Source organism: Propithecus coquereli, unplaced genomic scaffold (assembly GCF_000956105.1).
Source record: "Propithecus coquereli isolate 6110/MARCELLA unplaced genomic scaffold, Pcoq_1.0 Scaffold340, whole genome shotgun sequence".
Taxonomy (NCBI): Eukaryota; Metazoa; Chordata; class Mammalia; order Primates; family Indriidae; genus Propithecus; species Propithecus coquereli.
Window position 1 is genome coordinate 1,321,964 of NW_012149064.1, and position 72,089 is coordinate 1,394,052.

At 41.8% G+C, this 72,089-nt stretch overlaps 2 protein-coding genes across 2 annotated transcripts; one reads left to right on the forward strand and one right to left on the reverse strand.

Annotated features, from left to right (window-relative positions):
* The first annotated feature begins 20,704 nt into the window (after positions 1 to 20,704).
* LOC105815621 (putative olfactory receptor 2W5) lies at positions 20,705 to 21,690 on the forward strand. Its single transcript, XM_012650819.1, is given in 2 exon segments — positions 20,705 to 21,296; positions 21,299 to 21,690. Coding segments are annotated over 2 exon segments (984 nt in total).
* A 38,519-nt stretch (positions 21,691 to 60,209) lies between these two features.
* On the reverse strand, positions 60,210 to 61,169 carry LOC105815622 (olfactory receptor 2C3). The gene is given in 1 exon segment (XM_012650820.1): positions 60,210 to 61,169. A coding segment is annotated over 1 exon segment (960 nt).
* Between the last annotated feature and the right edge of the window lie 10,920 nt (positions 61,170 to 72,089).

Genomic DNA, 72,089 nt, shown 5'->3' on the forward strand with positions numbered 1-72,089 from the left:
ATCAGAAAAAGTATCACTAGATAACAGGGGCAAATATTATGCAAAGTTTCAAAGCGACAAAGCTGAATCCTGGGATTAAGTATTCACAATATTTGGTAATAAACCCTGGGGAAACCTAGAGAAGATTACTAAATAGTGTGTAAGCATTTTGAGAAAGTGTGATCAGTAGTAGCAAATGTTAATGTTAATTCTAACCTGACATGAAAAATAGCATGCTTTGGAGAATGAGATTTGGGATGTTGGTTGGGGGTGGGTACTCTGTACGTGGGTGGAACTTCTGGTACAGGGGATAAGCGCATTGTTTGTATCAAGAGTAAACATCTCTGAATTCATGTTCTGCCAGCCACAGGCACAGTGACCATGAGGATTTAGGGCAAGGAATGTCAGCATCTTGAGTCTCAGACCTTTTGAACAAAAATGCAAGAAACGACATTCACTTCCCTGAGTTTGAAGAAGATTAAATGCCCTAAAAGCATGCATAGAAACAGAAGGCATGCTGAAATTAATTTCTCCATTCTAAAAATGATTTCCTTTGTAAATAATAAACAAATAAAAACCCAAAGCAAAACCACAGCAGCACACAAAACTCAGTGTGGGAACGGCAGAAGTTTTGTTGCTAAGGTCAAAATACTGCTTCCTACATTTTAACGGCTCTCAAGCCCCATGCAGTTCAGTTAGCTTCCAACTGAGCCTTCACTTCCTCATCTCTGGACCAAGGATTGTCATGGTTTACACATTATTTGCACTTAATAAATTGTGCTAAATAAATGGGAAACATATGTAGTGAATGTAGAGGAAATCGAAGCACAAAGAGATTAGGAAAACTGCAAGAGAAAGCAGAAATATACCATGATAAAAAGCCAGAGTTTACACTCAGGCCTAGATGCCACCGATCCTTTCATTTCACTGCCTCTAAAAGAAATGCCAATCTACAACGCTGCAAAACTGGCAGGGGTAGCTAATCCACATTGTCCCAATGGTCAATAAACCGATTTTGAATAAAAAAGATAACATTTAAATAGAATTTTGCTTTAAAACTCAATTGCTCCATTATAGCATAGGAGAAACTTGGTTGAAAAATTGCACATGTGATAAAATTCTGAAAGTTTTCTTTGATCACATACTTAAAACAAATAGAGAAATGGAGAAATTATGAGAAAATCTAATGAATGGGCTTCATTAATGGAAATACAGTCCAGATTATGAAAATCCAAAGAAACTGTGCATTCTATGCTGCCAAACCATGTCTGAGTTTTTGTTTTTTGTTTAGGCAACATTTGTAAATTGGATTATTTATTTATTTATTATTGTCCCCAGACAACTCTATCGGTTTCATTCTGCATCCTCTTTGGGGAGGTGACACACAGCTTTTTTTCTTTCTTTTTAAAATAAATTTAAGGAGTACAAATTCAGTTTTGTTACATGGATGTATTGCATAGTGGTAAAATCTGGGCTTTTAGTGCAACCATCACCCAATAATATGCACTGTACCCATTAAGCAATTTCTCATCCCTCCTCTCCCTCCCGCCCTTCTGAGTCTCCAATGTCTGTTATTCCACACCCTACGTCCACGTGTACACATTCTTTAGCTCCCACTTACGAGTGAGAACATGCAGTATTTGAATTTGTTTCTGAGTTATAAAATTGGAATTTAAGTTGAAACACTGGTGTGTTTGTGAGGGGGATTGAGTTGAAATCTGGAGACATGCTATAGAACAATCTCTCTGAAGGATTTGCTGTTATTGGCAGAGCTACTGTTACACAGAAATGGGTTCACATTTAAAAGAGAGGGAAATATACTCTGAAATTTTTTCGGTAGGAACACTACATCAAAAAACTATTGAGGATTCAATTTTGCATAAGTATAAGTTATTTTTTTTTTCCAAGAATTTTCTCTGTACCATAACACCATTGGAAGTAATTTGGTTTGGGTTGGGTCACCAACTTTGGGGGACAGCACAAAAAGAAGAATTCTTCATGAAACTTGAGAATGAGTTAAATGGCCCAATAACAGATTCTGTTGTTGCCATAATGTCAGACTTGTTATTATTCATATCACTGAGCTCACCCTGTTTTTATAGGCACACAACTTAATCCATGCTTCATGCTAACCTGCTTGAGTAATCTTCGGAAATTGCAATCCTCATTTTGCCATTCCATTATTTTAAAGCCCTTGGGGACACTCCAAACACAAACATGTGACACCCAAATCCATCTCTGACTTGGCCCCTATGTTATCCCATGCTTCCTCCCTCATTATCTTCATCCTCTCCATCACTTGCTAAACCGCATTTAAAAAGCACATGCTAGTTCCAGACAGACAGGAGGAGTAGGTTTTGAGATCTACTGCACAGCAGGGTGACTATACTCAATAATAATATTACATATTTCAAAATAACTAAGAGGGTAAATTTCAAATGTCCCACTGTAAAAAATGATAGGTGAGGTGCTAAATATCTTAGTTAGCTTGATTTAATCGTGCCACATTGTATAAATATAGAAAACATCATATGATTGTGCCCCATAAATGTATATGATTATAATTTCTTAATAAAAAATAATAGTAATAGTAATAATAATAAATAATAAATAAATAAAAGAATGACTAAAATGAAAGGAAAAGCACATGTTCTAACCTAGTTCTTTGCACATGCTATTTTCTTTCCCTTCCTCTTACAGTGACTTGCTAGAGTCCTATGTATCCCGTAATGCCCGAACTCTATGGAAGTTCCTCTATGGAACTTTCCCTGATCGCCCCATCTTTGTTTCCATACCCTGCATTGTATTTTTCCATCATTTTTGGTACTTTCTGGTCTTCCTTTCTGTCTTGTGAACATTTTAGTAGTTTGATCTACACTTAAGTTCTCCTTGCCTCCCCAGTACCCAGGTTGGCCTGTAAAAGCTAGTTAGTAAATGCATAAATGAATAGCTGGATTTAAGGCTCACTGGTCAAAATATCTCATTTGCTTCCCTAATGTCCAGCAACTTCCACCCGCAGCTGTTGTCTCACGTAAATGCTCAGGCCAGGCTGTCTTGTCTGCTTCTTTAAAGTCACTACGGTCATCACTACCTCAACTCATTTGCAACTGATATTTCTCTCAGTTGTCAAACAAACTTCTTCCTAATTCTTTTCCTCAGTTCTATCCAATGCTCTAGACTTCGTTCAAATTTGATTTTTTTCTTAAGCCAGTTGTCTTTGCTGTCATGCAAGATGACAGAAATTTTATATTCTGTTGTCTTGATGTTTTTTATTCAATGGCCAGTACAATGCTTGATGTCCACTGGAGGCTCACTATGTGCTTGGATGACTTCTGTTTTCCCTCTCTTCTCTTTGGCTGCTGTCTTTTGGCTGTTGGCTTTTCCTTTGCCATGGACTTCTAAGAATATATATATTTTTTTCAGTCCTAATTTATTCCTGGACCTGAAAACTACCGTGGCAATGGTGAGAAGGGGATCATAATTATTTATGATTATTTGCCATAATGCATTTATTTGGGGTCCTACATTTTTACTCCCATTACCTAGCATGGCCCACCCTCACTGGGCAAGTGAGAGACTCTCCTTCGTGAGCCTGGAAATTCATGAGAAGAGAAACGAGTATTAGTGCATGTGCTCAAACCCAACCTGGCCCTTCCAATCCTTTTACCTTGAGGCTGAAGAAGGAAGAGGTGTGGAGAGGCGAGGAGCCAGCACTGGGAATGTTGACGCCTAGGTTGTGAAGATGCAGATTCTCTTTGGAGGGTCTGGGATTTAGCAGAGAAAGGAGAATTCAGCCAAGAGGGAGAGAACTTGCTGACGTAGGAGGGGCCTCCTGAGGTTTCTTCTTTTGGATCCTCTGAGACCTGAGCTACTTCACGTAAACAATTAGTTCAGGGGATAAATTTGTAGACAGGAATGTTCTAGAGAGATTTCTGCTCCTTCTAATTTATTGTCTTTAGAGTGATATTTTCCCTGGAGACTATGGCTGAGTGAGCTGAAGGCAAGACCCTGAAACAATAAAATTGTACGACAGGATTGAAACAGAGTCTCTGGCCACATCGTGTTTCCATGAGCTCCCTATCAAAGAATGATGTCTGCCATGGGGGGATTTTTGTTTAAAAATTTTATGGTTAATTACACATGAAGCAATATACTTTAAACATAAGCACATCACTTTGGTTAAAAACTGAGACCTTCTTTAGATGGATAGATATTTATTTTCTTGCTGTGGGGTCAAATTTATGGAATCTTTATGAAATACTGTGTTTCACAATACTCTTTTCCCTGAACTGTACTTTTTCCACACTATAAAACTTTTATTTTGTTCCAGTCTTCCAATATTGCTATTATCATCACCCGTCAGAGAACTTCAGAGAAGATAAGTTTCTTCTTTGTTTTCGGCTTTGTTTTTGAACAACTTATTGATGGCAATGACTTTTCCCCACAGTGGGGGGCTCGCGATGAGCTGATACAAGCACATCTTGGAGAGAGAACTGTCACAAATTTTTTATAGTTGAGCCTCAGCCCACTTCTAAAAATTCTCCACTAATCTCCTTCTATACTCACCCTATTCCATTGCAAGGCAACACAGATTTGACTCACAAAAGAGGCCATGCTTTTCCCATGGCCGGCGGGTCTATATCAGCTTGATCGCATGCTTTGAATAAAGTTCAGGTGGTTGGTTGTAGAGACTGCAGAGGACTTAAAGTTTACATACAGAGGAGTCTAGGCTCCTGCGGGAGTATCAGTTATGACAGCTTTAGGCAAGAAAGAGTGAAAAAAATAGCAGAGGTTACAAAGAGGTTGCTTGAAGGAGATAAAAGCAACAAGAAAAAATCAAACAACCCCATCAATAAATGGGCAAGCGAAATGAACAGAAACTTTTCAAAAGAAGACAGAATAATGGCCAGCAAACATACAAAAAAATGCTCAACATCTCTAATCATTAGAGAAATGCAAATCAAAACCACAATGAGGTATCACCTAACCCCGGTGAGATTGGCCTCTATCAAAAAAACACAAAACAACAAATGTTGGCGAGGATGTGGAGAGACAGGAACTCTTCTACACTGCTGGTGGGACTGCAAATTAGTGCAACCTCTGTGGAAAAGAATTTGGAGATACCTCAGAGAGCTAAAAATAGAAATACCATTCGATCCAGCAATAGCACTATTAGGCATCTACCCAAAAGAGCACAAAACATTCTACGATAAGGACATCTGCACCCGAATGTTTATGGCAGCACAATTCACTATTGCAAGAATGTGGAAACAACCAAGTGCCCGTCAATCCATGAGTGGATTATTAAAATTTGGTATATGTTTATAATGGAATATTACTCAATTATAAGAAACGACAGTGATCTAGCACCTCTTATACTTTTCTGGATTAAACTTAAGCCCATTATCCAAAGTGGGGCACCAGAAGAGCAGAAGAATGGGATCCATTTGTACTCACCTTCAAATTGGTACTAACTGATCAACACTAGGTTGATCACATGGCAGAAATACTCTCTAGGGATTAGGGGGATGGGGGGGCAAATCTACAACTAAAGGACACGGGGAGCACTAAAGGGAGGGAAGGGCATGCCTTTAACCTGCATTTGGGTGAGGTAAAGACATAAAGTTTAACTATAATGTTTGTACACTCACAAAATCCTGGAATAATAAATAAATAAATAAATAAATAAAAGAAACAAAAGAAAGCTGTTAATAAAATATGTCATCTTGACAGTGAAGTCAGAATCCTTGCAACAAAAGCATAATTTATTTACTTTTATTATTTTCAGTAATCTGCCGAATTTGCCGAGTATCTTTGATTATGGACTTCCTTAGGGTCAATACGTAGTTTTTGTAGTACCATGACTCCTCTATATCCTTAAAATATTAATGTCCCTTGAAAGCAATATTGTGTGTTTCTGATGGAATATAAGCTGCTTCCAGAAGTATTAAAATGCAAGTTTCTGCCCTGTGTAGATTACATGCTATATACAGGCATTAATTTATTTACATGTCACATATGTAATAATATATGTATACATTGTGAACTGATTACCATAATTGAGCTAATTAACATATCCACTTAAGATCTACCCTCTCAGCAAATTTCAAGTATATGATAAAATATTATTAATGATAGTCACCATGCTGTACAATAGATCTCCAGAACTTATTCATCCTCCATAACTAAAACTCTGTACTTTTTGACCACCACTTGCCAATTTCTCCCATCCCCTGCCCTGGCAACCACCCCAGACACAGTGATTATGACGTTAATTGTGGACTTTTTATAAACAACATTTATTGTGTTGAGGTAAGTTCCTTCTATACTTATTTTGTTGAGAGTTTTAATAATGAATAGATGTTAAAATTTGTCAAATGTTTTATCTGCTTCTATTGAAATGATTGTTTTCTTCCTTACATTTTGTTGACGTGTTGTATCCCATTGATCAGTTTGCGTGTGTCGAACCGCCCGCAGAGGCTGAGCTAGAGCAGGGCTGCAGCAGCTCCGGGGTCTGTGGCCGTCCAGTGCAGACGCCTGCTCCAGGGCAGGTGCACCGCGTGGACTTCAGACAGCTCCGTTGGCGGGTGTCAGCATCCGCAGACTGTAGTGGTCCTCGGTGGTGAAAGCTGCATGGGTATGGGTGACAGTGAGGATTGCTGGGGCCTCCTGCTCTTCTTTTCCTCCTTGAGGGGAAGTTGTAGCTGAGGAGATCCCTCCTCATGGGGTCACACCGTAAAATGCTTCCAGTGCTCTTCTACGTGGCTGTCTGCAGTTTTCGTGCTCCGCTGGGTTGCAGGAGCTTGCTATTTGTAGTCCGGAGCTCTCCCAGAGCTATTTTCATTTTTGTAGGGGCACAAGGGCGGGGACATCCTAGTCTATTATCCTACCCAAGACTTCCAATTTTCTGCTACTCTTCTTATAAGGGCACTAGTCATATTGGCAAATTGTAGGGTTTAGGTCCCTCCCTAATAAACTCATTGTGACTTACTTACTTATTTAAAGAGCCTATCTCCAAATACAGTTGCACTCTGTGGTCTTGGGGATTAGGACTGCAATATACAAATTCGAGGGGAACACAGTGCAGCCCCTAATAAGGTGTATTTTTGCATGTTGATATGTAAGAACCGTTGTATTTTAGGGATGTTGATGCCATGATATTTGATTATAGAACACATTTATTTCTTATGGTAACACTATAGATTTATTTTTATGCCTTCGAAGTTTTGGCTCATTGAAATTTTGTTGTGTTTTTAAGGTGTGAGATGGTAGGTTTGCTTTGTTTTGTCTTTTCAAGTGATTTGCCATTTTAAAAACATTATTTATTAAGCAATTCATTTTTTCTCTATGTTCATTTCATGCTAATTGCCCCACATATATTAGTTTTAATTTTATATTCTCTATTATGTTCACTGATTTGTAATTCCCTTTGGCAGTGCAACATTATTTTAGTTTCAGTAACTTTATGCTGATGGTTAATATTTTTTTTTTTTTTTTTTTTTGAGACAGAGCCTCCCTCTGTTGCCTGGGCTAGAGTGCTGCGGCATCAGCCTCCCACGTACCTGGGACTACAGGTGCACGCCACCACACCTGGCTAACTTTTTCTATTTTTTTAGTAGAGACTGGGTGTCACTCTTGTTCAGGCTGGTCTCCAACTCCTGACCTCAAGCGATCCTCTCACCTTGGCCAGAGTGCTGGAATGGCGACCATGCCCAGCTGTCTTTCCATTACTTTTGTCCATTTTCTAATTGGATTATTTGAATCTTTTTTACTGTTGATTTTTGAGAGTTCTTTATATAGTCTAGATACTAGTCCTTTGTTGGATATGTAGTTTGCAAATATTTTCTCCCAGTCTGTAGCTTGTCTTTTCATTCTCTTAGTGGGATCTTTCACTAAACAAAAGTTTTATTTCGGATTAAGTTTGATTTATTAATTTTTCCTTTTGTGGATTGTACTTTGGAGATCAAGTCTAAGAACTCTTTGCCTATTCTTATGTTCTAAAGATTTTTCTCATATGATTTTGTTTAGTTGTATAGTTTTACATATTACACTTAAGTCCATGATACATTTAAGTCTGTGATTTGTAATCCATTTGCATTTAAGTCCATGATCCATAATTTTTGTACAAGGCGTGAGATCTAAGTTGAATTTTACTTGGTTTGCCAGCGGTGTCCAGTCATTGCAGCTCCATTTGTTGAAAAGGCTCTTTCCTCCACCGAACTGATTTTGTATCTTTATCAAAAATGAGTTGGGCATGTTCATGTGGATCTATTTCTGGGTTCTCTGTGGTGTTCAGTTATCTCTGTGTCTATCCCTCCTTCAATGCCACCCAGTATTAGTAACTGTATCTGTGATAACTCTTGAAATCAGGTAGACTGAGTCCTTCCTCTTTATTTGCTGCTTTCTCAAAACTGTTTGATTTTTGCCTTTCTAATTTATTTAACTTTTCATAAAAATTTTAGAATAATCTCATCTATAGCTACAACTTTTTTTTCTAGGATTTTGGTAGGAATTTTGTATCGATTTGTGTATCAATTTGTACAGAACTCTCATCTTTACTCCATCAACACAGTTTGTCTCTCCACTTCATCTCTGTTTTATTTCATCAATGTTTTATAGTTTTCAGCGTACAAATTCTACACGTTATATAAGTACCGTGCGCTAACCAACTGTGCCACTGGAGCTCTGTCAAATTCTATACATGTATTGTTAATTTCTTATTAGAGTTATTATTATTATTTTTTGGGACAGAGTCTCACTCTGTTGCCCAGGCTAGAGTGCCGTGGCGTCATCCTAGCTCACAGCAACCTCAAACTCCTGGGCTGAAGTGATCCGCCTGCCTCCTGAGTAGCTGGGACTACAGGTGCATGCCACCACACCCGGCTAATTTTTTGTTTCTGTTTTTATTTGCTGGGCTAATTTTTTCTATTTTTAGTAGAGACGGGGTCTCGCTCTTGCTCAGGCTGGTCTTGAACTCCTGACCTCAAGCAATCCTTCTCCCTTGGCCTGCCAGAGTGCTAGGATTATAGGCATGAGCCACCACACCTGGCCTTGTACTTTCAAATTTATTTTTCGTTGATTGTATTTTTAATTTGGTGATCAAGTGTTTATTTCTATTATATAAAAATATAATTGATTTTTAATAATTATCTTTTATTCAACAATATTACTGAACTTATTAGTTAGGAATATTCTTTGTAGATTTTTTTAACTTTTCTATATAGACAATAATTTCATATGCAAAAAGGGACACTTTTATTTTTTCCTTTCCAATATTTCTGACTTTTATTTCTTCATTTCTTTTTTGTTTGTTTCACCTATTTTACTGGCTAGAACTTCCAGAACTCTGTTGAGTAAGAGTGTTGAGAGCAGACATCTTTGTTCTCAATTTCAGAAAAAAAATATTATCTTTCACCATTAAGTATAATGTTATCTGCAGGTTTTTGGTAGATGCTCTTTATCTAATTGAGAAAGTTCCCGCTATTAGTTTGTTGAGAGTGTTTAGCATAAATGGGTGTTCAATTTTGTCAATTTTTTTCTTCATAGATTAATATGATCCCGCAATTTTTCTTCTTACCTGTTAATTTGGTGGATTACATTGTTTGATTTTTGAACATTGAACTAGACTTTCATCCCTGTAATTAATTCATGGATTATTTGTAAGTGTGTTGTATAATTTTTTCATGTTTGGTGATTTTCATGTTTGATGATTTTCATCTTACGGTCAGAAAACATACTCTGCATAATTTTAATTTTAAATTTGTTGAGATTTGTTTTATTTATTTTTCCTTTCTTTTTCTTGTTTTCTCATTTATTTATTTATACTTTTTAAAAAATCCGTCCACTTTGGAAGATGAGGTTTGTTCTATGACCACGATGTCCTTGCTCCATCATGGGATGGACTCTGTGGGCTCTCGAAAAGGATGTTTCTTCTATTTTTGGGCGGAGTGTTCTGTAAACGTTGATTAGATCCTTTTGGCTGATTATATTGTTGTGTTCTATATCCTCGATGATTATCTGCATAATTATTCTATAAATTGTTGAGAGAGAAGTTTTGAAGTCTCCAACTGTAATTGTGGATCTATTTGTCTATTTCTCCTTTCAGTTCTATCAGTTTTTGTTTTATATGGTTGTTTTTCTGATGTTTTTAGGATTGCTATGCCTTCTTGGTGGAGTGACCCTTTTATTAGTATTGTTCCTTTCTATTTTCTGATAATTTTCTTTGCTCTGAGGTCTATTTTATCTGCTATTAATATAGCTACTCCTCTTTCTTTTGACTCATGTTTGCATTACATATATATTTCCATCTTTTTACTTCAACCTGATTATATAGTTATATTGGAAGTGAGTTTCTTTTAGGTGGCATATGGTTCAGTAAAGCTATGATTTTTTAACTGTTGTTTTTAGAATCATTTTAAACTTACAGAAAAGTGGCCAGAGTAGTAAAGAAACTCCCATATACCCTTCATCCTGATTCCCTAATTTTAATATTTTATTGCATTTGTCTTATTCTCTCTCTCCCTTTCCACACATATATACGTATTCATTTTTTTTTTTTTTTTTTTTGAGACAAAGTCTCACTGTGTTGCCTGGGCTAGAGTGCTGTGGCATCATCTTAGCTCACAGCAACCTCAAACTCCTGGGCTCCAGCGATCCTCCTGCCTCAGCCTCCCAAGTAGCTGGGACTACAGGCACGTGCCACCATGCCTGGCTAATTTTTTCTATATATTTTTAGTTGTCCAATTAATTTTTTTCTATTTTTTAGTAGAGACGGGGTCTCGCTCTTGCTCAGGCTGGTTTCGAACTCCTGAGCTCAAACAATCCGCCCGCCTCGGCCTCCCAGAGTGCTAGGATTGCAGGCGTGAGCCACCGCGCCCGGCCTACATATTCATTTTAAAAAACAATTTGTTAAGTTGCAGAAATGTTGCCTCATTAACCCTTAATATTTTAGTATGTTTTCCCTGTAATAAAGACAACCTTCTACATTCTACAGCTGACTCTCATAATTGTGAGATTAACACTGGTACAATTCTACTACCTGATCCACAAACCTCATTCTAATTTCCCGATCGTCCCAATAAAGGATCCTTTCTAGCATTATACCTTATGTTTAGTTGTAATACCTCTTTAGTCTCCTTCGGTCTGGAACAGTTCCTTAATCTCTCTGTCTCTTATGACCTTGATTGGTTTTGAGGAGTACAATCTACAACGTTCCAAAATTTGCATCTGTTTGTGTTTCCTCATGGTTGCATTCAGGTTCTGCACTTTTTGTTGCAATACTACAGAGTGACCCGTGTTTTACTGCACGCATCACACCAAGAGAACATGGTGTCCATTTGCCCCAACACTGGTGATGTTCATGTTTAACTCTTGGATTACAAGTTTTTTCACCGTAAAGTGAATAAGTGTTTTGAACTCACTATATAAAAAGTAACAAGTGTTTTGTAGAGAGAAACTTTAAGATCATATAAACACATCGTTCTTCGCCAGACTTTCACACTCTAGTGTCAGCATCCACTGACGACTGTTGCTTATGTTACGTACTAATTCAATGGTTTCCAAATGATTTTCTGATTCATTAGAAAAATGGATTTTCTGATTCTACTTCTTCTTCTACATTTATTAGTTGGCATGCTACTGTAAGATAAAGCTTTCCATTTTCTCCCATTTATTCACTTTTAACATTTATATTATACTCAATGTTTTCTATTTTATTCAATGAGTTATAATCCATTACTTTATTTATTTTGAATCTCAAATTTTAATTTTCACTAGGAGAACTAATTCCATCTGATTCCCGCGTCCAGATAATGGGCCTGTTATTCTCTCCTCATCATCTCTGCTCTATCCCTGAATCCAAAGCTATTTATCCCAAGAACTTCTTTTTATTGGAGAAGGGATTTGGAAACCAAATAATGGGTGTTGGGTGTGACCATTGCTACAGGGCTGTTACTGCTTTTATATGTTCTCAGCAAAGAGCTAGTAAACATACATACACATATACACATTTATAAATCTATATATCAATCTCTGTGCATATTTTATTAAAAACAAACTTTTTTTTAGAAGCAAGATCTCGCTCTGTTGCTCAGGCTGTAGTGCAGTGGCACGATCATAGCTCACTGCAGCCTCGAATTCCTGGGCTCAAGTGACCCTCTCACCTCAGCCTCCCAAGGAGCTGGGAATACAAGCACATGCCACCATGCCTGGCTAGTTTTTCTAGTTTTAGCAGAGATGAGGTCTTGCTATGTTGTGGAGGCTGGTCTGGAACTCCTGGCCTCAAGCAGTCCTCCCGCCCTCGCCTCCCAAAGTGCTAGGATTACAGGTGTGAGTCACGGCACCCAGCTGCTGCATATATTTTAAAGTGATGAATATATAGTAATATTTCCAATAACAATTCAACATCACAGCTTGTAGTTTAGTCTTCCCCTCTCTTTATATGAAATCCCCTTTTCCAATAGTGAAAAACTAGTCTCCCAGTAACCTTGATGTATTTATCTATTTGCTCAGTCCCTCAGTATGTAACTTATCTCTGGCAACATGTGCCATGTCCGTGGCCCTGGTCACATTGCTTGTGGCCCTCCAGATGCTCTCTCATGCTCTGTTCTTGAAAATATACTGGCTGAGTCCCCAGCTAACCCTCAGCCTAACCCCAGTGGGCATACTCGATGAGCACCTGGCCCTGGTCCTGGCCCCAGGGAGCCAGGAGCCAATATTTTAGGAATTTATATGGAGCTGGAAAACATACAGGGAATGATTTCGTAAAACACCAGAAACAATATTCATGAAGGAAACCATTAATAAATTGGACTATGTTAAAATTAAGCACTATTAACACATCAAAAGATAACATTAAAAGCAGGGACAAGCAAAACCAAGATTGGTAAAAAATATTTATATTGCACATAACTGATAAAGGGCTAATAGCCACAATATATGAATAATTCCTACAAGTGGATAAGAAGAAAAAGTAACAACCCAATAGAAAAATGGGAAGTTACTTAAAAAGACATTTTTAAGAGAGGATATGCAAATGACCAATATATTTCCGAGAAGGTGGCCAACTCACGGTTAGTGAATTGCAAATGAAAACACACAGAGGCACCACGGGCATGCCTCAGGCCTGAATTTAAAACTCGCCGCTGCCACATGTTGGAGCACAGAACACCATCCACTATTGGTGGGAGTATAATTCTTATGACATTTTAGAAAACTGTTGTGCATTTTTGTCATTAAATTTGAACATACGTATTTACTAAAGTCTTGATTTTACTCTGGGGCATAAATCTAACAGGCATGAGTGCACAGCTGCACCAAGACACGTACGACAGTGCTCGCAGCAGCCGCGCCTGCGTCGGCCCAGACGGGAAGCAGTCCAGTATCTATGATAAAATGAACAAATACAGTGTTATGTGTTACTGCCATGGGTACTGTATACAATGAAAAGGAATAACAGCAACATTGAACATAATAATACAGAAATAAAAATATACCTACTTTATGATTCCACTTACATAAAATTCAACAGAAAGGAAAACTGATCTGTAGTGCTGTTGAGTAGATGGGTTTACTTTTGAGGAGGGCTTTTGGGTGTTGTTAATTTTCTTTTTCTTTTTTAACCTGGATGGTGGTTACATGGCTTTGTCCACTTTTTGAGCCAAGCACATTTCTCTATGTATGATATACTCCAATGAAAAAGTTAAAATAAATGCTTTAAAGCACACGCTACCTCTATTTCTTTACTGATTTTTCCAGGAAGATCAATTAATAGCGAGTGAAGAAAAGAATGGTGGAGTGGTAGGCAGTTGTAACTTTAGAAAAAGAATAGAGTAAGAGTGATATTACAAAGGCAAAAAGATACGAGAGAGAATATGATAATCAGTCACTTCACAAAATCAGTGTCAATGACCTGCTAGAGCCACAAAAGAAACTGACGTTCCAGCCTTGTTTCCAGGTACCGTCACTGATGACATCTCTGACCTGCAGCTTTGACCTCATGTTTTCCTCTGACCACTGCGCAAGCGAATCCGTAGCTTAGCCCGTATCTCATTTCTATTTCCTTTTTCGTTCTCAAGATTTGCCCAGACTTCACCACACAAGCATTTAGCAGTAATTTGTAACTAGTATCTACAGAATTGTCACTACGTATGAGCACTGTCAGAAATATTTTCCGTGCAATTGCTTTTCATTTCATCACCATAATAATCCTTTGAATTAAATTCTACTATGTTTCCATTTTACTGATGAAAAAATGGAAGCTTAAGGAGGTTAGATAATTTTTTAAAATTATAAAATTTCTAAACGTAAAGTTGGAATGGAAACCCAACTTTATGTGTTTCCACAGCCTTTACACTAGAGCAAACACAAATTACTGGGCAGTTTAGCCGAGAGCTCCACCATTTCCTTCTCTCTCTCGCAGGTGTGGCAGCCTGTGACTCCATTCACTTATGGTACCTCCCTCTCAACTAAGCAGGTTCTACAGTACAGGTGTGAGATGATGTGCATTGTTCCCTTGGTGAGTTGCTTCGAAACCTTCCTGTCCTCAGAACATCTCAAAGATGTAGGTACAGAAACATCAAAGATGTAGGTAGAGGAATTCATAGCTTACTCTATTAATTGATATCGTTAACATTCCCACTGAGACTTCTATATGGACTTTTGATTTTATAGTTCACAATAAAATATTCTCTACATGTCATACACAACCACATACAAATCCCACATGGAGAATAAAATTTTGCAATACAACCTATCTAATTGACCCAACTTATATCTTTCTTCATGTCATAGTACCACTGGAATGTTACTCCAACATTGCAAATCCATTTAAAGGAAACTTTATTTTATTTTTTATTTCAGTGTATTACAAGATTACAAATGTTTAGGTTACATATATTTCCTTTGCCCCACCCGAGTCAGAGCTTCAAGCATGTCCATCCCCCAGACAGTGTGCACCGCACCCATTAGCTGTGAATATGCCCATCCCCTCCTCTGCCTTCCACCTGCCCGACACCCGATGAATGTTATTACTGTATGTGCACTTGTTGATCAGTTAATACCAATTTGATGGTGAGTACATGTGGTGCTTGGAAACTTTAAATATAGAGAGATGTAGGCCTAGAGCGGTTGTTCTCAAACCTGGCATCCGTGGACGGCATCCATGGATCTGGCATCCACCTGGAAGGCTACTAAAGTATGGACGGCTGTACCCCACCCAGAGTTTCTGATTCACCAGCTTTAAGGTGGAGCCCCAGAATTTGTGATCCTAACAAATTTTCACATGATGCTGATGCTTCTCATCCTAGGACCACACTTAAGAGCTGCTGGCCTGCATATTTTAGGTGACTTGTACATGTTTTGTTTCTCTCTAGAGGGAGAGTCAGGGTCAAACCTAAGAGCCAGATGTCAGCCAGCTCTCCGACTGCCTTTTTATTTGTCTCATTATTGCTATTTCTATTCAAGGACAGATTATTTCTAGGACATTTCTGTAAGTTCTAAAGGTATATAGGGTTTTGTGTTCTATAATGGTAAATTTGGGTATTACATTGTTAAGCTCTCACACATATAAGCAAACTCAAACAAATGAACACAGATGCAAATGTGTGTATTCAAACACCAGGAGGCAGACCTCACAGGAATTGGGATAAGTCACTACTGATTACAGTGCCATAGTTGTCACACGGTATTCCCAGGGGATTGGTCACGGGACTCCCTACAGATACCAAAATCAGCAGAAGTTCAATCCCTTATACGAAACGATGTAGCATTTGCATCTAATCTATGCACACCATCCTGTATACTTTAAATCACCTTTCGATTACTTATGATACCTAATACAATGCATGCACATCACGTTATTTGCATGGATTCAACATAATACATGGCACACGCAAATTCAAGTTTTGCTTTTTGAAACTTTTCTTTTCCCAAATATTTCTGATGCACAGTTGTTTGAATCCACAGATGTGGAACAGCAGATAGGGAGGGCTGCCTGTGTATCAAAATCGTTGGTATTAAAATTTAAGCTATTTTATGTGAATCTCTATTTATAAGCAGACACAAAGAAATGCACATACAAAGAGTTGTAGATACTTCCAGAAAAAAATTATAATTACACTTAAACACATACACACATATATACAAATTCACAAATCCAACACAAATTTTAGAAAGATGAAGAAGTTTACCAATATTTGTTATCTGAGTAAAGAATATAGGCTTATTGCCATTCTCAGGGTGGTGAATTGTATGTTAAAAATCTTTACATAAATCCTGAAATAAAAAAAGATAATCTACGCATAAGGTAATTAGGCATATGAACATCAATTCACATCTCTCTTCTGCTGCAGACTGTATTGTAATCTATTAATAACAGACTTCACTCCTCCAATAAAGAGAAATGCTAAAGAAACTTCAAATGCTAATAGAGAAAAGTTGTCATGTTAGGGTCCAAATGCAAAAATTCTTTCCAGTTTTAGAAAGACCTATCTATTTTCAGAGTTCTAGAAAAGACAGGATCCTATGCAGCAAAAAAAAGTTTTTATTCTTTGAGAAAAGGACTTAAAATTGTAATTTGTAGCTTGAAAAATCATAGTTTGAATCTATTTACTAATTATCATCCACCTCAATAGGTATCAGTTCCATTTTATTTAATTTAACAGAAAGAATGTGAGGTAAGGTGGGCTGAGAGAGCTAGTTCTAGTTTTGGCAGCAACTAGCTATTAGCTACTTAACCTTGGGTAAGTCTCAGTGCAGTTGGAAATGAATTTCTTCATATGTAAAAATAGAAGTTAAAAGTTATCTTTCTCAAACTATATGTGCAATTTATTTTTTAATCAACAAACCGTGAACAGCTGAGATCCAGGAAAATTGGATATGTTCTATTTTCTGCTACTTCTCAAGAGATTCCTGTTTTGACTCAATGCAAGTGATAGTGCTAATGCCGATTTAAAACGCTAAATAAAACTGCAATCGAATTATTTTTGGCAGCTGTATGGAAGGCTGACGTTCTCATCTTGTATTTCCACTGTGGCGGGGGCGTCTTTTGTAGGAGGGGAGACTAGACAGCCTTGGCCCTGGGCAGACACAGGCACAGCGAGGGAGGGCTGGGCGTAGGCACTGACCGGTCGCTTGCCCTGGACGGGACTGGCTGCGCACCAGCCTCCCGACGTGGCGCTGTCCAAGTAGGGGGAAGGACACGTGGGTGAGGGAGAGGGAAGAAGGGAAGTTTTTCTTGGCTTCTCGACATGGCCATGACAGACCCTGGAGTTTCCGGTGTCTGTGTCCCCCTTACCCCATTCTCTCCCGTGTTGGGGGGTGCAGATCCAACTCTTTGGGGGTGCTTGCCTCCCAACACTTACATGATTTTAATTTTGTGAGTCCAGAATAAAATGCAGAAATTTATCAACTTATGTTTTGATAAACAGCCTGGAATTAATTCTCTCTTCAAGAAAGCCTCAGCCTCAAGCTTGGGGACCTTCCATGTTGCCTCCCTGGTGAGTTCCACCTTTGTACGTGGGGACCTGGGGCAATCTCTAGATGAGAACAGCACTCCCTGAGGTCCCAGCTCTGTGAACAAACCCATGCCAGTTTACCTCAGGACCCCAGGCTACTCCACATCCCCAAGGTGACAGGGTGTTAAAGTCATCCTCTTATCTACTTAGTGTGAACCAATAAAATGACTTTGTTTATAGTCTCAAAATTCTTAGAACTAAGTGTGCTTCCCTTTATCCATGGGGGGCGGTCTGCCATCTCCTTAACCTAAGGTCCCTGTATATGTGGGTGTGAGATAAAACACGCTGATCTGAAATGTGGCACTATGTCATATTGCCCACTTAATTGCAAAGATATGCCACCTCTGGTCATTCCACAGTTAATCATTTACCTTCCAAACTCTGCTATTTAAAAGTTCATTAACGTTTTGATGGGGCAGACATTATTTTTGTGCTCAATCTCCTATCAGAATTTTCATTGGAATTTCCTTTGGAAGACCCAGAAACTAAAAGGGACCGGAATTAGCTGCCTTGTCCCTGAGAAAACTCCGGGTTGACCTCTGGAATTGAAGTAAGGGGGCCTGACAGACTCTTAGGTCTTCTACTTTCTGGGAAGAACAAGGGTGAGTGGGAATTTTAACATGAGATTTATCATAGCAATGAGTCTTATATTTATACCATTAGTCCCTTGTATGTAGATATATAATTATCTCTGATAGTTTCTGTTACAGTTGGTATTTATTAGAGCACCAGAGTAAGGGGTTTCTCAATGCCAACTGCAATCTGGAACCCCATTTTGGAACAGAAACAATCGAAGGCACAAATGCTAACCGAGTGAATCTGAGGCAGATTAGAAGTGATTATGTTCTGTTTCCTCCTTCCCAGCGGGGCCAATCCAAGGGCACCTTCGGAGCCTGTGTGCACATGCAATAAACCAGTCCTTTTAATCTCTTGAATAAGACGATAGTCAACTTGAGCAGAAGACCTCTGTGTTAATTCCATTTCGGCACCGTGGCAAATCAGGTACGGCAAGCCTTCTCTGGGGATTTTGAGAACGATCACCAGCTTCTCTCTGGAAACGGCTTATCACGATGGGTTTTATTGTGAGGCCTGTATGTGCAGGCCCATGGGGTGCAGTAGAAATGATCAGCTTTGAGCAACCACCGCTGTAAATGGGTGAGACACAGATGGGCACAGGGGAGGCAGGCGCGGTGAGTGGAACTTGGAGCTAACAGCGGGGACAGGCACTGTGAACTGACAGGAAGCCACAGTGCGAGCGCTGGCTATTCTTTGTCTCCTCTGTCACTGAGATTGTCCACCTCTAGATGGAGATTCTAAGGCGTGACCTGTTTATCTTGCAGGGCTGTTCTGAGGGTGGCCCAAAACTGTAGATATAAAGGCTCTGCAAAAAGTTCAATGTACTGTAAAAATAAAAAGGATGATGACTGTAGGATGTGCTGTAAACCTGACCCAGACAAAACAGCTCTACTGCTTGGTGGTGTTAAATTCTGTTCAGCAAGCTCAGCCAGTCAGCAGATTCTCCTCTATGGACTGGTGCAGTTTTGGGCATAACCTTTGGCCAGAGAGTTGATCCAATTTCAGACTTTAGGGACAAGGTTTTCAAAATTGCCGCCTAAACTACAAAAAGTATTCGGGCATCTTCAAAAGCTCTTCCCTTGCAATTTCATGGTTCTGAACTAAAGCTATGAGCTAAAATCATGAGAAAATAGGTATTAGAAGTGATTATTAGAAGTGATTACAAGAGCCTCTGAGTATTTGTCATAGGCTGACCACTGGGACTTTTTAGATTAAAAGAATAACACATTGTGAAAAAAAATTAGTTTTGAATGAATAGATGACTGCAAAGTAAATTTGCCATTTTGGCTAAGGAATCAGGCCCTAAGTCATAAACATTGATGGACAATTTGTGTAGCCTGTGGTTGCCACTCTTGAAGTCTCTTGAACTTGGGTTAAAACTTGTGATGGGTCTGCAAATAGAGAAGTTCAAGTTGTTCTTTATAACCAGCATGTGCAAGACATCGCGTGCGGGTCTCCCTCGTGAGTGCGTAGGTGGCCTCCAAGGGCCTTATGTTCATTGGCCTTGGCTGGCTCCTTGCGATAACTCCTCATGTTCTTTCACCCTTCCACAGGGCTCTGCTGAGGGTCCTGTTCCTGGACCCATGAATGAAAACTTACAGAACTCCCTACTGCAGTGCTAGCTGGATGGAGTTCATAATTTCTCCACTGTCAGGGTGACAGGTGGTGACAGCAGCTGCATGGAGACACACATCCTTTAATAGTTCTGTGCTCTCATTCTCACAGCTTCCTTCTTGTTTGTTGCCCAGATGTCATTTGCTGCTGTCACGGTGGATATAAGCCTAGGCGAACATTGGCCCTACAAGACAGTCTCCATCAGAGCCCTGGCATAGACTGTGGCAACCGGGAACAGCTGAAAGTGCTCATGGCATATACCTAATGTCACTTGTCACATAGGCATATGAGGTCTGGGTGGGGACTCAGACAGGATCCAGCCCCTTTTCCATCTTGCACAGGGAAAAGCCAAGGTATAGGGAGGTAAAGTGGATTGTAGGTTAGGCATTTGCAGACCTACCTCTTGTAGAGGCAGAATCAACTCTATCATCTCAACTCTTTCTTGCAGGGTCAAAAATTATTGTGTTTCACCTTAATAAAATTACATGCCATTAAGGAGTTGCCTAATATGTACATGAATGGATTCTCTGAGCATCATCCATGATTTCATCCTTCATGCCTATGCATATACTCCTCCGCTTCTTGAAACGTATTTTGGTCAATCTGGCACGTGTCAAATTCTTGCTTATTATTTGGGACACAACCCAAACCAATTCTCAGGTCTATCAGTCTCCCTTAATACAAACTCTCCTCCCTGATCGTTGGGAGTAATCTGTATAACACTTAGTCTTTCAACAAATCTTTTAAAGAACTTTCTCTTTCTCCCTTCTTTGTCATTATTTACATTCGTTGTTTCCCAAGGAAGCAACTCCAGCATCAATTTATCCTCTATCTTCCAAGGCAGGAGGCAGGCAGCTCCGCATATGATAGGCATCAACAAGTGTATACTAAAAAGTAAAGAAAGGGCAAAGGACTGTCAACTTCGCATACCTACAAATGGAAATTGGGGAGCCCCTGGATAGTCATTATGTGCCCTCTTATCCAATTCATTTGTTGTTTTTCTGTGACAGCCGGTGAAGATTATGGGAAGGGACAATGACAGCTACCTGCAGGCATTCGTCCTGGTGGGCTTTTCTGACCAACTGCGACTGGAGGTAATTCTCTTTGCATTCGCCTTGGCCTTCTACATCCTGACCTTGGTGGGCAATGCTGCCATCATCCTCCTGTCCATCATGGATGCCAGGCTCCACACGCCCATGTACTTCTTCCTTGGGAACCTGTCTTTCCTGGACCTCTGCTTCACAACAAGCATTGTCCCTCAGCTGCTGTGGAACCTTTGGGGTCCGGAGAAGACCATTACTTACCACGGCTGTGTGGCCCAACTCTACATCTACATGGTGTTGGGCTCAACGGAGTGCGTCCTCCTGGCTGTCATGTCCTATGACCGCTATGTGGCCGTCTGCTGGCCCCTGCACTACACAGCGGTCATGCACCCACGTCTCTGCCTGCAGCTGGTGACTGTGGCCTGGTGCTGTGGCTTCCTGAACTCCTTTGTCATGTGTCCTCAGATGATGCAACTCTCCCGGTGTGGACGTCACAGGGTGGACCACTTCCTGTGTGAGATGCCTGCCCTCATCGCCATGTCGTGTGAAGACACCATGCTGGTGGAAGCGTTGGCCTTTGTCCTGGGGGTTGCCCTCCTCCTGATGCCCCTCTCCCTCATCCTCCTCTCCTATGGCATGATCGCCGTCACCGTGCTGAGGATCAGGTCCGCAGAGGGGCGCAAGAAGGCCTTCAACACCTGCTCTTCTCACCTAACAGTGATCTCCCTCTTCTACGGAACCATCATCTACATGTACCTGCAGCCAGCGAACAGCTACTCCCAAGATCAGGGGAAGTTCCTCACTCTCTTCTACACCATCATCACACCGAGTGTCAACCCCCTCATTTACACTCTGAGAAACAAGGATGTGAAGGGAGCGATGAAGAGACTTCTGGGGTGGGAGAAGGGGGCTGGGGAAGCCTAAGTGAGGGGCACATTTGCGTGGTAGACGATTTGCTGGAGTAACTCTGTCAGATAAGTCTGCATCGTGTGGAGAACCAATACTCAAAGAGCAGAGGGAATGCAGGCAGGCACCATGCTTCTGAGTTTGACCCTGTCCTCTGCCCCCTGGATGTGGAGTGCTTTCCTTCTGTTTGGAGGTGTCTGCTTTAGGATACCTCTACGGAATCTTGCACATTCCTCATCATTTCCTGTCATTTACCTACAACTGCAGGGGACCTATAGAAATAGTTCAACCACACAAAGGCACGGGGCAGTCTGCAGACGATGTCACGGATGTCAAATAAAAACTGAGACAACACGAGTGGCCTTTCCTCAAAGCTCCCTTATTTATGACGGTGGTAGCTTTTCGGAGAGGGAGGAGTCAACACCAGTAAAATCATAATGCTCTGTCCTGGGTATAGGTTGGTTTTCCACGAGTGGGGAGCGTCCTTTAAATTTCTTTTTGAAAAGGAAGAGTTTGCTCTGAGTCTTTTGCACCTTCTCCTTAACCTTTTCTCATAGCCAACATGCTCAGAAGAGAGCTGACTAGAGTCAGGGATGCCAGCCCTGAAAAGAATAGAGCAAATGGCACACATCTGGGAAGAGTTCATGACTCTGTCCTCAGCAGCTGTGGGCATTCCTCAAAGACAGCTATCCTATATTCAGACTAATTTCCACTCCTCCCAAAATAATTTTGATGGCTAATTTACAAAATCAATGCAGCTTGGAAATGGAAGCTACTAAGCTTATTTCCAAAACTTCATTGCGCATCAGAATACTTAAGACACAAGTTTTCAAAAACTCCCTAAACTTCCTGAATCAAAAATATGTCAGGTGTGGGTCCAGGCATCTCTGTTTTTAAACAGTTCTCTAGCTGGGTGTGGTGGCTCACACCCGTAATCCCGGCTCTATGGGAGGCCAAGGTAGGAGGAATTGCTTGAGGCCAGGAGTTCAAGACCATCCTGGGCAACATATCTAGACCTCCTCACTACAAAAAATAACTGTGTCAAAAAAAAATTACAAAATAAGAAAAGGCTGTCTGCCACACCTGTGGCTTTAAAAAAATAGTAAAAAAAATAAATAAAAAGTTCTCTAGGTGTTACTGATGGTAGATTTGGAAATCATTGTTTTAGAGAGAATCAAAACCCAACTCCTCACACGGCCCAGGAATCTACCTGCAGTGTTCTGAATGTATGACCACCTTTCCCAGGTGTAAATGGCTCTGTGAACCAGGCCTGGGACAGACAATACCACTCATAACTGGGTTTGAAACTGATTTATCTTCTCGCCAGTTCACTCTCAAAGCCTAGCATTGTTTATCTGTGTTATGCGGTAATAGTCCTCATCTTAGAGGATTGTTGAGAGATTAAATGAAGTAAGGCTTGCTAAGTTTGAGGCAGGTGGTCTCTCAATTATATGCCATTTTTGCCCTGGATCACCGGCATTGGGCAATCTATTCCTTTTGAGGCCTTACATAATTGTTATTTAGATCTTGCTTTTAGTAAAAACCTGCTTTGGTATTTCCCTATGCATTATTTGCAAGGTAAAAAATGTTCTCTTCCAGGCGTAAGAAATACCCTTCACTTGCTCCTTTTATATGAGGTAAATAGGGTGTCTCGGAAGCTCTCAGAGGATTTTGCAGTGTACTTTAGTTCTCTAGTGTAAATGTGGGGTGGGGGTGAGGCGGCGATTCAGGGGAAGGATGCTGGTTATACATTATATGTAGACACACCATTTCAGACTTTTTGGATTATGGGGCTGAATGAATCTAGATTATGATGGAGGCTAAGTCTATGAGTTAACAAAATATCCAGATGAAATGGGAAAAATTATTTCAACGTAAGATGTTTTGGAGATAATAAGTAAAGTATTTCAAACCTTATTTGCTTCTATCATCTTTCTATATTATAAAGATGATCATAGGACATACAGAAGGTAGATAGACTTTACCCTATTTGCAAATAACATGACAAAACACAAGGAAGCTGAGGGAGTTGCTCAAACTATGGGGTAAATGAGGACCTGAGACGGCGCTCAGCGTCTGTCAGACATTTCCCATCGAGTTGTCCATTTCATTAATGGCTGCTTGCAAATTTAGGTCCTATGCGGTTAAAATTTGGACTATTTGGTAGGCAAATGCTACTTTCTGTCTGATAAAAAAAGAACGTTTAAGTTTTCCTTTTAAGTTCAAGAAATCATCCACAAGACGTGATCTTGGATATAAAAGATGGGAGAAATTTTGTCTGTTGCCCCAAATACCAGTCCTTTTCTCTATTCCAAGTCTCCTGGTTGAGTTTCTATGGCATTCTAACTCTGGCAAATCATCCTCACATATATGTGAGTGCGTTTCCAGTTGATTTGGAATAGGGCACTGGCCACAGCTGTGGACAGCATTTTCCAAGTGTTTTTTATTCTTTTACTGAAAACTTCCTATATTCACGCTATTTCCGTGATAAATTTTCAATGGATCAAGTCAACAAGCATTTATTAAACACAAGTTATACCCTGGAAATTTTAAGGAACTCAAAGTAATTGGTATGGTTGCAAGGTGCCTGCCCACTCCTGGTTCCCAGAGCACACTATCTTGATCTCTGTCACTTGTCCTAGCACTGACACTGCAACAGGAGACACATTGTGCTGCAACAGAACCTTAGTCTTGGACACAGTTAGTGGTGAATGGGAGTTTCAGGGTGCAGAGTGGGGAGTCAATTAACCCATCTGCAAACTGACTTCTGTGCTTTAGTTTGATGAACTTGGGTAATTTGATTTCTGTTTAGGGACTTAGGAAACTGACTCAAAGATACTCCCCCCAAATTTCCATCAATTGGAAAGGAATTAGAATAAAATCATACTATAATAAAATTGGAGAAAATAATACTGCAACAAAGAGTAAAGTGAAGTAGAGAAAAGACAGAACAGTGAGAAAAGATAAGACCAGAAAATTGAGCTATAATAGAACAACAAATTATGGAACTCTGATGCTCTATAAAAGGTATCTAAGAAGAGAGGAAAGACAATAATGGTATATGGTATTAAGAAATAAGTATTTCTGCCTGATAGAAAGTTTGTTTATGGCAGGCAGGTAGAGTAAGTAAATGGTGTTAAATCCTAGATACAAAGGTTACATATGGAAAAAAAAAACATGAGTAAGATAAAATTTTACTAGAGGAACATTCACCTGGACCAGTAGATGCACCACACATTAGAATTTTCACTGGGATGTGTTTCCTGCCTTGTAGGATCACCTGCCGGACTCTGCGGTGCCCCACAGTTGAGTGGCTCAGAAATACTGATTTACTTTAACTGACTTCATAAGAGTCTAGTATTTTATATGAAAGACTTAATGATGAGACAGAACTTGCAACTATATCATTTCTTCTTGCTTCTGACCAGTAGATTGTATCCCTTTTAGGAAGCTACATGGGGAACCAAATGATCAGAAATGGCTTGGGGCCGGGCGCGGTGGCTCACGCCTGTAATCCTAGCTCTCTGGGAGGCCGAGGCGGGCGGATTGTTTGAGCTCAGTAGTTTGAAACCAGCCTGAGCAAGAGCGAGACCCCGTCTCTACTAAAAATACAAAGAAATTAATTGGACAACTAGAAATATATAGAAAAAATTAGCCGGGCATGGTGGCACATGCCTGTAGTCCCAGCTACTCGGGAGGCTGAGGCAGGAGGATTGCTTGAGCCCAGGAGTTTGAGGTTGCTGTGAGCTAGGATGACGCCACGGCACTCTAGCCCGGGCAACACAGTGAGACTTTGTCTCAAAAAAAAAAAAAAAAAAGAAATGGCTTGGTCAACATGTGAAACAAATAATGGGAATTTTGATTTCAAATTAACATTTAATAGTGTCCATTTTTGTTAATAAACAATACATAACACTTGTCTAGTGTTAACTATGCACCAGGCACTCTTGTTAACATTTTGCCTTATGTTAGTCACTTGGATCCTTAAAGCTACCCTAAGAAGAAATGAAGGCACAGAGAAGTTCTGCGACTCAGCACAGGTCACATAGCATTTCAACGCTGGAGCCGCGTTTTTTTCCCAGTGCATCTGGCCTCAGAGTCTATGCTCTTGACCCTAGAATACACCCATGCTCCACTCACAGCTGACTAAACAAAGGATAGATATGGCCTAGATTTAGTCCAATGAACTCCCAGTTAGCAACCTCTGACAGATGTGATATGGCTTGAAAAATGAGCTGAGCTGGACCAACATTTTGTCACAAATTTAGGCTTGAGAACGTGAGGAACTAAGTAAGCTAGCAGCAAGTGAGACTGAAACAGAAATGTCGTGATGCCGACAGAGACAGCCACAAACAAGGGTGGAGTTGGCCAGACAGGATGTGTGTGAAGTGGCTCCCATGGGTAAGTAAGCCGGAAGGTTCAGGAAAGGAAGCTGGACAGCAGGGAAAGGAAAGAAGACACGGGTTCTTATGTGACAAAGACCATGTGACTTTCTTCAAACTCCTTTTCTTGTGAAAAGGCCTACTGCGTTGTGGCCTCTACCTTGAATTCCATATACTTTATATTTTAGTTGTTTTTCATTTTTACAGTAACATGTTATTTTTCATTTTTATATTAAAAATGTAATTTTTTATTTTTATATTCATGTCCATCTATTTTTCTATGAGTTGGCTTGAGTTGGTCTTTCCTGCTTTTGAGTAAAAAAAATTCTTTCCACAGAAGAGAGCTTGAATGGGTATTTATTCTTTCTTTAGATATTCAAATCATGTCATTCGAGTTAAGAAACGATTTCTTTGGTAGCTGTTCCACTCAGGTGATTTTTTACCCTTGTTCCCAAGCATTCGTTCTTTGTTTAATATTCCAAGGACAGTCTTACCTCTTCTGTTTTGCAGAAAGGGAGGCATAGGCTACTGTCCCTCAGGTCCCAACTGTCCTAAGATGAAACGCTCACGTTAGACACGAACATACAGCACCAACGGAGAGGTTAGTCTAGGCAGGAGCAGCTGTTACTGGGACTGTGGAATGGCTTGGGGATGGGATTGTCTACTTGGTGTAAGCACGTCCGTGGGGCTATTGCTCTACCGAAGCTGTTATTAGGTTCAAGTTGTGGTTGGGTCCCGCACACCATGATGAACAAACCAACGCCAGCTCCTCAGCTATGAAGCAGGGGGATCTGGATACAGCAAGGTGGAGGGGAACGGACAACTATTCATATAAATATGCAGACAGCTTCATTTTGAATTTATGTGATAGACTGTTTACAAAGATGGCAACACCTTGTTGTAGCTGTTTTTGAAGTGATTGATGTTACTGGCATATTTATGATAATGATTATATACTGTCCACATTTCTGAATATTTAATAAAAATTTTAGCCAATAATGTTGTAACAATAGGTAGAATTTATTGAACATTTACTATGGCACTATGCTAAGTCCTTGACATACTTTATCTTTTTAGCAAATCTTTACAATGACTCTGAGAAGTAGACACTATTAATATTCTCCAGATAAGAAAACTGAGTCTAAGAGGGTCTGTGACAAGGGCTGAATTTAGGGCCTTTTCAACTTCCTGCATTGGTACTGACATTGCCAAATGATTCCGGGTCAGATCCCAGGGACTGGAGTCCAAGAGCCTGCGTGGTGGGAAGGATACAAGGATGCTGGTGAGGCAAGAGCGTGCCCCTTGATACAACTTCCCCTTTCTCAGCTTCGCAGACAATAAGACCAACAGCCTTATCTCTTCATTCTTTTCATAATTTATTTTCTAGTTGAGAAATAAAAATTATATATAATTATAATGTATAACATGATGTTTCAAAATAAGTATACATTGCGGAATGGCTCAGTGGAGCTAACTAACATAAGCATTACTTCATACACTTACCATTATTTTGAGGTGAGAACATTTAAAATCTACTCTCAGTGCTTTTCAAGTATAAAATATAATTATTAATAACTTTAGTTACCATGTTGTATAATAGATCTCTTGAATTTATACCTTCTAACTGAATTTTTTTTCATAAAAACCATACATCCTGGCCGGGCGCGGTGGCTCACGCCTGTAATCCTAGCTCTCTGGGAGGCCGAGGCGGGCGGATTGTTTGAGCTCAGGAGTTCGAGACCAGCCTGAGCAAGAGCGAGACCCCGTCTCTACTAAAAATAGAAAGAAATTAATTGGACAACTAAAAATATATAGAAAAAATTAGCCGGGCATGGTGGCGCATGCCTGTAGTCCCAGCTACTCAGGAGGCTGAGGCAGGAGGATCGCTTGAGCCCAGGAGTTTGAGGTTGCTGTGAGCTAGGCTGATGCCACGGCACTCTAGCCTGGGCAACACAGTGAGACTCTGTCTCAAAAAAAACCCATACATCCTTTTTATTGTTAAGTCATAAAGAGATATCAAAATTAAAAGCAAAAAATTATAGGGGATGACTTAATAAAACTACTAGGAGCATCCAAGGCAGTGCCAATGGGACGAGGCCCAGGGCAGTAAGAATTGATGACCGTGGGAAGGGCGAGAGCGGAAGGACAGCGCGCCTGCGCTGACGGTGCCAGGGAGAGGGGCCGGCAAGAGCGCTGGTCTTGGACAAGCGCCTCGGTGAAGAAATAACCCTGCTATGTGCTTGAGAGTCATCCTCTCCTGGCTCTGGTCCTTCTCAGCTTCTTCCAGGTTTTCCAGTAGAGAATCCACTTTTTGTTTTTTCCAGGTCAATTCCTTCTCAATGGCCCGTAGGTCATTTTTCAACTTCCCAGACTTGGAAGGACGTCCCGTCCAGTCTTAGAATCGAAGCCACGTTCCCGTCATGAGGCGTTTCCTGACGCCTGCCTGCGCCATAAGAGGAGCTGGAGGAACGCGTGCTGGGTGACTGCACGTCCTGTCATCGTGCCCCGTCCGAAGTCACCGTCCAAGTCAGAAGAGGAGCCGCACAGCGCCTCCCGCCCGCTTCCGCTGCGCTCTCTGGCCCTGCAGCCGGGCAGGTCTGCAACGGCCGCAGTCGCTCTGCCGCCCTCTCCCGCTGCGCGCGGCCTTTCTCTCAGCAGCATAGGAAGGAAGGCAGAGCCCCCACCAACAGAGACGCTGTTCTATTTTTAATTTTTTGAGGAGCACCATACAGTTTTCCATAATGGCCACACTAATTAACATTCGCAACGAGAGTGTACAAAGGTTCCCTCTCCTCCACATTGTTACCAACACTCTCTGTTTTTCATCTTTTTGATAGGAGCCTTCCCAACAAGTATGAGGTGATACCTCATTGTGGTTTTAATTTTCACTTATGATTATTAGTGATTTTGAGCATTTTTTATATGCCTGTTGGCCATTTGTATGTCTTTGAGAAATATCCCTTCACTCTTTTGATTGTATCCTTTGTTGTGCAGAAGCTTTTTAGTTTGATGTAATCTCAGTTGTCTATTTTTGCTTCTGTTGCGTATGCTTTTGGGGATATATTAAAAAAATCATAGCTGGGCACAGTGGCTCACGCCTATAATCCTAAGCACTTTGGGAGGCTGAGGCAGGAGGATCACTTGAGGCCAGGAGTTCCAGCCTGAGCAAAAGTGAGACCTATCTTTACAAAAAATAGAAAAATTAGCCAGGCATGGTGGCACATGCCTGTAGTCCCAGCTACTCAGGAGACTGAGGCATGAGGATCACTGGAGTGCAGGCGTTTGAGGTTGTGGTGAGCTGTGATCACACCACTGCACTCTAGCCCCAGTGACAGAGCGAGATTCTGTCTAAAAACAAAACAAAACAAAAATAAAATACATTACCCAGACCAGTGTCATGGGGCTGTTTTCTTCTAGTAGTTTTTACATTTTCAGGTCTTATGTTTAAGTCTTTGATCCGTTTCTCAAGTCACTCAATTAAGAAAACTTCTAACAAACTCCTTTGCAACCAAGCATGAGAAAACCAAATGCATGCCCAATGATGTCATAGAGGTTATGGCCCATTTCTGCTGGCTGAGGCAGAACTGTTCTCTCCTGGGGCAGAACAAGGTTATTGAACACCCTCCAATAATATTAAGCTGAGGAACTTGGATTTTATTTTGCCCAACATAGAGAGAAAATGAATGTATTTAGGAAAGAGAGTGCATCAATAGGGTGCATTTTAAGCAGATCCCTTGCTGCAATTTAAAATATGTCTTAGAAAGGGGAAGAAGGAAAAGTATTTTAATAGCTCAAGAAAGAACTTATAAGAACTTCTATTAAGAACTAGATCACGAGTGAAGAATAGGAATTGTATTTCGGAGTCGGTAGAGGAATAGAATTATCAGGATTTGGGATTTGATTGGGAGTGAGAAATTAATGAGAGAGAATAACCCAGATGTAATCTCTGGCGTCTGGTTTGCTTTTCTGGATGTTGAAGGAACATGTTGGAGGGCTGGCTGAAAATCTCAATTTTACATGAATTGGTAATTAGCACAGTTTTCTCCCAAATTAGAAAGGAATGATCTCAAGAATCATTATTTTAATACTAATGGGACAAATCTCACGAAAATAATGATCTCATATTCATCATGCCCTCTGAGACAAGAGTACCCTGGCACAGAAGGACTCATTAAGCTTTTGCTAATAGACTGCAAACTATGGAACCGGGCCATTAAAAAGTTTGGTGTGCTTACATCTGGGTTGTGCCTCTGAGAGGACAATTTCTTGGGGGTGCCTTTGTCATCCCTACTGAAATGAGCTCTAAGTCCCGGGTGAATGGTGACAATCCCAGTGAGAGATCTGTATAGTAAGTCAACGTGTCTGAAATCTCATTGCCCTGTGCGAAGACAGAGAAAATGTGATCCCTCGGGTCTTTCCTCCTTTGTCTGACTTAATTCTGTCTCTGAGCAATAAATACACAGTAGGCCAAACCGTATAACTGCTTGAAAGTCCAACAGCTGGTGAATTAAGTCAGTAAACCCCCCAGTTTAAACTTACTTTATTTCTATGACTCGGGTTATTTGATGGAACTGATCATGCCACTCCTTTACTTCTGTCATTGAAGATATAGTTATACTAATAATCAAAGCACTGTTTCCCCCAGTTCCACCCAGGTAAAACAAAGAGGAGGATTAAAACAATTCAGGTTAACAAATATTTCTCTGAAATAGTCAGTCTTGAATCTTGTCATTACTCCCGCTTTCCACATCTTGATGGTCTTGAAAATACTATATTCCAGAAAACGAAATGAATTTCAGCTTTATTATTTGTTTTGAAAATATAGTCCTTTACCTGGTGACTTAAAAACTTTATTCATTCTCACCAAGCAGGAACTAAATAAGAATTCTGGTTTCAAATAAATAGTTTTTCATTCTCCAAAGGAATTCATGAATGAGGAGGGCTGGCAATAGAGGGTTTACCAAATCCTGGGATTTGATGGAATTTCAATTTTCAAAACAAAGTAGGAGCAAGTGACTGAAGGAAATCATAGGAAATCTAATTTGTCCATGGTCAAAGAGCTTGTGGTAGTAGATTCTGGAATATAGTCCAAATCTTCAGAGATACAATGCCTGGTTCTTTTCTGTTCCACCGTTGGGAGGAAGACAGAATGAATTCATTGATTAAAAGTCTTAGAATAGTAGCTAGAACATAGGAAATGCTGCATAGATGTTTTATTTTATTTTATTATTTATTTATTTTTTTATTTTTTTGAGAGAGAGTCTCACTGCGTTGCCCAGATTAGAGTGCCATGGCGTCAGCCTAGCTCACAGCAACCTCAAACAACTGGGATCCTTCTGCCTCAGCCTCCCGAGTAGCTGGGACTACAGGCATGCACCACCATGCCCGGCTAATTTTTTTCTATATATTTTTAGTTGTCCCGCTAATTTCTTTCTATTTTTTTAGTAGAGATGGGGTCTTGCTCTTGCTCAGGCTGGTCTCGAACTCCTGACCTCAAGCGATCTTCCCACCTCAGCCTCCCAGAGTGCTAGGATTACAGGTGTGAGCCACTGTGCCCAGCCTTGTATAGATGTTAAATACACAAAACATACCACCATATTGCATAAGCTAGAAGAAATGGGTGAATTCCTAGCAACCTAACAAGACTGGACCAGGAAGAAACAGAAAATCTGAACAGACCAATAATGAGTAAGGACATTGAATCAGTAATAAAATGTCACCCATCAAAGAAAGGCCTGAAACCAGATGGCTTCACTGCTAAATTCTACAAAACATTTAAAGAACTAACTCATACCAATACTTCTCAAACTCCTCCAAAAAGTTGAAGAGGAGGGAATACTTCCAAACTCATTTTATAAGGCCAACATTACCCTGATACCAAAGACAGACGAAGCCATGAGAAAAGAAAACTATAGACCAATATCATTGATGAATAAAGATGCAAAAATCCTCAACAAAATACTGGCAAACCAAATTCAATAACACATTGAAAAGATTATTCACCATAATCAAATGGTAGTCAGGAGTCAAGGATGGTTCAACATACATAAATCAACAGAATGAAGGACAAAAACTACAGCTTAATAGACAGAAAAAACATTTGACAAAATTCAACATTCTTTTATGATAAAAATTCTCAACAAAATAGATACAGGAGGAATGGACCTCAACACAATAAAGGCCATATATGACAAACCCACAGCTAACATCATACTAAATGGTGAAAAGTTGGGAGCTTTTTCTCTAAGATCAGTAATAAGTCTTGGATGCCCACTCTCACCACTGTATTCAACACAGCACTGAAGACCTAGTGAGAGCAACTAGGCAAAAAAAGAAAAGGCATCCATATTGGGAAGGAAGAAGTAAAACTGTCTTTGTTTGCTGGTGACATGACCTTGTATATGGAAAATGTTAAAAGCTCCACCAAAAAACTCTTAGAAGTAATACATAAATTCAGTGGAGTTGCAGGTTACAAATTCAAAATACAAAAATCAGCAGCATTTTTATGCACTAACAGCAAACTATCTGAAAAAGAAATCAAGAAAACAACCCCATTTAAAATAGCATCAAAAAATAATTAGGAGTAATTTTAACAAAGAAAGTGAAAGATCTGTACACTGAAAATTATAAAACATTGAAAGATGTTGAGGAAGATGCAAATAAATGGAAAAATAGCTCATGTTCATGGATTGGAAGAATTAATATTGTAAAAGTGTTCGTACTACCCAAAGTGACCTACAGATTCAATGAAATCCCTATGAAAATTCCAATGTCATTTTTCACAGAAATAGAAAAACAATCCTAAAATTTGTATGGAGCCAGAAAAGATTCTGAATAGCCAAAGCAATCTTGAGCAAAAAGAATAAAGCTGGAGACATCACATTCCCTGACTTCAAAATATACTATAAAGCTATTTAATTAGAACAGCATGGTACTGTCATAAAAACAGACACACCAAACAATGCAAGAGGATAGGAAGCCCAGAAATATACCCACACATGTATAGTCAGTTGATTTTCAACAAAGGTGCCAAGAACACACCATGGGGAAAGGACAGTCTTCAATTAAATGGTGTTGGGAAAACTGGATATCCACATCATGCAGAAGAATGAAATTGAACCTTTATCTCACATCACGTAAAATCAACTCAAAATGAACAAAAGCAAAAATAGACAAATGGATTACATCAAACTAAAAAGGTTCTGAACAGCAAAAGAAAAAAAATTAACACAGTGAAGAGAACAATTTATGGATTGAGAGAAAATATTTGCAAGGCATACATCTGTTAAGGGACTAATATCCAAAATATATAAAGAGCTCAAATGACTCAATGGGAAGAAAACAAATACCTGTTAAAAAATGAACAGATCTGGACAGACATTTCTCAAAAAAAGATGACCAAAAAATATATGAAAAAATGCCCAACATCTCTAATCATCAGGGAAATGCAAATTAAAAATCACAATGAGATATCACCTCACACCTGTTAGAATGGCTACTATCAAAAAGACAAGTGATAACAAGTGTTGAAGAGGATATGGAGAAAAGGGAGCCCTTGGATATTGTTGACAGGAATGAAAATTAGTATAGCTGTTTTGGAAAATAATAAGGAGTTTCTTCAAAAAACTAAAAATAGAATTACTATAAGATGCAGCAATCTCACTTCTGGGTATATATCCAAAGAAATTCAATTGCTATGTCAAAGGGATATCTGCACGCCCATGTTCATTTCAGCATTATTCAAAATAGCCCAGATTTGGGAGCAACCTAAGTGTCCATCAACAGATGAATGGATAAAGAAAATATGGTATATATACACAAAGGAATACTATACAGCCTTAAAAAAGAAGGAAATTTTGTCATTTGTGACAACATGAATGGAACTAGAGGGCATTATGCTAAACGAAACGAACCAGGCACAGAAAGATAAATACTATATGGTCTCACTTCTATGCGGAATCTTAAAAAGTCAGTATCATAAAAACAGAGAGTAGAAAAATGGCTACCAGAGGTGGGAGGGGTGCATGGGGAGGGATGGGGAAAAGGAAGATGTTGATCACAGGGTACAAAAGTTCAGTTATACTGGGGGAATAAGTTTTGGTGATCTGTTGCACTGTGTGGTGACCACAGTTGTATATTTCAAAATTGCTAAAAGAATACATTTTTAATGTATTCACCACCAAAAAAAAAAAAAAAAAAAATTGGTAAGTTGGTAAGATGATGAATATTCTAATGAGCTTGGTTGACTCTTTCCACAATGTATACATAGATTAAAACATCAAATTGCACCTCGTAAATATACACAATTCCTTGTCAATTAAAAATAAATCGACAAAAAAATACACAAAACAATTACTCTATGGTTTTCCTGCAAAAGCCAGAAAATTAAAAGTTTGTTTTTTACTGCTTGCTAATTAACACACTTTTCCCTCATTACAGGTACGACTCTCTCTCTCTCTCCTATTTAATGGCTCTCGCTTGTTAATTTCTATTGCCTTCTTCAAGATTCAACTAAAAATCCATTCCCTCTCACCATTGCCTTATTCGGAGTATCCTTATAGTCTCTTAATTTTATCAGCAGTATGGGCCAAGTTTGTAAAACATAACTTGCTTATTTTGACAATTTTCTTTGTAATTGGAGCCAATGGTTGGGTAATTATATGCAAAAGTGTTCAAGACAGCAACTTTGCCTCATGAATTTTTGTATCCTAAGGATTGAACAAGGTGTGGAACATTGGGTAGGGATTAAAACTTGTTAGTTTATAGAGTTTGTAACTTTTATGTTTACCCCTTAAATGCAATGTAACATTTTCAAGTACAGGGCAAAAGTCGAATTATTTTGTGACTTCAGGTAAATAATACTCAATAAATCTTGTGTAATTAATCAGTAGTTAATTAATTAATCAGTCTTTTGTAATTAATACTCTTAGGAGGAATTATTTCTCTTCTCTTGTCTCGAAATTTAAGTCATTTTAGTGATGTCTCTGAAATGAAATTATTATTTTGCCTTCCTCTGCATCCTCCACAAAAATCTCTTGGGAGTTGCTTTCCTATGAGATATTCCTTGTATCTCTGGAGAGTGGAAGGAGATCTTAAGGACCCAGGAAATTCAACAGCGTAAACAACTTAAGTCCTTAGTAAGGAGTCTACAGGGGTTTCATGCTAATTTCCTCACAGCTCCAAAAGCTTTACTATGTGGGAGAAATGCTGGGATGGGGGTGGGGCATTAGCCTCAACTACTCCCCTTCCTAAGGAGAAAGCGGAGGGAGGATTTTTTCTGAAGTGAGAGAAGGTCACGGCCCCCATTCCAGTGAGCACAGCGTGCTCACCACACGTTGGAGCTGAGCCTGTCAGACACCTGAACACTTATTTCTTCTGGGTCAGTTTTTCAGAGAAAGTTAATGTTTCTTCTTCTCCTCATTTTTAAGTTGTACCTGGAAAATGGTATTAAATCCAATGTAAGCAGTCAATCAATCAACTAGTTTGACTGTTTTAATCTTTGTTCCCTAAATATTTGCTATTTTAACTAAATTAAGGTTTCCCAGTCGACGTGTGGTCTTTTTTTTTTTTTCCCCAGAAAACCCTCTTACTTTAAATTTCTTGTCCCTTAAAGTTACCCACCCATGATTCCCCAAGTGAAGTAACCTCGGGAAGAGGCCATGGTTGGGCACATCCTCCCGGGTTACACTAGACACTAACTACTATACAAATGATCTGTGCATGTGTTTCTGCAACTAGCAACAAATAGAATCCATTAATTTATTTATACAGCAATTATTCAAAAAAGCATGCTTTGGACAGTGTACAAAGCATCACAAAATCCTATCCTAAATGATTTTGCAATTTGTTTTTCCTAAGAACATCGTAGATCAAAGCATTTCCTCGATCAGAGCAATAGTTTCTTGTGGTCATCTCTAGTTAGAGGATAATTTAGTCAGAAGGTTTGAGTGTCCCTTTTTGCCATTTCCTTTTAGCATCTGTGGACCAACCACATTCATCCTCTACCTCTTCCTTGTTCCATTCATTATATTCCCAAACTTCCCCTTCTAAAACTGGAACCAGGACGTTGTCAAAATGTAAAAAGCGAGGCTTTGGTATGTGGCGTAGCAGGATAAGCAGGAGGTCAGCCGCTGTCTTTTTACAGCCCAAGAACTCAGCCAAAGCTCTTCTTCACGATGTTGGTAAGGGCAAGGGCAGGCTCTGGGCTGTGGGCCCTGGGTGGGTTCCATCTTTGATCACTGCGTTTCTTCTTGGAAAAATGCCCTGGTTCCTCCTCCTGTCTCACATCTGGCCCCTAACACAAGGGATGATTCTGGGAAGAGGCTTCATCAGTTTGGGTGCTACATCTCATCCCAGACCCTCATCGTTTCCTCTGAGAACGTGAGGTCAGCACGAACACACAAAATTGCGGCAGGGATGAGGAATGTTTCTCAAAAAGAATTGTTGGCAGATATGTGTCATCGGAAATCATGGGCTCCCAGAACAATGTCCTGAAATACTGATGCTTTTGAAAGTTTAGAATAATCCAACAGTCTCATATTTTATAAAATATTTTGTTCTTTTTTCCTACGTGTTCTGACTTTCATCAAAACATCTGAGTTCCTTTAAATACAAGTATTTCGTGTAATACTCTGAAGAGCCTTGTAATATAGTCATTAATATTCCCTTGTCAGATGGAACTGATGCCAGTGATCATACTCAGGTCCGTGAGATACGTGGATCTATGTTGCAGATACCAGGATAAAAGGCTGCGCATCCTACTGCAGTCTCAGAGATCTGACTAACAGACTGGTCATTACAACAGTCAGAGAGGTCCGGGATTAGGCAAAGTATTTTTGAGATATATGCTAAGCTTTCTGGCTTTCTGAACACTTTTCCCAACTATTTAGTAGTCTCTGTTTAAACATAAATTCTGAAAAGTACAAGAGTGCTCAGAACAACCAGTGACAACTCGAATGGTATTCAAAAAGCAGAGAGCCTTAACCCGCTCTGTGCTGGAGGAAACAGGTGCAGAGAGAGGAAAAAATTCATCTAAGGAAACGTCCTTAAGCAGATGTGATCTCTAAGATACAGTGACTTGCCTGAGGTCACTTGGGCTTCTCAGCTCCATTTCCAGTGCTCCATCTATTACAGTAAATGGCTGCCAATTCTGGGGCACAGGCTGGGTTCCTGAGGAGCCAACAAGAAACAGCTGTCACTGGGCAATGTGCAGATCATCTTCCTCCGGCATATTGTACTTCTGATGTCACAAAAGACTGTGTCCCCATTTAATTCTCCAGGGGTTCTCCTGCCCCATTTTCTATACCATCATTGGTTTTTTTTCTAGAGACAGGGTCTCACTCTGTGGCCCAGGCTGGAGTAAGTGGCCCTATCATGGCAAACTGCAGCCTGAACTCCTGGGCTCAAGCGATCCTCCTGCCTCAGCCTCCGAGTAGCTGGGACTACAGGTGCGCACCACATCGCCCAGCTAATTTTTAAAATCTCTCTGTAGAGACAGGATCTTGCTTCGTTGCCCAGGCTGGTCTTCAACTCTTGGCCTCAAGCAGTCCTCCTGCCTTGGCCTCCCAAAGTGCTGGGATTACAGGTGCGAGCCACTGGACCAGACCCATCATCACTATTTTTAAAATGCTTGTATTTGGCCACCACAGAACAAGAATATGTGGACTAGGAACTAGATGGAACCTAAGGGCCACTACACAAGGCAGCCAGTTAATGAGGTAAATAACGAGGGCATGGGAAATGGATAAAAACCTTTCAAACTTTTGACAAGGTAATTAAATAAATGGGACTTTTACCCCCTGTGTGAAGTTTGTGGCTAAGATACTCTTGCACTGCAAGAGTCTCGTCAGTGCACCCAACAGGGATCAGGCTCAGGAAGCACTTATGCTAACCAAACCTACATGTAGTTATTTGATAACAATAAATGCTACTTGTTGGTCAGAGGGGTAAGAGGCCCAAAGGTGGACCAGAATACGTGGGTATTACGTCATTCAGGGTATGATGTTCAGGCCGTTAGGTGGAAAGCAAGAATGACAGAGGAGGGCAGGGTGCTACAATGAGTGTTAGATGATCCACGGTGTATCACAGGCCTGCGACCTACAAGAACAGGTGTGTTTGCCACTGACAACAAGAGCACCTATGTGAACGAGGCAGGACCACGTCTTCCTTGCTTATTTCTGAAAACACACGTGGGAATTCTTAGTCTTCCAGTCTCCCTTTTCTAAATTCCATACAATTAGTGTGATTATCTTGAGGTCATGGATTTTGGCTTAGTTTCTTTAAGATATCAAGCCCCGGCCTAGGCCACAGCAGTTAGTGGACGGAGTTGACGAGCACTGAATGACTTGAGTAGGCGATTCCTTGTGTTTCTGTCACAGTTTCCAAGCTCCGTCCATGCTAACCTGGTTAGCTCTAGGTATGTATTCTTGGGATAAAATTCGTAGACACACTTGCTTGCAACAGACTCAGTTTCTAAGCCATCCCTTAAACTGGTTTGTCTATAACTCTCAAGTTGACTGTGTTTTTTTAAACTCCAGATCTAATCGTTCATTATATACGACTCCCTATCCGACGGCGGCCCTTTCTGAGTTTAGGGTCTATAACGCTTTCTAATGAGACCACAAATGGACGTGTCCTGCCCCCGGACAGCAAAGCTGCGGGAAACCACGGGGATGCATTTGCAGACCCTTTCTTTACATGGCATCCTAACTTCTCTAGCAGCGGGCTCCTGTCAAGCCAAAAGGAGTTGGTAGTAGGAAATTACATCCATACAACCAACGTTTACTTGTTGACATGTAGAAAATATTTTTTTTCCTGTTAATTTCTAAATTTTAGGCGAACTCTATTTTCTCAGCCCAAACATTTGTTTGGTGTCTATTCAATTATGTAAATATTTAGTTCAGTCTCGCTGAACCAACGCAGGCCAGAAAACACACCCACTGCACAAATAATGCTGCACAATGATGCTGAATACTCCACGTAACTGACCTTAAATGCACAAAAGAATCTTCCTTGCTTTTCTACTATTTCGTGAGCCGTCATGGCAGGGAAGAAAATCCTCTCACTGGTCACTGAGTCAGGAGAGTGGACCGAGTTGTTAATAACCCAGAGGCAAGTGATTTCAGGGCTGTCTTATTTTCAAGGGCTTCCTGGCTGCTGCTGTTCTGAAATTTGCAGGTATTGTGTGAACTTGTAAGCAGATGCTGCGTCTCATTCCTGTCCAAACCTGCAGCTCCCAGTGTGAGACCAGCACAGAATAAGTGACGGTACCTTTTTACTGCGGTTATCGTATAATCATTGAAACTCATAAAAGTGAAATGTGGAAACGTGAGAGCTACTTGTTTTAACTGAAGCTATTGTTCCACAGATTTTAGGAGACTTTATCAGGTAGCAGAGAAATTGTCTCAATGTTAGTAGAGTCTAATAAATGTATGTTTGGTTTTTATATCACTTAATTGCTCAAAGTAGTGAAAAAGGTTTAAAAATATTTTATCTTTTTTACACGTCTATCCATTTGACTGGATCAGAATGCTATTGAGGGAAAAGTTATAGCTCCCATCCTTCACAGACAAAAATCTGTACTTAACACCTTGCCGTACAAGTCCAAGCAATCAGAGGCAAGATGGGCTAGTTAAAAACGTGGCTAGTGCAACGAATCATCCCCGTTAGGGGACAAAACAAAATGTCCCATTTCTAATTTATAGCACACATGCGAACCTGTCTAAACAGGTACGCCACGCCAAGGGTGATGGAGAGGAGCCATGGGAGCTGTGGAGGAGACTTCATTCTGCTCGGGTTCTCCGACAGGCCGAGCTGGAGACGGTCCTGTTTGCTGTCAACATCGTCTTTTACTTTCTGGCCGTCACAGGCAACTGGACCATCATCCTCCTCTCCCTGGCGGACCCTCTGCTGCACACGCCCATGTACTTCTTCCTCAGCAACCTGCCCCTCCTTGACCTGTGCAACACGACCAGCAGCATCCCCAAGATGCTGATTAGCCTCTGGGGCCCACGCCAAGCCATCAGCTATGGGGGGTGTGTCACCCAGCTCTTCGCCTTCCTGTCTGTGGGCGGTATCGAAGGCATCCTCTTCTCGGTCATGGCCTACGACCGCTCTGTGGCCGTCTGGGGGCGTCTGCAAGCCGCTCCACCACATGGCCATCATGCACCGGCGGTTGTGCCTGCAGCTGGCGGCCTTTGCCTGGCTCGGCGGCATCGCTGATTCCGTCCTGATGTCGCCACTGACCATGTCGCTGGGGTGGTGTGGTCGCTGCCACACCAACCACTTCGTGTGTGAGATGCCGGCCATCATCCGCATTTCCTGCGCCGACACCAGCCGTGGAAGGCCTGGCCTTCTTCCTGGCCATCTCCATCATGCTCGTGCCGCTGACCCTGATCCTGGTCTCCTATGGCTCTGTCGCCGCAGCGGCGCTGCGCATCTGGTCCGCGGCCGGCAGGCGCAAGGCCTTCAACACCTGCTCCTCCTACGTGGCCGTGGTGGCCTCTTCCACAGCGCCATCATCCACATGTGCATGCAGCCCGGGAACGTGGCGAGCCAGGACCAGGGCAAGTTCCTTACTCTCTTTTACTGCCTGGTGACGCCCGCGCCGAACCCGTCACCTACACGTTCAGAGCGGAGACGCGCACGGACCGTGAGTGGGGGGCTCTCGGGGAGGACCTCGGCCCGTCGGGCGCGGCAGGACGCCGATGCCGCGCTCATCTCGGGGCTCCTTAACGTCCCCGAATTCCTCCTGCTCCAGGACAACAATGCACAACGCCGTATGAAATGGTGGCGACGTGCGTGGAGCTCGCAGACTCAGTAATTTGCATCTTCACTGGCAGGGGACAGACCCTCCACGTCCTTCAAAGTGAAAGAGTCGATTGCGAAAGATAAGATGCTGGTGGAAAAAGAAAAGTTGTTTCCTCTTTGCTCAACAGGGTTTTACCGGGAGATAACGATTTCTTTGCAGCTCACTCGTGATGGAATCCGAGGAGCTGTAACGTCGATATCAGATCCGATGCAGGAGGAAGGAAGCAGCCAGGCAGCAGTGCTGGCCTGCAGGGAGTGTCGTCCCGCTGTGCGCTTTCTCCCCGCGCCTGCCTATTCTGGATCGTGCAGACCCTGTGGAGACGCAGCTGTGACTTTCTCAGGCTGTCGCTCAGCCCCTCCTGGCCTGAGCAGATGTTTCGTAACTGCTTGCCTAAGAGCAGTGTTGCCTTCATGTGTCAGCCGTATGCCACTGTGGATTATTAAATCAATTTAATGAATGCAGTAAGCATTTAAAAGTGGGCTAGCACAGGATGAAATGGGCTAGAAAATTGCAGAGGGGACTACGCATGGCAGGGCGAGTCAGGTGTGTGTGGGGCTGGGGGGAGAAAGAGAGAGGGAGAGAAATGTATTTCTTATACTGGATACAAAAGTTTGAGTCATTTCCTTAGAGCTTCTGTTGGAACAAGTTTCCAAGCAGCCAGTACGCGTGTGCTGGGGGAAAACGCAGGGCCGTGAGCCGCAGAATAGCGGTGTGGCAGCGTGCGGACGGGAGGAGTGTGGGGAACGAGGGACTCACTGCTGCTTAGTGTGGGAGGGTTTGCCAGGATAAATGACGATGATGTTGAAAGTGATAATGTTATAATAATAATGCTGATTATGATGGAAACAAAATTGTTTTTTCAACTCATGTGTTTTCACCTATTGACAGTTCTGAAGTAGGAGTGCTTAATGGTTTGATGGCCAGTCACAGTTCACTTCAAATTCTTTCCTTAAAATTTACAGTAAAAAGCAAAAGTGAGAATCTTTGATTACACTGTGAAAATAAATCAGTTTCAACTATTTCCAGGAGCTGTTTAATCTCTGTAAAATACCAGTGTGAATGTTGCCGGGAAGGGAATTTTTAGGTGAGAGCACCGTTAAAGCCAGTCGACTCTGAGCGGGGCAGACCACCTCCATGGTGTGGATGGGCCGCATCCAGTCAGCCCGGGTCTGCAGAGAAAGCAGACCGAGGTCCTCCAAGGAACAAAAACTCCCGCAGTCCGCCTTCAGACTCAGCTGCAGCATCAGCTCTTTCCTGGGTCTCCAGCCTGCTCTACAGATTTAGGATTTGCCAGGCCCCCGAGTGAGCCAATTCCTTAAAATAAACTTTTCTCTCTCGCTTTCTTCATACCTGTGTATACGATATATGTAGGTATTGTGGTGAGCTGAGAGCTTTATAATAAGGGGTTAATAAATAAACTAAGCAGAAAACCAGGGGCTAGCTAAATTATAGCTACATAGTTGAAGTGATACACTGAAAGAATAGTCTTTTGTCTAATAACTGCCATCTGCTTCTGTAACCCTGCTTGTAGCTTGCTTTAAGGATTGTAATCTGCCTTTGGGCGCCAGAGATCTGTGAGGGCAACTATGCCCTGTGACCTTGTATCTTACAACCCAGACTTCACTCCCCGCTTTTGTTCCCTAAACACCTACACTGTGCCACATAGCCTCCCTCAAAAATAGTATAAAACCCTCGTAGAAACTTGAGATGGTGCCATCCTCTCGTACTGCTTTTATGCGGGCGGAGGTGGTCGCTGGCCAGCTAATAAAGACTCTCAATTTAGCTTCATTGAATTCTCCTGTGGTCTGTTTACGCCCTCCATACTACAACATTTGGAGGCCCCAGCGAGATACCGCCCTGTAATAGGGCATCTGCTGACCACTGGTGCTTGGGGGTCAGGTGCGCAGTCAGGTTCCTAAGCCAGGGGGAAGCTCCTGAGGAGGACTTCTCTCCTCAGCCCCGGGGGAAACCTGGCTGCGCGCTGGCAGCGAGCACCCTAAAATACCCAAAAGATTGTGGGACGAGTCTTCTGTTTTTCTGCACCGGTGAGTTGTGTTTTGTTCTGGTCTGTGGGCCCTTCTGATTACTCATGGGAGGCTGGACGCAGCTGACTCCCAGGGTCTGTGGCTCTAAGGGGTGAGACGTCACCTGTGAGCTTCTGGTTTTGTTTTATGTATGTCCGTTATATGGCTTCTGGTTTTGTTTTATGTTAAGTGTATGTCTGTTACGTGGTTTGTGTGGTCTGTCGTTTTGACATCCTGATGGGATTCCAGGAAATGAGTGTTTCTATAGCTGGGAATCCTGCTTTAGATGTACGCAGGTACTGGGCCTGAGAAGCCACTCCAACACGACCTCATCCGGGACCCCCACAGTGGCTACCTAATATTTGTCCAAATGCTTGTTATTCTTGTCAAAAACGGCTATTGTTAACTTCCAGTGGTAGAGCATATCTACAATACCTGCAACAAAGATTTGGGGTCCGCCTCCAAGTACAGGTGTAAGTAGTTCTCTTTTGTTTTCTTCTTTTTGTTTTTTCACCCTGTCAATAGGGAACGATGGGACAGGCGGCATCCCAGGCCGATTGCGTCAGCTGTACACCTCTTGAATGTTTTCTGAAGAATTTTCAGGATTTTCAGCAAAAAGCACAACCTTATGGTTTTACTATTAATTCTTTTGATTTACAGAAATTCTGTAAACAAGAGTGGCCAACCTTCGGTGTGGGCTGGCCACCAGAGGGCAGTACTCAAATTCCATTGGCAAATCGGATGCAGGCTGTGATCTTTGGGAACCCGGGGCACCCGGATCAAATTCCTTATATTCAGATTTGGAGTGATATACTAGCAGATAATCCCAGGTGGTTACGCAATTGTAAAAAGAGGGCCTATCCACCAAAGGCAGTTATGGTATCGAAGGTGGTAGATGGGCAGAAGGGGAGACAGGCGGAACGCAAGCTGTATCCAGTGCTCACGGGACTTGGGGAGGACCCCCTCCTGGAGGAACCCCCCCCTTATGTCACTGCTCCCTCTCGAACGCCGGGGGACTCTGATACGGAGCCTCAGAGCCCCACTGACTCAGCTAGCCCGGCACACACTCGCAGTGGTTCCCAATATCAGCTGGCACCCAGCCCCACGGCTGAAGCTCCAGCCCCTATTCTTCCTTTGTGACAGGCACCTATGAGTCCTGGATTGGACCGTCCTCCTTTTATGATTTATGTTCCTTTTTCCACTAGTGACTTGTATAATTGGAAAAACCAGAATCCTTCTTTCTCTGAGAAACCACAGGGGTTGCTATCTCTTTTGGAGACAATTTTCTTTACTCATCAGCCAACCTGGGATGACTGCCAGCAGCTTTTGCAGGCTCTCTTCACGTCTGAGGAAAGAGAAAGAATCCGGAGGGAAGCGGCCAAAACAATTCCCGGCCCTGATGGACAGCCAGCTACTGACCCTGTTTGGATAGAACGTGTATTCCCCTCTATGCGCCCTGACTGGGATCCAAATGAGAATAAAGGTAAGGGGGCTCTCGATCAGTATCGCCAGACTCTGCTCAGGGGTATACGAGCGGCAGCCAAGAAGCCAACCAATTTATCTAAGGTAAGCGAGACAGTGCAGGGGCCAAATGAAGCCCCAGCGGCGTTTTTAGAATGCCTCTTTAAAGTTTATCGCCTGTACACCCCTATAGATTCTGAAACACCTGAGAATAGGCGTGCTAATAATATTGCTTTTGTTACTCAGTCGGCCCCAGATATTAAAAAAAGGGTTGCAAAAGTTAGAAGGGTTTAAAGGGAAGTTGCTGTTTAAATTGGTAGAGATTGCCCAGAAGATTTACAACAACCAGGAGGACCCCAGAACTGTGCAATCTAAGAAAATGGCTAAGATTATGGTGGCTGCCATGGACGGACCCCAGAAACTGAGGGAAAGAGTAAGTCAAGAAAAAAAGACTGGGTTGAAAGGTCAAAAGAAAGGGAGAAATGACCCGGGATTGGAACAGTGCGCCTATTGCAAAAGATATGGACATTAGAGGAAAGACTGCCACCTACCTGAGGTATGAGCTAAAGGCAGGAAAAAAAACTCTCTCTACCGGGAGAATCGAAGCAATCTTAAAGATTTCACAGCCCCAAACCAAGAAGCAGGTGTGTGAGTTTTGGGGGGCCCTGAGATATTGCAGACTCTGGGTCCCCAAGTTTGCTGAGATAGCAAAACCCCTGTATGCTAGCACAGGGGGAAAGGGAGACTCCCTGATTTGGACTGAAAATGAGGCTGAAGCCTTCAAGCGCCTCAAACAGGTGCTTGTGAGTGCCCCTGCGTTAGCCTTGCTCGATTTGACCAAGCCTTTCCAGTTATATGTTGCTGAAACCTGAAGGATAGCTAAAGGGGTCCTAACCCAAAAACTAAGACCCTAAAACAGACCAGCTGCATACCTGTCTAAAAGGCTAGACCCCGTAGCATCTGGCTGGCCAGGCTGTTTGCGGGCCATTGCTGCGACAGCAGTCCTAGCAAAAAAAGCCTCCAAGCTCACTTTGGGGCAGGACTTGTGTATAGTTGCCCCCCCACTCAGTGGAGGCTCTGCTAAAAAGCCTGCCTGAAACTCGCATATAACCCAGTACCAGGTGCTGCCGCTAGATCTCCCCAGGATTCGCTTCTTGAGGACAGCCTCCCTCAACCCTGCCACCCTGCTTCTGGATGATAAACCTTCAGAAGCCGCTGCATAACTGCTTTGAGATATTAGAGTCTCTTACCAACCTAAGAGTGGATCTTACTGATCACCCGTGGCCAGACCCTGACGAGAAACTGTTTACGGATAAAAGCAGCTACATGTCTGAGGGAGTCAGGTATGCAGGGGCGGCTGTAGTAACTACTGACTGGGTTATTTGGGCACAGGCCCTAGGGCACAGAACCTCAGCCCAGAGGACAGAGCTCCTAGCCCTAACCCAAGCCCTGAAATGGGAAAAAAATAAGACTGTCAATATCTACACAGACGGTAGATATGCATTTGCAACAGCACACGTACATGGGGCGCTCTACCAAGAGCAGGGCCTCTTAACCTCAGGAGACAAAAAATTAAAAAATAAATCTGAGATACTGTCCCTGCTAGAGGCCATCTGGTTACCAAAAAAGATAGCCATCATCCACTGCAAGAGACACCAAACTACGGACTCCCCAGTGGCGAGAGGAAATGCTTTTGCTGATGCAACGGCCAAAAAAGTCACACAAAAAACCAATGGGGCCTCTTCAAATTCTCCCCTTTCTGCCAGAACGGCTCCTGCCAAACTCTCCCAACTACACCAAAGAGGAAGTTAAAAATAGGAAAAGCCCTAAAAAACTAGGGCTGATCTGGGAGGTTAGAAAATCCTCCCAGGCAATAGGGTCTTAGTCCCTAAACGCCTAGGACGAGACCTAATCAGGCAAATGCATCAGAGCACCCACCTCGACAGCACCAAGTTGACTGAGCTTCTCCAGAGGGATCACTACATACCCCGGCTACATCAGATGGCCCAACAGGTAGCAACGACATGTCTCCCCTGTGCACAAGTCAATTCAGGTAAAGGAATTAATCCTCCCCCGGGGACCAGGCTAAGGGGACAAGCCCCGGGGGAACAGTAAAAAGTGGACTTCACAGAAATAAAACTGGGCAAATACGGATACTGTTACTTGCTTGTGTTTGTTGATACCTTCTCAGGATGGGTAAAAGCGTTTCCCACAAACTTAATGACAGAAATTATTCCTAGATTTGGCCTCCCTTTAGCTCTGGGGTCTGACAATGGTCCAGCGTTCATCGCTAAAGCCACTCAATTATTGGCTCAAGTATTAAAGATAAAATAAAAATTACATTGTATTTATAGGCCTCAAAGCTCAGGGCAGATAAAAAAAATAAATAAAACCTTAAAAAAACATTAAATAAACTAAGAGCAGAGACGGGCGAGGACTGGGTGAGTCTCCTTCCTTTCACTCTACTAAGAGCTAGGTATACCCCTTATATAAAAGACATAACTCCATATAAAATCATGTTTGGCCGTCCGCCCCCACTGGTTCCTAAAGTGGGGGAGGACAAACTAGTGGAGTTAAGTGACTATTCCCTTCTCAAGTCCTTACAGGCTTTGCAGCTGAGCACCCAGAAAACTCAAGACCTGGTCAGGGCTACACACCCAGGCCCTGCTAACCCTTCTTTTGATAAAGTTCCATTCCAGATACAGCCTGGAGACCTCGTCTGGGTAAAGAAGCTTCAACCCGCTGCTTTGGAGCCCAAGTGGACCAGACCTTTGCCAGTAATCCTCACCACCCCGACGGCTATAAAAGTAGCGGGGAAGCGCCATTGGATCCATTACACCCAGATCAAAAAGGTGACTCCAGACCAAATCCCAGAAAAACAATAGATGGCTCAACCCACCAAAAATCCGTTAAAGATAAGGTTATTAAAACATTCCTCTGGGGCATCCTAGTCAGTGTAGTGGGAGCGAGTCCCCACCAACCTATAAATTATACTTAGGTGCTCACTCGAACGGTAAATGACACTATAATGACTCAAAATTCTACAATATTCTCACCCCTCCTCCATTTTAATTTATGTCAGCTTTTGAGCCGAAATTTTAACAAAAATAAAAATAAGCCCCCGTATTATAAAAACGGGCCAGAACCAGAATATGGATATGGGTCTATTAATATAAAAAAAGACTTACAAAACATACAATATTATAGTTGCCCTGCCACTGGCCCTCTGTACTGTCAGAAACAGGGACATTACCATTGTGCTAAATAAAACTATGTGACTGTGGCTACTTAAATAAACAATGACCCTGATATTCTGCTGAGAAAGGGAACCCCTGCTTATGCTTCCCTAGAAACTTACAATCCTGTAACTATAAGTATTAAGCAATAAAAAAACCAAGCTTGGGAGTCAGAAAAAACTTGGGGATTCCATCTATATGTAACAACTGGAGGATCCAATGACTCAGGGGTCTCCCTCACAATACAGCGGTTCACCCCTGTTCGACAGTTCAACCCCATAGGGCCAAACCGGGAAATTTATTTAGGGCCCGAACTGCCGACTCCATCACGTCTCCCTATGACGATAACTGTCCCTATACAAAATCTGTTGCCGGGTCCTCGCCAGAAGCCTGTGCTTAATTTACTAAATTCTGTATACAAGTTTATTAATCAAACAAAACCTAATATGACCAGAGATTGTTGGCTTTGTTTAAACCCGGGGCCCCCTTATTATGTTGATATTGGGGCCACCCGACCCCTCGGTCATAAAAAAAATTACATTAAAAATTTGACTACTAAAGATACATATAAGCGACGTCTATATAAATGGGGCCAAAAGCCTAAGCTGACCTTAAAAGACTTACAAGGGCAGGGGACATGTGTTCATCCACTAGGTATTACCTTATCCCGGTCCCCATATGCAAACTCCTGCAATATTACTATTCAGTTAAATAATTTTATAGATTTTGAATCGGACACACTTTTGGTGGCTCCGAATGACACATAGTTTGCATGTACCACTGGCATTACACCTTGTGTAAGGCCCTCTATAATTATACAGAAACAAGATTTATGTATCCTATCTCATATTGTTCCCCAGGTTTATTTTTATTCAGGTAAAAAAGGGAAAGAGCATCTACAAGCCTCCACTACCTGGCGGATAAAAAGAGCCGTCCCGATTTTAATACCCCTACTAATAGGACTAGATATAGCAGGCTCTGCTGCTGTGGGTACTACAGCCTTAATCACTGAGAATCAAAATTTTAAAATATTAAGCCACCAAATAGACCTAGACTTAAATGACTTAAAAAAATCTATTAAATACTTAAAGCAATCAGTAAATTCGTTGGCTAAAATGATATTACAGAACAGAAAGAGATTAGATTTATTATTTCTAAAACAAGGTGGCTTATACATGGCCCTAGAAGAGACTTGCTGTTTTTATGCCAATCATTCCAGAATTATTCAAAATAGCCTTTCCCAAATAAAAAACAAAATAAAAAAAAAAACAATTAAACACTGAAAATAATTGATATAAAAATTTGTTTACTTGGTCTCCGTAGCTCACCACCCTTCTGTCGGCTATAGCTGGTCCATTACTTTTAGTTCTATTAATGCTTCTCATCGGACCATACATACTTAATTGTTTAATAACCTATATACAGAAACATATACAGAGTATAAAGCTAATGGTGCTACCCACCCATTATCACCACATTTGTAAAAATAAAGTATAACGGGACATCAAGGATTTGATCCCTCGATAAAAACCAGTAGGGAATGTGGTGAGCTGAGAGCTTTACAATAAGGGGTTAATAAATAAACTAAGCAGAAAACCAGGGGCTAGCTAAATTATAGCTACATAGTTGAAGTGATACACTTAAAGAATAGTCTTTTGTCTAATAACTGCCATCTGCTTCTGTAACCCTGCTTGTAGCTTGCTTTAAGGATTGTAATCTGCCTTCGGGCGCCAGAGATCTGTGAGGGCAACTATGCCCTGTGACCTTGTATCTTACAACCCAGACTTCACTCCCCGCTTTTGTTCCCTAAACACCTACACTGTGCCACATAGCCTCCCTCAAAAATAGTATAAAACCCTCGTAGAAACTTGAGATGGGCCATCCTCTCGTACTGCTTTTATGTGGGCGGAGGTGGTCGCTGGCCAGCTAATAAAGACTCTCAATTTAGCTTCATTAAATTCTCCTGTGGTCTGTTTATGACCTCCATACTACAATAGTATGTATTCACAAATGTGCACACACACACAGACATTCTACTGGTCCTGTTTCTCTGGAGAACTCTAATACAGTCTCTCTTACTAATTTCCAAAAAATTATAAAAAATTAAGCATATCTTGATCAAATCTGCATAAGCTTTCATTTAAAAAAAACCATAAACTCTAGTTTCATGTGCATTTCTTTCCTTATGTTCAAATACCTGTTTCCTCAAACAGGGTAGTCTTTGCCTGTATTTTCAGTCCAGATTTTCTGGTTGGATTATTAGAGGTTAAAAAATAATGGATATTGCTGAAAGGAAGAGTGCAAGCCAGCTTGTGTCTACGCTACTTTATTTTTTTATTTCTGGAAGTGAAAGGATGTTTATTGCAATCTTTCTTCTTCTGTGTGTCCTGTTGAGCCTCCGAATTATTTTCACTGTTTTGTCCTGCAGTTTGGTATGTTTATTCCGGTGCCGACCGACCATTGCCTCTGGCACGCCACGTGCACTTAGTGCAGGCCTGTCTAAACAACCGTGTTGGAACAAAATGTTATGCTATGTTGAAATACAGCTTTTAGAATTTGAATTCACATCCTTCCATTTTGTTTTTGCAAGGAGAAAATCCTGTGGGCACCTTTCTAACTGTCTAGGGACTCCACCCAATTTTTATGTACCTGCAGTATTCATTATAACAAGTTGGATGAGGTCAATTATTACAAAGCTGTAAGCATTTTTAATTGTTTACGGAAAACCTAATTTACAACTTTTAATGGACAATTCTCTAAATGCTCTAACAAATACTGCTTTACATTGCTAATATGCAGAGTCTAGCTTTAGAAAACATTATGAAATCCTCTGTATTTTATCAAAACATACTAATTTTTCAGTAAATAAATATAGATATTATTACAAGATACAGAATTAGAGTAGTTGAATATTTCAATAGTTTTTTGTAACTATTCTGTAAGTGTACTCCTTTTCTTTCTAAACAAAAGGAAATCATTAACCTAGTCTTTTTCCCACTCAGAGGCTTTTGTGTCAACAATTTTCTCAAGTTCACCATTACCTATGATTCAAAATTGTGTGTGTCGTTCCAGATAGAATTTTAACTAAGATATATAATAATTTTATTCCATATAAATTCATTGCATTTTGTTTTTGTTTTCTTTTCTTCATATCACAAATATGGTCTAAATAATGTTTAATTTGATGATGATGATTACGGTAAAAATGCCAATGTTGATGATGATGATGATGATAACGTAGTTAACAGTGATTAACGATCTTGAGATACGTGGAGACCATATATTTTCTCCTTCTCCATTTACTTCTCCTTCTGTGGAAGTCCAAATCTCACCATTTTGGGCCTTGAATTAAGGAAACCCATGTGCAATGGGAGTGAGAATCCAGGAGTAGAGGAGACATTGGAGTGTAATATTGTCATAAGACCAAAGCAAGGGCCAAGTGACCTTTCCCAGGGACTAAGCGGAAACTGGTGGTGGTCTCATCTCAATTCATTTTATTTCAGGTAGAGGGTTATTTGCCAATAAATGAATCTACATTCACTGCTTGTCAGTAGTGATTGCTCTGCACTTGGTTGTCAGCAGCCTCCTACAGCAGAGATGCCCCTTCAACCGCATACGCTTGGACCACCATATTTTCTGTCTGTTACAGCAGTGTAGCCTGTACTCCAAGTAATAATCAAGGCCTATATGAAGAAAACTAGAAATGTTTTCTGAAGGAATAAAAGATCCATGTGCATATATAGAGGCATAATTCCTAATGTTTATTGAGTTTTTACTTTGCTGTGCGCTATATTGAGTACTTTACCAATTTCTTATTACTTAATTCTCCCCAGAGACCCTTTGAGGTGGGTGTTATTGCCCTGCTTTACAGGTGAAGACAACAGGTGGGTTTATTGATCAAGGACACATTAAGTGAGGAATCAGGACCCAAAGCAAGTACTCACTTCATGACAGGATCCCAAACCCGGCGCTCTACTCCTTTGCTCAATATTCACGCAGATGTCGCCATCCTGCAAAAATGTCAATTCTACTTACGTTAACTTAAAAATGTGGCTCAATACCAGTCAGAGCCCCAATAAGATATTGTTCTGGGTAGTAGGAAGGGAACTTGTCATGATTTTAATCTGGTAGAGCAAAACACAGTGACAGCCCTAAAAAGTCTAAATTTGAAAAATATAAATAATAATGATTGATACCTTGTTCTACAGATGACAAAATATGTGATATGTCGCCAGGTACTAGAAGTGTGTTACACATGTGAATAAATAAAATAAAATAAATGAATCTACATCAATGGAATGAAATTGATATTCTTCAAATAAATTTGCATGCATATGAAATTATAAACACGGTAAAGGTATCATTTCAAGCTATAATAATTAAAATGCAACTAATGAAATAAATTGTTTTGGGACAATTCACTGAATATTTGGAAGATATTAAACAACATCTCTCTCTCTTTCTCACACACACACACACACACACACACACACACACACACATACACACAGCAGATGGATTGAAAAGCTAGTCACACAATAGAAAAGCATAAAACAAGAGAGACATGTCTTGGAGATGGGAGGCTGTTCCTAAGCGTAACTTCAAACGTGAAGGCATATCATGCCCTCCTCTCCCTCCAGATAGTCTGACAGTATAAACTTCAGTGTTCATCGAGGGTCTTTAAGACCTTCATTCCCTGGACCTTAGAGATCTCTCAGACCTCCCTCCCCACCATTCTTTCCCTCACACTTTCCACACCCAAAGCCCCTCCTTTTCTAAAGCCTCTGTGCTGGCCCCCCTCTCCCCTTGGGGCAGTCTCCATAACCCTGCTGTGAGGTTCCGCCCTCATGTCATTGGGGAGAGCTCAAATGACAGCTCCTACACCTGTGTCACCTTCTCCAGACCCACCCTGCACGATTGTTGGTCATATTTCTTCTTAACCTACATTTTCATTTGCTTGCTCTCTTGGCGACCATCCTCTCTTCTCTGAACTTGTGTATCTCACGAAAACAGTAACATCATTTGTTTATTCCTGTAACTCTGGCCCCAGGATAGGTCGAATACATACACTGTATTGAAATAACAATTCATTTTACTGAGTGAAATAATGAACTATCCCACAACAAGCAGGCATAAAGACATGATAGATAGTTTAATACATAAAATTTAAAACTTTAGTACCACAAAGGAAAAAATAAAACATAACCAAAGGATAAATATCCCACCAGGAAAATTCTTCATCTGTTATATGATAGTGAAGGTGAGTAGATTCATATATAAATTGTCCCTATAAATCAATAATCAACAGTGAAAAACAATGAAGATTTAAAAAGGGATTTGATGAAGAAACACAAATAGCCCCAAAACATATCAGAAGGTGTGATCCTCACTAATGATCAAATCAGTGCAAAATAAACTGATAATGAGGTGTGATTTACAAGTAAAACTTCAGTGACTGACAAATCCAGTGTTGGGGAGACGATGAGGACATACACCTTTGTACATGTTGTTGGCAAAAGTACAGGTTCGTAGTCAGTCTCTGAAAGGAAATTTAAATATATCTAAGCACAATTCTGTAGCCACATGCCAGTTGGGTGTCTCCAATCCATTGTCGACACTGTCTCCCTGGAGATAGCCTAGGGTACCACAGGTTGAGGGCTCAGCCCCACAAGACTGCCCCCCACTTCTGATTGCAATTGCAAGCCCAGGTTGTTTCATTGAATATCTGTGTTTCTGAACAACTGGCTTCTCCTTGGGTTTGATTAATCTGTTTCACCCCTAAAGCCCCCAAAAGTTGTGTAGTTATTTTTGCTTTGTTTTGTTTTAGTCTATTTTTAACTGACACATAATAATTATACATATTTATGAGGTATGGTGTGATATTTTGATACATGTCTATATTATGTAATGATCAGTCAGGGTATTAGCATATCCATCACCTCAAACATTTATCATTTCTTTGTCGCGAGAGCATTCAAAGTCCTCTGTTCCCAATCTGGATGAACCCAGAAGACATTATGGTAAGTGAAATAAGCCAAGCACAAAAGGACACCTACTGCATGATCTCACTCATAGAATGTTTAGCCAATTATCAGAGGAAGAACAAGCCTGGGCCGGTTTGCAGATGAATCCACATTATAGCTAGCAGCAGAAAAAAGCGGATGTCATTACACTACAGTCCCCCTCCAGGTGGCGCAGAAAGAGAGGGAAGGGCAAACTACAGGCAGCTCATCTGGCTGCTAATTTTTTACAGAAGGAGACATGCACTAAACTTCGGACATGCACTGATTTAGAGGCACTAACAGGTTGACATTTTGGTCAGGGATTTGTGAAGAACAAGCCTGCAAGATTAATGGCAGGCAAGTCTGGAGAAGAGGATGTAGATGAAGTTCTTGGAAAGTACACTGATCATGAAGACATCTGGGTCTTACGTAAACACCTATCAGAGGGCCCCACAGAGACGGGTCTTGCCGGTAGGGTGGAAGGGGGATCCATGCAGTAGGTAACCAGTCAGTCTCTTTTGCCAGCGGGCTTGCTCAAGTGACAATCTGCACGTGGAAGTAGGGATGGAAACCGTGAATGGGCTCAACACCATGATCTTCCCCTCACCAAATCCACCTCTGATTTGGCACTATTCCTGGGGGTTCTAGCTGCACAACTAGTGGCGTGTTGATGACATTGGACTCCTTTTATCACAGAGTAAGCAACGTTTGTCTTTATAGGGACAGAATAATATTCTAGGCACAGTTCTGTCTTTTCTGCTCCAAATATTTACATAACGAACTTTCACAAAGCCTTAACCATAACCATGGCATCCCATACAATATCACCTGTGACCAGGGGACACGTTTTGCAGCAAAAGGAGTGTGGCAGTAGAATCAACCATGGGATTCATGACTCTACTTCATACTTCACTACTCGGAAGCAGTGGACTTGACTGAGTGATGGAACGGCCTGCTGAAGGCTCAGTTATTGTGCAACCTGCGAAACAATACCTCACGGATCAGCACTGCTGTCCTGCAGACTGTGGTGCATGTCCTAAACCTGCAGTCAGTCTAGGGTACCGTTTCCCCACAACCTGATGCATGGGTCCACAAGCCAACAGGTGACATGGGAGTGTCCCCACTCACTATTGTGTATAATATTACATTTGAAAGATTTCCTATCACTGAAAGTTTTTGCTTGGTGGATGTGATGGTTAATTTTATTTGTCAGCTTGGCTAGGTTATGATACCCAGTTTCTGCTCAAACACCAGTGTAGATGTTATTGTGAAGTATTTTTTCAGATGTGATTAACATTTAAATCAGTAGACTTTGAGTAAAAGAGATAACCCTCCATAATGTGAGTGGGCCTCACCCAATCAGTTGAAGGCCTTAACAGAAAAAACTGACTCCCTCCCCCCGCAAGGAAGAGCGATTTTGGCCTACAGACTTCCAACTCAAGCTGCAACTTTAACTCCTGTCAAAATTTCCAGACTGCTGGCTTTCCTTGCAGATTTTGGACTTGCCAGCCCCCAAAATTGTGTGAGCCAATTCTTAAATCTCTTTCTGTCTCCCCATCTCCCTCTAAATAGATGTGTGTGTGTGTGTGTGTGTGTGTGTGTGTGTGTGTTACTGGTTATGTTTTTCTGGAGAACCCTAATATCATGGATTTGAAGATCCTAGTACTAAAGGAAAGAATGCTTCCACTAGAAAATGTAGGTAGTCATGGTTCCTTTAAATTCAAAGCCAAAAATGCCACATGGTTGTTTGGGCTTCCTATGCCTTTGAATCATCAGGCAGAGAACGAGGGGTGATTAATCTTGACTACTGTCTAGAACTTGGATTGTTGTTATAGAATGTTGCAAGGAGAAATAACTGGGGGGAACTCCCAATACACCCTTGCCAAATAGTCGCGAATAATAAAAAATGGAATAGCCAAATAAATCCAAGACTTCAAGGACTCAAATCCTACAGGAACTAAAAATAAAAAAGTCATGATTCACCCCACCAGGTTAAAAAAAAATCCGTGTCCAGCTGAGAGGTTGAAAAAAGGTCATGGAAACCTGGATTGGGTGGTGAAGGAAGGTAGCTGTGATTCAAAGCTCCTGTTTAATACTGAGCAAGCGTAGCCGGGACTGTAGCTGCTATGCTTTGTGTTAAGTCATTGTCCCTTTCTACCCCACTAATTCATGTGGAAAACTTTGGTAGTAGCTAATACTTCAGGTGTTGATGAGCCTATCCCCGAATTGGCATTGCTGCTTGGTGTGGCAGCCAATAGAGTCTGTGTGTCCCTGGAACTGGAGATGTGAACTTTCACTCAACTGAGGACAATGAGGATGGACCCCTTCCCCCTCTAGATTCACTGTCCATTGTCTCCAGCTTGCCCTGTGCAGGTCCCTCTGTGGGACCACGCCAGGGGCCCCCAACCGTCAGCTCGTGGCGGGTCCAGCCAGTGGGAGGCTGTGCCAGGAGGTATTGCTAGTGGGGATGGAGAAGAGTCAGGTGACCGTACGATCCCGTCTCCCTTTCTGAGAGTGCCACATCCGAGTGCTTCTCTCTTCTCTTCTGAAGGTCATGGGCCCTATAACCCTCCCCACGCAGCCCTTCCCCCTCAGGTTCCAGTAACGATTCTTCTCGCTTTTGCTTAGGAGCGGCAGTGACCCCCACTGGTACCCGCCCAGGTAGTGTACGACCCCTTGCGGGGTCTTTGATTCTCATCCAGGTTAATGTACCACCCCCAGCATTCCCTTAGAGCCTGCCCACACCGTAGGAAGTTTTTCTTAATTGCTATCCTAATTACCCACTTTGATATCTGTTTCCTCACGAGACCCTGATTAACATTACGGCCCCGTAATCAGTTGCCAAGGTTGATTATAAACCCAGATTCCCTGGCTCGAAATCCAGACTCATTTCTTGTTTATCTTATAACAACCACAGTGGCTCAGTGGTGCACGGTAGTTGTCAGGGCAGCTGGTGGGCAGTTTTGGTTACATTATCGTGTTAACTCAGAGGAAAGGGGCATCTACATTGCACAGGGGGAGGTGGAGCTCTGTGCTTGTGGGTCTGATGCCTGAAATGCTTATAGAGAAGGGTATGATGATACGATACGAAACAGAAAATGGATTAAAACAAATACGTAAATATGATGGAATATACAGGTGGAGGTTGTGATATATGCGATTGAGGTCAGCAAAATTTAGGATTTCCCTCCCTTCCTTCCTTCCTTCCTTCCTTCCTTCTTTCCATTTGTGAAGTAAGCTGAGCTGCATCACAATCTGTTTTCCTCTTCACCTGCCAATTTGTGGGCAATATGCATAAGACAATTAAAATTATTATAATATTTGCCCCAATACCCTATACTCTGGGGATTATTTTAAGAATATAATTCAATAGAAGAAACCTATACATATCACATAACATCGCAAAAGATAAAATAAAAATAGCCCAAATACCTACAAACGACAAGTGATAGAAACCAAGGAATATACACTGATTGGAATATTACGTAACTGTTTTCAAAAACATTGCAAAGACCTTGTCAGTGTGGCCATTTTTACGTCATTTCATGAAGAAAGGACTCAAGAAGCAGGCAGGAACCATCTGCCTGTGTCAAAACATGAGCTTCCTTTCATCTAAGCTCTGCTAATCTGGCCTTAGTTTCCTTAATTATAAAATGGGGAGAATGATGCCACCTAACTGATAGCTTTATTATCGAAATTAAATGAGCGAATTCAGATAAACTGCTTAGAAATGTGTCTGGCAACACTAAGCACTCAATGTATGTACTGTTTGATTGATGTTATTCTTACTAGTGAAGGAAATACAAAGTTATGCCCATACTTTGCTGATCCCCACATGTGAATGAGCAAACTTATGAGCATTGGATAGAAGAGATTATGTAAAAGAATCAGTATTTTGGTGGAATGTGATTAACTTTTTGGTTTCATAAATTTTTAATGATATTTTATTTTTACAATAAATACATACATGTGTAAAATATTGGCTCTCATTTTCTACAGACCTACAAACTCTTAACTTCCCTTAGGAACGAACCTGTTCTAAAGAGTTAATAATTGATAAGGCTGAACTGTTCACCAACCCAAATACTACATTTGCATGTTGATCCAAGACCCAGATCTCCCAGTATCAAATGAGCAGTCCGGGAGTCTAAACGAGACATTAAGGGATGAGTTTAGTTCAGAAAAGAGGGGGAAGGTTTTCCGGAGGCAAGTTTTTTTTTGGGAAAAAAGGCCACCTAAAGAATAACCATGCAAAATATTGTTGTAAATAGATAATTTTGTGGTTTCTTCTACTTATGTAATGTTCGAAGATGAATATAACCACCATCTTTCTGATGAAAATTTTCTTGTCTCTAAATTGTCAATATCATCAACTTTACAACACTGTCTTTTTTTTTTTTTTTTTTTTGAGACAGAGTCTCACTGTGTTGCCTAGGCTAGAGTGCCTAGCTCACAGCAACCTCAAACTCCTGGGCTCAAGCGATCCTCCTGCCTCAGCCTCCCGAGTAGCTGGGACTACAGACATGTGCCACCATGCCTGGCTAATTTTTTCTATATATTTTTAGTTGTCCAATTAATTTCTTTCTAATTTTAGTAGAGACGTGTTCTCACTCTTGCTCAGGCTGGTCTCGAACTCCTGAGCTCAAACAATCCGCCCGCCTCGGCCTCCCAGAGAGCTAGGATTACAGGCGTGAGCCACCGTGCCCGGCCTACAACACTGTCTTGAGTTTAAATCAACAAAGCTGGTTGCTAGTCCATGATTTACCTGTCTCAGGGTGGTGTTGTGTGCTCAGTTTTACGAGCTTCAGAAATCTGTCTCATTTGAAAAATGATGAAAGCATGCTTGGACATGTGAAAAAGGGAAGCAAACAAACTAGTGGGTGATTTAGAACATCCTTACATTTCCTAAAAACGGAAAGTCTGGAGCCGAGCACGAAAGTCCATATTTTGGTAGTTACAGCTGCATGAGTGTAGCATGTTATTGACGAAACCACCAATTTCCTGGCCATCCAACCCCAAGCTCCACTCTTGAGGCAGTTGCATCTTTACATTCCTCCTTCAGGAGCAGGGCCGTTTCCACGCACAACACCTCTGCTACCAACCGTGTGAGGTTTTTCCACACCGACAACCAGCTCTCCAGTTCTCTGGACACCACTAGGCCTCCTGCAATTCAGTTCAACTCCCACATTACTACCTGGTGCTAGCGACAGGCTCCCCAAGTCTGGGTCTCGGTCCCACAAGACTACTTTCAGTTCACACCGCAGCCACGAGTCCCGGGTTGCCAACTGGACTTCTGACCACTGGCTGTAAATCAGAGGTTCTTACCAGGTTTGAGACTTTGCTAGAATTTCTCAGAGAACTCAGGAAGGTACTTTCCTTAGGCTCACTGGGTTATTATGAAAAATATAAATGAACAGCCAGAGGAAGAGGGACATGGGGCTAAGTCTGGAAGGGTTCTGAGCATAGCAGCTTTTGTCCCTGCAGAGTTTGGGGGTACAATACCCTCTTGGCACCTGGATGTGTTCCACAACTCAGAAGCTCTCTGAACCCCATCATTTTGGGGTTTTATGAAGGATTCCCTCACTTAGTCATGACTGATTAAATCACTGGCCATTTGTGATTGGATTTAATCTCCAGCCTCTCTCCCCTCTCTGGAAGTCTGGGGGTGGTTCCGACCCTCTAATCACAAGGTTGGTTTCTCTGGCAACAAGCCCCCTTTGTGACGCTATCTAGGGACACACTAAGAGTCACCTTATTGGTATAAACTAGGTGTGGTTGAAACGGGCTTATTGTGAATAACAAAACATGCTCCTATCATCCCTATCCCTCAGGAAATTACAAGGGTTTTAGGAGTTTTGAGACAGGAACTGGAACAAAGACCAAATATTAATATATATTTCTTATTATACCACAAGGGGTTATAGGCAAAATGGTAAGCACACCCATGAATAGATAGATTTAGACATAAATTTCCGTTTAAACCCCTAAGAGCTCTGTAATTACCTGATCTTTATGAGGTTAGTAATATCTACCTCGCTGAGTCTTTACATATGTTGGACAAAACGCAAAAGACTACAGATTAGGTACCCTCAGCAGCAGACATTATTATAAACAATTAACATTTGTATAACACACATGTATATAGTCATTCCTTTGAATCCCAGGATTCTGCATCCATAAATTCAACTGAAGTTCAAAAATATTAATATTAAAAGTATTTGCATAGCATTTTCATTGTAGTAGGTATTATAAGTAATCTAGAGATGATTTAAAGTATATGGGAGGATGTGTGTAGGTTACATGCAAATATTACACCATTTTATATAAGGGACTTTATTGACATCGAATTTTGGTATCTAGAGGTGGTCTTGGAATCAATCTTCTCTGGATACTGAGGAACGTCTGTCTAACAATATAAATGACAAAACGAGATTACAATCAACATACATAACAATAAACAATAAAAACAATTTAACAAAATAATATGATAATTAGTGAAAAATAAAAACAGCATCTTGGTCTGAAAGTAGCATATGAGTACACTCATCAGATTTCCACCTACCTTGAGCTCAGACAATATTAGAACAAAGATGATGTTCCAAATAGTCTGCCCTCCAAAATCAATTTTGATGTATTTAAACCTCTTCAGAAATGACTAGAGTCTCTAAGTTTGTCCCCATTTCCCAGTAAAACCACAGCAGTTCTGTAATACAACATGCCTGAGGGCATTCCGCACATCTCTATTCCTCAGTGTGTAAATGAGTGGGTTCAGCGCAGGGCTGACTACCGTGTAGAAGAGAGCTACGAACTTGCCCTGCTCGTGGGAGCTGCTCCTGGCTGGCTGCAGATACATGAAGACGATGCTCCCATAAAACAGCGACACAACGGCCACGTGGGAAGAGCAGGTGTTGAATGCTTTCCTCCGCCCTTCCACTGACCTGATCTTCAACACAGCCCGGGCAATGTGGCCGTATGAGACCAGGATCAGCCCCAGAGGCAGGACAACAAAGATGAAGCTGGCCAGGTACATCTCCACCTCGTTGAGGCTGGTGTCCACGCAAGCCAGCTACATAATGAGGGGCATCTCACAAAAGAAGTGGTCGATGCGATTGTTCCCACACAGTGGTAGGAGCATGGTGAGTGTCGAACCCACCATGCTGGTGGTCAGACCCCCCAGCCACGAGGTGACTGCCAGGCCAAGGCAAAGCTCTGGATGCATAATGGCAGTGTAGTGGAGTGGCCTGCATATGGCGGCGTAGCGGTCGTAGGACATGGCAGCCAGAAGGACACACTCGCTTGCCCCCAGCCAATGGGAGATGTAGAACTGGACCATGCACCCACCATAGCTAATGGATTTCTGTGGTCCCCAGAGGTTGACCAGGAGCTGTGGCACAATGCTTGTGCTGAAGCTGAGGTCCAGGAAGGAGAGGTTGGCAAGAAAGAAGTACATGGGCGTGCGGAGATGCGCATCCACACAGGAGACCAGGATGATGATGCCATTGCCCAAGATAGATGCCACGTAAAAAGCCGAGACAACTAGGAAGAGGACAGGCTCCAGCGAGGGCCGAGCAGAGAAGCCCAGGAGTACAAAGACTTCTGGAGAACTTACATTGGCTGTTCCCATCGCCGCGTGTAGCTGAGGGTGGGACAAAAAGGCCACCTGTGGGCGGGGGAAGGGCACAGGGCATGAGACGTGAAGAGGTTACATCAGACGGAAACATTAAAGATAAACTGCATACCCGTTGCTTTCAAAAGCACCCCGCAACTGCTGCATTGGCATTGTGTAACCGTCCTGAAAGCCAGTCTGAAGCGTATGATAAAAAACTGGAGCATGTGCAGAGTCTGGGGAAAAAATGGGCATTCACACAAAATCTTCAGCACTGTTTTTTTTCTAATTGAAATATCACGTATAGCAGCAGCCTCGGGATTCCACCTAGATGTTTCGGGATGACACGCTAGTCCAGTAGAGGGTCGTGTTTCCTGTGATGAGCCGCTGCCCCGGCTTCAAAATTGTGTCCTCTGAATCCTACAACCATCAGCACATTTTTGTCTTATCATTAAATTCCCAGATTCTCATCACTTCTCACACCACCTTTGCTACTACCAATACGCCCCCTCTCCTGCCATCATCTAGCTCCTGAATTTCAATCTAAAATCATAGCTTATCTCCCTGTGGACGCTCCCTTGCTCCCTTTCCAAATATTCTCAACAAAGTGTTGGGGCTCAAAAAACGGTAACCCCCAACAAAAGCCTCAGAAGCAGAAGTTTCTCCTTGATCTTCTCCTGCCCTCCTTGTGTGTGGCGCCTCATTTTTCCCCAGGGCTAAGCACAGAAGCTAAAATCTCTCTTCCTTAAGGTGGGTCATAGAAACCAGACCCCTTTTCCCAAAGCCAGATGTAAATAAATTTAAAATAAAAATATTACTCTAACTTTCTCCTGTCTTTCTGCGTAAAAACTGGCCATAAAGAAATTATCTGGCCTACCTTGTTTCACTGTAGGTCATAAGACTCCCATCCCCAGAGGGAAGCATCTACACAGACAGGCCTCGCTGGGTTCCCCACTCAGTCTGTCAGCATTAGTTCACAGCCTTTTTCCCCAAACATATCTCTGCCCGGCTGCCCACCCTTTGTTGAACCCCAGCATGAAACCAGGCCATATCGCCTGTATCTTTGAGTCTTCATGCTGAAGGTTCCGGTGTCACATAAAACTGTCAAATGAACCTGGATACCTTTTGTCCTATTAATCTGTTTTTTGTCAGCTTATTTTTAGTGCACCTCCAGCGGGCAGAGGGGAAATTTTCCATCGTCCCTACAGGCAATCAGGGGATTCTGTTACGATGTAACAGGATCAGATCGCTCTGCTCCTCCACGCGCCCACTGTCTTGGTAGGAGGCTTGGGGCTGCTGTTTCCCACACTGTCAGTGCTCCCCCCAGGATACCCACAAAGCCACTTTCTCACCTCCTTCAGGTCATTTTTCAAAAGTCACCTTCTAACTGAGGCCCTCCCTCCTTGCGTCATATAATATCGAAAATTCTCACAGCTCCCTTCTCTTTCTTTCCTGAATTATTTTTATACACGGTGCTTGCCACCTTGTAACCAATACACTACTCTTATCTTTTATGTTTGAGACCTTTCGCACTCCACTAGATTATAAATTCTGTGGAACTATGGTTTTCTGATCATTTTGTTCACTTCCAGGTCTCCAGTGCCTGGCCCGATGTCTGACACACAGCAGTCCTTAGTCAATACGCTGGGTGGGCAACAGGGCGCTCACTGTGGAGCGGGGCGTTAGGATGGCCCGCGGTCACCGCAGAGACAGGGCTGCGGTAGTGCAATGGCGAAGGACGGCCCCGCAATCGCTCAGCAGTGCGGTCGGGAGAGAACTGGAACTGCAAGAGGCCTGCAAAGGGGCCCAGACTATCCTCTGCTCTTACACAAATGGAGTAAAACAAAACACACTGTGACTTAGCAGGGACGGTGTGGGAAGTCAGAAGGCCATAGAGGGGAAATGAGACAATCTCAGCCTGCTTCCGATGTTCCTGAAAACCTCTGGGGCCCTTCTTGCCAAAAACATTAATTTATTCTAGCCTGAATTTGAAAAGAAGAATCAATTTATTTTATTTTTATTGTTATTTTTGAGACAGAGTCTCACTGTTGCCCTGGGTAGAGAGCAGTGGCGTCCTCATAGCTCACAGCAACCTCAAACTTCTGGGCTCAAGCGATCCTGCTGCCTCAGCCTCCCAAGTAGCTGGGACTGCAGGAGCTTGCCACCATGCCCGGCTAATTTTTTCTATTTTTGGTAGAGATGGGGTCTTGCTCTTGCTCAGGCTTGTCTCGAACTCCTAACCTCAAGTGATCCTCCTGCCTCAGCCTCCCAAAGTGCTAGGATTACAGGCGTGAGGCACCGTGCCCGGCCGAATCGGTTTATTATAACTAGAGTTCATCCAGGTTTGGGGACTAGAGCAGCTGTAAACTCAACTGTCAGCCCTCTTAAAACCACGGAGAGTGGAACTTACCTATTTCTATAACCGGAAGTTGATCACACAAAATAAACATGAGCACACAGTTACCTTCACAGCGCTTTAAAATACACGCAGGTCTTCCCTTGTGCATGTGTAGAAATGGGGCTCGGAGAACTCCTAGCATTGCCTAAGTTCACACACGGAAGCTGCGCCAGTGCAGACTTCACTGTGCCCAAATGCTGGGACAGTCGTCCGACGTGCACGTCGCAGGCCAGGGAAGCGCCAACACTCCGGGAGAAAGTTCCAGGAAGACACGTTCCAACCTCCTCCGAATCAGGGAGGCAGCTGGACTGTCAGAACGTGAGTGGGTGCACAACGCTAATGAGGGGAGAAGGGGTGAATTGGAGGGGTTACGTGAAACTGTGAAACCAAGTCATGACACCATCAGAGCGATCGTCCTACATACTGAGTCATCACAGATTAACTGAAAAATAAAAGGCTTAATGACAATTGCATTGTCACCTGCGGGTGTCAGTTTCCCCTCTGTGGGGAGATAGAAACCTTGTTGACTCACGGTAGATAAATGCAGAAAATGTACAAATGTTGCCAAGAGATAAGGGCCATCAGGTCCCTCACGAGGTAGTAGTTTAGTAGAATTTCTGAGGAAAAAGAGGCCTCTGAAATGATCTGATCTGTCTGTAGAAATGTTCGGCGATGCACGCAAAGCCCCAGAGCTGCTGAGTGCTACCGGAGCTGCACCCGTGCCACCCACATTCTCCGTACAGAAACAGCATTCCTGGCACAGGAAGGTTTGCACTCCCACAGAGATTCATCAAAACCGTCATGATAAAAATTCACTTTTCAGAATGTGACCCCATCCCAAGTACTGTGCCATTATGATGAAGAAAGATGGCATAGTGACAGTTAAGGAAATGTCTTCAGCTCAAATTTTGTCTGAGTTAACCATGCAGTCGCAAACTACCCCAGGATGTAGGCAACCTGCTAACATACCCAAGACCACGGAAGAGAAAAATCCGATCATTTAAATAGATCAGCGCTCATCAGCCTCACGTGGAACTATCAGGAAGTCTGTGATCCCAGTTCATCCTAAGTACCATGAAACAGGTGAACAAACCGAAGAATGTCACTTACTGATGGTGAGCCGGCAGCAGCGTCTCCCTTGATGCAGGGTGGAAAAGTTGGTGTAAAGTGGGCAACGTTTCATTTCAAGGATCTATAACATTCATGAATTCAGTACATGTGGCATGAAAAACAGATCAGCCAGGGGATTCTAAAAGCCACCAAACAGTGGAAATCTCCAGCTCTGTGGCCGTAGACATGCTGAATTCTGTTCAAATCCATGTCTGAAGGAAACATTCTTAAGTCTTTAAATCAGAATGGATTTTAACTAAAAGAAAGCACTTAATGTTTTCTAAGAAAATTGGTAGTCAAAGGAGTGAGGATGGCTCACAGCGTTTCCAGAAAGAGAAATATATGCTGACCCCCAAAAGACAAGAGACCTTACACAAAGACCTCATAATCTAAGATATTTATTGTATCCGCTGGAGCATTCAGGAGGGAAGCAGAGGGCGACGGTGTGTATCGGTGTGTATCGGGGGAATAAAACAGGAGGGAAAGAAGCCTTTGGGATTTGTTCCCCTATCGGACAATTATGATTTCATTGTAACGCACACACAGAATTGTTTCTTTTTAAGAACAGAACAGTATTTTAGGTTTGCATGCTGCCAAGAATTGCCTTCAGACTGTGAGAATCTAGTCTCTCTACTCAAGGATTTATCATGTAGTGGAGGAGACAGTCTGAAATATTTACTCATTACACTAATTTTGGCACATGCTGCTATAGACTCTTTTTTAAAAAATCCAATCATTTTATTATGGGCGTACACCTCAGTGATGATCTAACATTTTTTTTACAGGTTAAGTTTACTTTTCTTACGGTAAAATACGCATAACATATAAATTTGCCATTATAACTGTTTCAAAGTGTGCAAGTCAGTGGATTAAGCACATTCGCAATATCGTGCAGCCGTTGCCACTGCCCAGTCCCAGAACGTCCTCATCGCCCCCGATGGAAAACCCATGCTCACCGAGTAGTGGCCCTCCACTCGCCAACTCTCCCCTGCCCTGGCAGCCACTCACCTGCTTTCTGTCCCCCAGGACTGGTCTGTCGCGGATGCCCCACCCAAGGGAATCGCAGAGTGTGTGGCTTTTCCGTGCAGTTTCTCTCGTTTGGCGTAATGTTTTCAGGTTCATCGAAGTCGCAGCATGTGTCAGTGCTTCGTTCTTGTTTATAGCTAAATGGTATTCTATCGTGTGACTCCCTTTGTTTATCCATCCGTTGGGCATTTGGTTTCATTTGTTGATGAACATTCGAGTAGTTTGTTCTTTTCACCTGTTGTGAATAGAGCTGCTGTGAACATCCACATACAAGTGGCTTTTTTTTTTAACATCTGTTTTTGATTATTTTTGGTATACGCCTAGGAATGGAATTGCTGGGTCTTATGGTAATTCTGTGGTCAATTTACTGTGGAAACAGCAAGTTTTCCACAACAGCTAAACCATTTTACGTTACTACAAGCAGTGTGCGTTCCAATTCCTCCACCTCACACCACCAGCACTTGTTATTTTCCACTTTATTTTTCTTTTATGGGCATCCTACTGGGGGTGAAGTGGTATTTCACTGTGGTTTTGATTTGCACTTCCCTAGTGACCAATTATGTTGTGCATTTTTTAATGTGCTTGTTGGCCATTCGTTTATCATCTTTGGAGAAATGTCTATTCAAGTCCTTTTGCTTATTTTTTGATTAGGCTGTTTGTCTTTTTGTTTTTCAAATGTAAGTTTTCTTCATATTAATATATTTTGAATACTAAACCCTTATGAGATTTGCAAATATTTTCTTTCAGTCTGTGTGTTGTCTTTTCACTCTTTTGATAGTGTCCTTGATGGATGAAAGTTTTAATTTTGGTGAATTCCGATTTATCTATTTTTTCTTTAGTCGCTTTTGGTCTCGGTGTCATATTTAAGAAATAGGTGCCAAATCCAAGGTCATGAAAATTTGCTCCTGTTTTCTTCTAAGATCTTTATAGTTTGCAGTTCTTACATTTAGGTCTTTAATCTATTTCGAGTTAATTTTCATATATGGTATATATAAGGTAGGGTCCAAATTCATTCTTTAGCAGTTTTCTATCCAGTTGTCCCAACACTGTGTGTTGAAGTGATTACACTTTCTCTATTGACGTTCTTGTCAAAAATCAAATGACAGAGATGTACCGGTTTATTTCTGTATTCCCAACTGTTTCACATTGATCGGCATGTCTATTCAGCATCGCAGCTTCTGTTATTGTAGCTTTGTAGTTAAGTGTTGAAATTGGGAGTTTTGTTTTTCTTTTCAAGATTGTTTTGGCTCTTTGGGGTCATTTGTAGTTCCACATGAATTAGAGAATTGGTTTTTCATTTTTGTAAAAGACAAAAAAAACCATTGGGATTTTGCTGAATTAGTTTATTGACTGAGGGGGTGTGTGTGTGTGTGTGTGTGTGTGTGTGTGTGTGTGTGTATGAGATTTCTTTAGGCTTTTTTACATAAGATAATGTTATCTGCAAATAGAGATAGTTTTATTTCTCCTTTTCCAACTTGAAAGCCTTTTATTTATTTTGGTTGCCTAATTGCTTTTTTGTTTTCTTTTGTTTTTTTGAGCTGGAGTCTTGCTCTGTTGCCCTGGCTAGAGCGCCATGGTGTCAGCCTAGCTCACAGCAACCTCAAACTCCTGGTCTCAAGTGATCCTCCTGCCTCAGCCTCCCGAGTGGCTGGGACTACAGGTGCGCGACACCATGCCCGGCTAATTTTTTCTATTTTTTTTAGTAGAGACAGGGACTCGCTCTTGCTCAGGCTGGTCTCGAACTCCTGACCTCAAGGGATCTGCCCGCCTCAGCTTCCTAGAGTGCTAGGATTACAGGCGCGAGTCACCACACCCCGCTTGACTAATTGCTTTGACTAGAACTTCCAGTTGAATGAAAATGGTGAGAGCAGACATCCTTGTCTTGTTCCTAATGTTATGGAAGAGTATTTAGTGTTTCACAGTTAAGTATAACATTAGCTGTGGAGTTCTCATATGCGGCCTTTACCATGTTGAGGAAGTTCCCTTCTTGTATTACATCATTTGATTTTCATATGTTGAACTATCCTTGTATTCATGGGCTAAATCTCACTTGGTCATGGCATATAATTCTTTTATGATTTATACTGGGTTCATTTTGCGCTACTGGATTTTGTTTGCTTGTATTTTGCTGAGGATTTTTGTATTTATATTTATAAAATATATTGTCTGTAATTTTCTCTTGTCTTTGTCTGTTACACATTTTTATGTCTAGCGTGGGATAAGCACTACTTCACTGAGTGGCATTGTTTGTTCTCCTAGAAGTGGACCCTAGCTGCCCTGTGATAAATTTATTCTTAGCTTCATGTAGTAGAAAGATCCTGGGCTGGTGTAATTGCTAAGAAATCAGCCTTTGAAATCAGTCGGATCTGGGTTTGCACATCACACTGCCACTAACTTGTTCTGGCAATTAGCCAAACCTCTTAGATTTACTTGCCTTTATTTTTACATCTGTATATTAAAGGGTTCGCAAAATGTGATTCTAATTCTTAGGCTCTGTGTCTGTCCTAGTGACCACTACGTTCTCTGTCCCAGTGTCTGACTTGACGGTTGTCATGCTTGCAGCAGCCAGTAAATGTCACTTATCACTATCATGAGTCAATGACTGAATTACTCTTGATTTAGTATTTTTAAATTAGAATATACAATCAAGTAGTATAGACATTGAAATATGTGATCGACACGGTCTACTGCCTGCAAACCAGTATCAGTCATTTTGCAGCAATAATAACTTTATGTGCTGTCTGAGTCTTTCCTGAATTATCTGGGTTACTCTTAATTTAACTCCGCAAAGGGCTGTTATTAACCCTACTGTGAAAGTGAGGCCACTGAGGCTTTGAGTGGGCCAGTGACTTGCTCAAGGTCACATGGCTATTAAGTTGTGGAGCAAGGACCACACAAATATATGTACTTCCAAGTAGTACTTCTTTCCTATCTCACACACTCCCTTTGTGATGTTATCTAGTCCAATGGGTTCAAATACCACCTATATTCTGAAGACTTTCTGAATTATAACCCTGGCTGGCCCTTCTATGCCAAACTTCAGATTCATACATCTAACTGCCTACGCTGCATTTCCATTTGGATGGTGTGATGGACGGGATTGTGCTCCCCCAGCCCCGCCCCAAAGTCACATATTGAAGCCCTAACTCCCAATGGTACTGTACTTGGAGATAAGACCTTTAAGGAGATGATTATGGTTAATGAATTTATGAGGGTAGCACCCTAATCTCATAAGATTACCAGATTACCGTAAGAGATACCCGATATGGGCCGGGCGCGGTGGCTCATGCCTGTAATCCTAGCACTCTGGGAGGCCCAGGCAGGTGGATCGTTCAAGGTTGGGAGTTCCAGACCAGCCTGAGCAAGAGCGAGGCCCCGTCTCTACTAAAAATAGAAAGAAATTGGCTGGACAACTAAAAATATATAGAAAAAATTAGCCGGGCATGGTGGCGCATGCCTGTAGTCCCAGCTATCCGGGAGGCTGAGGCAGAAGGATCGCTTGAGCCCAGGAGTTTGAGGTTGCTGTGAGCTAGGATGACGCCATGGCACTCTAGCCTGGGCAACACAGTGAGACTCTGTCTCAAAAAAAAAAAAAAAAATAATCAGCTATCTTTGTGCTCTCCCTCTCTCCCCACCCACCTTCTCTCCACACAAGCACAGAGAAGGGGCCAGGTGAGGACACGACAAGAAGGCAGATGAATACAGACCAAGAAGGAGGCCTCACCACAAAACACCCCTGAACGGCACCTTGATCTTGCACTTCCAGCCTCCAGAACTGTGAGAAAATAAATTTCTATTATTTAAGCCACCCAGTTTGTGGTGTTTTGTTATGGTAGCCTGAGCTGAATAACACAAATCCTAAATTTAACACTTTAGAAAATGTACCCTGCTCCATACCAGATCTACTCCAGAGGCAGCAGGTCCTAGCCCTTCTCCACTGACGACAACTCTATTTTTCGAGTTGCTTAGGCCAAAAAACTTGGAGTCAACATCGACCTCTCTCTTTACCAAGTCCTCCTGACCCGCATCTATAATTCATTAGCAAACCTTTGACTCTACTTCTAAAGATACACAGATTATAATCATCTTCATAACTGATTACCCTGTCTCAGCTGGATCAATTGTGTTAAAATACATCACACCATCTTTGAAAACCCTTCACTGTTGTTTACCTATCTCTGAGTAAATGTCCCATGTTGCTATAACAGTCCATGAAGCTCTGTACTAGCTGTGCCTTCACCCTCACATCGATGACCTCTCTGCTGGGATTTCCTTCTACTTCCCCAGTTCCTCCCTGCCGGCAGCTCTAGGCACCTCCTTGTTGTTCCCCAAACATACTAGGCACTCACTATCTTGCCATTGTTGGGGCTCAGAAAACAATACCCCAAAATGAAGGCCTCAGAAACAAAACTTTTTCTCTGACCTCCTCCTTTTCCCCTGCCTCCTCAGTCCCATTCTTCCATGAGGTTAGTATCAATGGAAAGGAACCCAAACTCTGTAAAATAATTAAAAGAGGTTTATTCTGAGCTGAATATTGCAACCATGGCCTGGAGAGCCACAGCCAAGAAGCCTTGAGCAAGTGGCCTTGCCATGGCTGGGTCACAGTTTGGTTTTATGCACTTCAGGGAGACAGGGGTTACAGGTAAAGTTATAAATCAATACATGGAAGGTGTACATTGGTTTGGGCCGAAAAGGCAGGACATCTGAAAGTGGTGAATTACAAGTTATAGGTGGGTTTAAAGACTCTTTGATTTGTAATTGGTTAAAGGAATGAAGCATTGTCTAAAGGCTTGGAATGTTTTAGGTTAAGATAAGGAAGTCAGTTCACCAGAGATAAAGCTCTGAACATAGACTTAGACTCAAGTGATCTATTACATAAACTGAAGACCTGCAGGCGTGGTTTAAGCTTTGTCTTGCACAGCCTTAGGGCTGGTAATGGGTTACAAAGGACATCTCCAAGAAGGAAAGGGAGCATGACAAGGCATGTCTGACCTCCCTTTCTCACGGCCAGCAACTCAGCTTTAGGGTGTTTCTGGGGTCCCCTTGGCCAAGAAGTGGTCCATTCAGTCAACTGGGGAGGCTTAAGATTTTATTTTAGTTCACGGCCTCCTTGTTTTGGCCAAAATCTGCCAGAGGCAGCATCAATGGCCAAGCTTTTATTTTGTCCCATCACTGCCAGGGTGGTGTGGCCACCTGTCCCGTACATCCAGGCCCTCAGCGGGACCCTTGTGGCTAAGGGGTCTTAAGAGCCACAAAAGCTTACAGCCAATTAAATATCTAGGCTGGATGGGACTGGAGGTGGACAAGCACCCATCAACCTCTTAAAACCTTCTAGGTAACGTAAGAGTAAAAGCCAAAATGTCAAAGGCAAGTTTACAAAATTAATTTATCTATAAGTGTCGAGCTACTGTATTCTTGGGTTTACTTGCAGACTTGTAGCAATTGGTTATATAAAACATAAACATTGTTAACCAGTTAAGCTAAGGAATTTAGAGAATTATGTTATACAGCAGTATTTTTTTGCAGTCACTTTAGTAATTTTGTCCTAAGATACCCAATAAATTTCTTATTATATGTCTATTTGCATAAATCCCATAACTAGGAACAACTATACCTAGGAAACTCTGTTACCAGATATCTTGATATCCTCTTTGTAATTTTCTTTTAAGTCTATGCGAAGTAGGAAATTCTTTATGGTTGGGATGGATGTCTGGACCACATGGCCCAAAAAGGCAAAGTCTTTTATTTAGAATTTGTTTAGGCGTCTGTGTGCCCATCCTTGATCTGGAGGGTCTGAACTAATTCTACCCTTTGAAGTTGGCCCTTACAATCTCACACACCCCCTCTTCTGTGACAGTCCCTGGACCTAGAGGATGTTTGTAGTTTTAGCAGCAGGGTGTTGGCAATGAAGAACAGGTTGAGGCCAGCAGGATTGAATAGCTTTTAAATCCTGGAGATACCAGATAAACTTTACCATTTACTTAATACTTGTCTTGACTCTGGGAAACAAAGCAAAAAGAATCAGTAATGTTTTAAATAAAAAGTCATAAAAATATTTTAGTTCTTTCCATGACTTTTTCTTAAAGACTATAGCTGATTATAAACTGTTGTTTGAGAAGAATCGAAGTAAAATAATAATTATCTGTGGTTGATAAAAGTCTTAGAATAGTGTATCTTTAAAGATGCAAGGGAGATTTGGTTATTTCTGTAGCATATGACAATTTAGCATAATAATTATAATTATTATTGATAATATATACCAAGACATACTAGAATTTTAGGAATCTTATACAGTTTTGGAACAGAAATTCATTTTATACACACACACGCACACACACACATACACACACACACACAAATATAACCCAAAGAAAGTTAAGCATGATTTCATATTTGACAATGCT